This window comes from Zea mays, chromosome 3 (genome assembly GCF_902167145.1).
Source record: "Zea mays cultivar B73 chromosome 3, Zm-B73-REFERENCE-NAM-5.0, whole genome shotgun sequence".
Classification (NCBI taxonomy): domain Eukaryota; kingdom Viridiplantae; phylum Streptophyta; class Magnoliopsida; order Poales; family Poaceae; genus Zea; species Zea mays.
In genome coordinates this window covers 214909945-214982033 of record NC_050098.1, presented here as the reverse complement: position 1 = coordinate 214982033, position 72089 = coordinate 214909945, and the positions used below count along the sequence as shown (strand labels likewise).

Sequence of the window (72089 nt, the reverse complement as noted above, 5' to 3'; positions counted from 1 at the left end):
TATCGAGCAGACATGAATGAATGTGTAGCACCAGAATCAAATAATATGGTTGCAGGAATTGTATTAACATAAAACATACCAATTACGAGGTCCCCACCATCAGGAGTATCATCAACGCTGACTTGATTCACCCTGGCTATAGAATATCCCTTGCTAGGGGTCTGTTGCTTGTTCTGAGCTGGAGTAGTAGCAATCCTCTGTGGGCAGACGTTTGCATAATGACCATTCTTCCCACACTTGAAACATTGAGTGCCCGGACTCTGTCCTGAAAACTTCGTCGGGGTGCCAGTGGGAGTAGCCTGTCGAGGGGGTGTCCTCAGTGGTGACTGCTGAACTGGGCGTGGTCCTCCGGGTCGAGTCGGTGTACCCTGTGGTGAACTATAGCGAGGACGAACAATGCTGCTTCCTTGTCCTTGAGATATTGCCTTTCTCTTCAAATCGCCCAGTTGAACACGCTTGTGTTCAATAGCAAGAGCCTTATCCAGTAGCCTCTGAAATGATGGAAAAGTGTGTGCCACTAGAGCATACTGCAGCGGTCCATTAAGTCCTTCAATAAAATGCTCCTGCTTTCTCTCATGCTCAGCAACTTCCTCTGGAGCATATCTCGACAGCTGAATAAATTTATCTCTGTACTCGCTGACTGACATACTTCCTTGCTTCAGCGACAGAAATTCCTTCTTCTTGATCTTTATCATCCCAGCTGGAATATGGTAGTTCCTGAACTGCGTACTGAACTCTGCCCAGGTAATAGTATCCGCAGCATCATGGGCAGCAGTATAAGAATCCCACCAGTCAGCAGCAGGACCAGTCAGACGTCCAGAAGCATATAAGACCTTCTCCCGATCAGTGCATTGTGCAATATTCAGCATCTTCTCAATTGACTTCAGCCAATCATCCGCGTCCAGTGGATCAGGTGAGCTAGCGAATGTAGGTGGCTTATGACTCATAAACTCACGGTGCTTATCACGGGGTGGAACTGGTGGTGGTGGTGGAGGCAGTGGCACTTGTTGCTGCTGTTGCTGTTGTTGTGCCCTCCTTTCCTGGCGTATCTCATCCCGCTCCTGGCGCAACTCCTGCCGTATATCTTCCCTTTCCTGACGCATCTCTTGGCGTTCCTGCTGCATCTGAGCACGCATATCAGCCATAGTGTCTGCCATTTGCTGCATCACCGCCATCTGAGCAGCAACCAGTGGATCAACTCCGCCTGGTGGAGGATTAGGAGGATTCATCTCTGCAGGCTGCGGCTGAGGTTGTCTATAAATTCTTCGAGTGTGTCGGTTAGGAGGCAAATCAATTCCACCACCCCTCCTGGTATTGACCATCTGAGTTAGATACATATGGTAAGAAAGAGCAGTAGACAAGGCAGTAATTACAATCGTGTTACTTTGGGGGATTTATTAGCTAAGCAGATTAAGATTTCACCTACTATAGCTAATTCAATACCTTATGTTGGTACATGCTAAGATGTCCATCTATAATAATTCAATCAATCAAAGAAGCAAATCAGACATTTAGCATCAGCACAATCAACCAACATTTTTTAAGAAAATAGTTTTAACTTTTGTTTCGGGTTCCCTAACTCTTAAGAATGTCATAGGGGTAGGGATTCCAAGGTTTGAAATCCATCTTGTCTCAGAGTAGAAAAGGTAAGAATGATCAGAGTAGAACAGTAGAAGGTGAGATAGGATCAAGATAAGGTAAGTATGGAATGAATCAGAGTAAGATAAGTAGATAAGGGTTTTGTCCATTTCTATCTAGGTTTCGTCCTACAGTCAACATTTCCTCTGATACCACTTCTGTAACACCCGGTTTTAAAGGGACAAAACCGGGTGCATCTCATACATGCGCCAAGAAGACAACATATATAATAACAGAGTGTATAGAGATAAATGTCATAAAACATCAGAGTACTTATTACATAGCGGAAGTCTTATTACAAAATAAAATAATAAAGATAAAGCGAACTAAGGATCGTCGGCGCCAATGTCGACCGAGACACGCCACCTAGATCAGATCGAACTCCTCAGTGTTAGGCGGCTCCTCTTCGACCACCTGTTCTTCTCCTGTGGGGGGGGGTGAGACAGCAAGAGTGAGCTCACATACGTTCATAGCTCAACAAGTCGTGGGGAATAATGTGGCATGAACTCACCAAAGGTGGGAGTTCATGTAGTGTAAGGCTGATCAATGAAATAGAGGTTGAGGCTGAGCATTGCTTTTATAAGTTGGTCAAAATTTTATTAGCAATTACTAAGTGTAAGTAAATACCAAACCTTAATAATAATAAAGAACAGTAATAGTAAAATAATCCCAAATGCGATGCAAATGTCAAATTGAATTTAAGTTCCATAATTAATCATGTGAGGGTCCGAGCCGCTCTTGACCGTGAGCACGGCTAGTATACTAGTTTTACACTCTGCAGAGGTTGCGCATCTTTACCCACAAGTCGTGTATCCCATGTCGCCTGGGTTTGCAAGGCCCTTAGACACTACCGAGGTGAATGGCTAGGGATCCACTACGAGGCCTTTACAAAGTTCCACTAGCTTCCGAAAACCCGCTACAGTTTATAGGAAGATCCAGTACAGGGTTCCTGGCTGACAGCCATCGCAGCAAAATCAACCAGGGACCTCCCCGCACTGACCTCTCCCCTACTGCCCTTGCCCCTTTCGGGTAAGGTAGTCTTCCACTAGCTTTCCTAATTAGTCAGCCAAGGGCGTCCCATTATACCCTTGTGGTAGCACTGTTTTCCCGGGTGGTCGCTCCATGTTCCCATTAATTTAATGATCTTAATCATGAACAATAATAATAACAAGTTAATAACAGAATAATCATGAATAGTGAATCTCCATACCCAATCCACATAAAGCAATAGCAAGTACTACCCAAAAATATTTCAGGGGTGAACAAGGTATAGAGGTAATCAAAACTGGGGTAACATAAAGGCTCCCATCAAAATTATCCTATGCAGATCATTAAAATTAATAAGAACATGGCTGGGAAAGTAAGTGATCAAGGGCACAACTTGCCTTCAATGAGCTCCTGCTCAGCTACTTCTACTTGTTGAACCTCAGAATCCACAGTGGCTTGCTCGTCTACTCGCATCAACACAATACATGCATAGTATAGCCAAAATCAACATCACACCAAACATGTAATTAAACTATACAGTAAAAATCTACACATTAAAATGAAATCATAGGAACTGGAATTACTAAATTTGGAGTTATAGAACTCAAGTTATGGATTTTCTAATGTTTTATGTGCTTAATACAAGATTAAGTGAAAGAATAATTTTACTGTGTTTGTCATGATAGAACAGAGGCACTAATGGGTAGACAATATTATTACAAAAATTTAGGAACTGGAATGGACCAATTTGGAGTTCATATGCATTTTCTATGAATTATACAAGTTATAGGAATTGTTTTTATATTAAAAACTCATTTTTCTAATTCATTTCCTGATTTTATCAATCTCTGGACTGGGCCTCGAATACTAGGAAACGCAGGGGCAAAACCAAAATTTTCCCAAGGCACAGATCACTGGCGCTTGGAGTGCGGGTTGATTTCTTTTAATCACAGGGTCTCTTTAGCAAAAGTTGAAGGCCGAAGGGGTATCTCGAGCCTACAACCGACCGATTAGAAACGAACGGTCAAGATTCGCTCTGTTATTCACCGAACCGGTACACAATTAGGTTCATCGGATTCAAATCCGATGGTCTACAATCCCCCTCAAATCCCGATTTCATCCAGTCGCCCGATTACAATCCTACGGTCGAGATGTGTCTCGCGAAGGGGTATTTCCAAGTTCTAATCACAGCCGTCCGTCAGTAGATCAACGGCCACAGGCGCATCCGCTCCACCGATGGCCACCCACGGCGGTGCTCCCCTCCGCTCACGGCGGAGACCACGCCGGTGAGCAATCCAACCCGGTAACAACCCCCACGGCGACGCGATGATGGCAGGTCACGGGGAAGGTAGGAGGGAAGCGAAATACTCCACGCGCTCATATAGCCCAGGTAGTTTGGCTCGGGGAAGGGAGAGGAGGAGTGCCCGCGGTTCACGGCTTGACCGCGCCATAGTCGGCGGGTTAGTTGACAGAGAGGGAACTGACTGGTGGACCCCACGAGTCAGCGCAGAGAGGTAAGGGACGCACTCGGGAGTATGGCTGTCCGGTGGGGTCAGGTCGTCAGCGCGCGGCTGGGGGCTAGGGAAATGGGCCGCGCGAGTGGAGAAGGCAAGCGCGAGAATTGGGCCGAGCTGAAGGACATTGGGCCCAGGCGCATTCACTACTTTGTTCTTTTTTTTCTTTTCTTTTCTCCATTCTTTATTTCCAAATTCCATTTTAAATTCAGATTTAAATTCAAATCATGTGGCAAATTATCCTCAACTTGTATTGTAAAATCAAGAGTACCAACTTTGGAGGTATTTTTAGATATATATTATTTTTATCTTTATATCTTTATATATTTTCTCTTTTTTCTACTTATATAATTTCTTTTATAATCTGAATTCCACTTTGGGACTTTAATATTTTCTTTTCATATGATTTCTTATATGGTCACAAGATGCACACAAAGTAAGATCCAGCATGATGCACACGTTATTTAGGTTTTCTTGGTTCTAATTGCTCACTTAACTAGTGTCGATCACATGCAATGAATAGTAGAGGCCACAACAAATGAGTTTTTTTTCTCTATCCACCTTTATTACACTTTTGAGTATTACATCCACCCGCTCGCCGCGCTCCGCCTAAAACAAAACGCACAAAAACTCAGCAAACACACGCACAGACCGCATCCAGCAGACGCCGGGCAAACGACAACGTTACCTGAGCCCTCGCAGCCTCGGCCCGCGCCCGGACCACCTCACGACCGTATGAACCCCACATCCGGTCATAGAGGGCCCCGGCGGATTCCTTCACCGCGGGGTCTTCGACCTCAAAGATATCACGCCCAAAATCCTCATCCACCTGGTCGAGGGCCTCAAAGTGCCGACAGCCTTCGCGAGAGAGCGCGTTCATCGCTGCCTCGCAGGTGACCAGGGAGGTGAACGCCATCAACCCCGCCAAGACAGTGGGGAGCTCCTGCAGTTCCTCCTGCACCCATTCCAGACAGCGAAGCCCGGCCTCTCGCTCCGGCACCTCGAAGTCACCCGTCCGCACACCCAGCTCGCGATATGAAGTCATGAGCTGCGTGCGCGTCCGTTCGGCCTCCGCTCGCATCGCGGCCTCGGCCCCCTCCGCGCGGCTCTCCTGGGCAGTAAGCCGCCGCTGCAGCTCTCCGGCGAGCTCCTTGGCGATATTGCCTTCCGCCCGCGCCAGCCTGGCCTCCGCCTGCGCAGCCTGCTCTTTGGCGATGGCTTCGTTGGCCTCCCTCCTCTCCCCCGCCAGCTGGCGCCGGAGGTCAGCCTTCTCCTTCTCAAGGGCGGCCACCTTCTCCGCCAGTTTGCGGCACTTGCTGTCAGAGGCCGACTTCTCACGGACAGCGTCCGCATGTTGTGTCCGAAGTCTCTCGACCTCGGCAGACAACGCTGCCGTAAGGGCCCCCGACGCAGTGCGGCTGGTGAAGTCAGCCACCTGCAGATCACACGTAAGGTCGTTGTGTAAAAAAAAATGTATAGCTCGGCGGACCTGACTCAGCGCCTCCGTCGCTCGACTCAGCGCCTCCGTCGCTCCCTTCAGCCGACGGGTCGCCACGCCCGCCTCGTCTCTGACCAGCGCGAGGGCAGACACCTCGCCTCCGGCGCCAAGGGTCTCTCCCCCCGCCTTCGGCGCTGGCGCAGCCATCGCGATCGCCGCGCCAGGCACAACTAGAGCAAGCGGGCCCTCGTCCGACCCTGCAACGCGTCAACAAATTTAAAAAAAAAAGAAAAGGTATATATATATTCATATAGACTTACCCCCAAGATAATCCTCCACATCAATCTCGGTGCCGAAGTCGGCAACGCGGTTGCCAGGCGGCGGTAGCGATCGGGCCGCCTTCGCAGCCTCCGCCACCCCGCTGACAGACGGCACCACCTTCGACAGCTTGGGGCCTCCGGCGCCCACCGTCGTCTCCGGCGCCTTGCCAGGCGCGGAGGCGCCCACCTTCGTCGGCAGCGGCGGCTTGCCTCCGCCAGAGGCCTCAGCCTTCGCCGTTCCCCGCTGCCTTTTCGGCCGGGCTTCGTGAACCCTCACAGTCGCCTGGCGTTTTCGCGCCGCGCCTTGGCGATCCTTGTCCATCACTGCCCACACAACATGACCGATATTTCGCCCATAAGGAAAAACTTTCCACCGATGAACCATACGAGATGTAAAACAGTCCTCCTCAGCCGCGCAGGGGATAGGAATGTTTTTAGGCCAACAACCCCCGGTAACCCTCAGCATCCGAGCCGAAGACTCCCGGAGCTCGGGCGAAGACATCCTCTCCCCCGGGGCCGCACACGTCCTCATTAAATCTCTAGCGAAACTATCAGACACCCCAAGTCTTCCCATCGCAGTACCTAATTTTCTCTTTTTCGAGGAGGCGGCGGCCACCAGCGCAGGGTCGCCTCCAGTCTCCACCGCCGGCTTCTTCCCACGGCGGTCCGCTTCGTCTTGACCAGGGTAACCGTCGTACGGCAGTTGATTTAATTCGAAGACCCTGTTCAAACGTTCATTTGACCCGCGGATGTCAAAGCTGCGCTGGCCTTCCGTCCTCGGCACGTAACGCCCCACGAGCCGCACCGCCAGGCCCTCCGCATCACGCACAAAGGCGGCCGGGTCACGGTTTCGCAAATTCAGTGCGAAGGCAGGACTTCGCACCACCCTTCCTCCGTGAAAGGGCATCTGGCGAGGGCATACTTCGCCCAGCGCCCAGCCGTGCGCCAAGGGCCAGACCCCGTACGCCACGAACTCTTCAACTAAATCTCGACCGCTGCTCTGACCGGCGGCGCACCGAAGGGCCCCTTCGTCTGCATCCTCTTCTGCCACTTCATAAGGTGGATACGCAGAGTAATAGTGAGAGCACATTAAGGACACGGGGAGCCCTTCATGGCCTTCGACAGTAGCCTCAGCAACATAAAACCAAAATTCATTCCAATTGCCCCACTTGTTGCGGGCGCACGGGACCAACTCCACCACTGGCATTGTGGTCTTGCCGGTCTTCGGCGTGAATGTGCATGACCCGAACTGGGCAACTCCGTCCTCAACCATCCTTTTCTGCCAATGCAAACAATAATTCTTCGCAAAAACTTCAACTGACGGCTGTCCGCCGTACGAAGTCGTCGCCCAGACATACTTCGCCAGCGCCACTATGGCGTTCGGTGTCAGATGATGTATTTGAACGCTGAATCCACGCAGGACTTCGCTGACAAAACGGTGCGCAGGCAAGCGGAGTCCGGCGACGAAGAACGCCTCGAAAACAACCAACTCGCCCTCCGGCTCGGGGACTTCCTCCGTCCCCGGAGCACGGGCGACCCCGCCGCCAAAGTAGCCCAACCGCTGCATATCTTCAATACGGGCTGACGTCATCCGTGACACACCAAATTCAACAGAGTCGCCGGCGCGCAACTCCTCCACCTCCACGTTACTCAACGTCTCCTCAGACGAGGCGGCGGCCGGCGACGCGGCGTCGGCGGAGGAAGAAGAGGATGGCATTGCTACGTACCGTCGTCGGCGGCGGGCGGTCTGCTTCACTCGAGCCAGAACGCCGGCGAGCTAAGGGAGCAGCGGAGGAAAAGGAGCAGCAAGACGGCGGGCGGCTAGGGTTTTACGGAGCGTGGAAGGCAGAGTTCAAAAAGCGCCGCCCCCGCCCCCTTTTATAGGCGGGGCGCGGCTCTTCGGGAAACCCGCAATCCGACAGGCCGCGACGCTTCGGGAAACCCGCAATCCAACAGTACGCCGTCCATCAACGGTCACATCAAAAACCCCCGCGGAACCACTTCGAGCGAGGGCAGCGTCTCCGCCATCTAGCGACGTCTTCGGCACCAGGTGACTTTGTCGAACTGGTCCCTCGGAGGGCAAATGTTGGGGCGAAGGCAAAGACGCCACCCTTCGCTCGAGGCCTTCGCTACAGCCGCTGGTCCGACAGAGACAAAGCGGGCAGGGACACCCTTCGCAGGACTCGGCACTTTGACGAAGGCCTGCGGCGACGTCCTACCACGGCGCGTCCTCGTTCAGTCCCAAGGCCCACGTGCGATCTGGCCCATTGTAACGGGCCCCGCGTGGCCGCCTCTGTATTACGGGCCTAACTTGTAAAGGAATACTTGTAATTACGGTCTGTAACCCTGCTTTATGGGAATATTCTGGGGATAAAATAGGTGTCTGAGGGCACATGCGTCCTTAACACAAGACGCTGGGCACTCAGATACCTATAAATGCCCCCGCACAGTGCCCGTGAGAGGCTAGATCAACAGAGCTATTGCCCCCGTGCACGTAACCCTGTTGTCGCCACCGTTCACCCTTGTTGGCCTTCTTGCTGCTGAGAGCGAGTTCCAACAGACCTGAAGAAAAGATTTTGGTGGTACGGTATGAGAAGGGAGATAGCAGAGTATGTGGTTGTATGTGACAATTGTCAGAGGATTAAAGCAGAACATCAGAGACCTGCAGGTTTGTTGCAACCATTGCAGATTCCTTAGTGGAAATGGGATGAGATCGGAATGGACTTTATAGTCGGTTTGCCCCGCACTCGTACTGGTTATGACTCTATTTGGGTAGTAGTGGACCGTTTGACAAAGGCGGCCCATTTCATACCAGTCAAGACCACCTACAACAGTGCGGTGTTGGCCGAACTATACATGGCTCGGATTGTGTGATTGCATGGCGTTCCGAAAAAGATAGTATCAGATAGAGGCACCTAGTTCACCTCTCATTTTTGGCAGCAGTTACATGAAGCTTTGGGCACACATTTGAAGTTCCACTCAGCTTATCACCCACAGACAGATGGCCAGACTGAGAGAACCAACCAGATTTTTGAGGATATGTTGAGAGCTTGTGCTTTGCAAGACCAGTTAGGTTGGGACAAGAGGCTACCGTATGCAGAATTCTCCTACAACAACAGCTACCAAGTCAGCCTAAAGATGTCACCGTACGAAGCACTCTATGGGAGGAATTGCAGAACTCCATTGCATTGGGACCAACCCGGTGAAAGACAGGTGTTCGGACCAGATATTCTGCTTGAAGCCGAAGAGAACATCAGAATGGTACAAGAGAATTTGAAGGCAGCACAGTCCAGACAACAAAGCTATGCTGACACCAGAAGAAGAGAACTCAGTTTTGAAGTGGGAGATTATGTCTATTTGAAGGTGTCACCTATCAGAGGAACCAAGAGGTTTGGAGTCAAAGGTAAGCTAGCACCTCGCTATATCGGCCCGTATTAGATTCAGGCAAGACGTGGAGAAGTGGCTTATCAACTCAGCTTACCAGAGAATCTGTCAGCTGTGCACGATGTGTTCCATGTGTCTCAGTTGAAGAAATGCTTAAGAGTGCCAGAAGAGCAGTTGCCAGCAGAGGATCTTGAAGTTCAAGAAGATCTGACTTATATTGAGAAGCCAACTCAAATTCTGGAGACAGCAGATTGGGTCACTCGGAGGAACACCATTAGAATGTGCAAGGTCAAATGGGGCCATCACTCAAAAGAAGAAGCAACCTGAGAAAGAGAAGATGATTTAAAAGCCAAGTACCCTGAGCTCTTTTCTAGCTAGCCCTGAATCTCGAGGGCGAGATTCTTTTAAGGGGGATAGGTCTGTAACACCCTGATTTTAGGGGTATAAAATTTCTTTCTAATGATCATCCAAAATCATGTGTTACTCTTCTTTTTCTCACTCTAGGTTTTCCCTCTCTCTAGATTCATTCTCCCTTTTTCCTTTTTGATTAGAGATAGCCTAAACTAGTGGAGGTTAATTATTTATTTTTGCCAAAACCTTATGAGTCATGACATGTTGCATCATGCTGAGTTTAAAATATTCTTTGAAGTGTTGCACAAGTTTGAATTTATTTGAATTTGAAACCTAGTTTGAATTTGGATTTGAAAAACCCTATAGAAAAAGAAATGGAAAAGGAATTAGAAAATTCAGAGAAAAAGAAAAGGAGAAAGCAGCCCAAACCAGCCCAGTCGGCCCAGCCAGGCCGCGCGTCCGCGCCACCTGTCAGCGGCAGTTCTCCCTCTCGCGCCCTCCCTCTCTCGCTCACTGCCCAGTGGGTCGATCTGTTGGCGCCAGTTTCCTTCACCCGCGCTCTCTCTCTCTGTCTCGCGGGCCTGGATCGCCAGTCGCTGAGCCGTTGCCATGCATGCCCCTTTCTTCTCTCTCTGCATCGTGGGCCTGCCCTGTCCGTTCTGCCCCCTCCGCGCTCACGCGTGCGCACTCACGCACGTTACCGGATTTCTCAGCCACGACGCCCGCCCACGCACCCAGCTCCCTTCATAGAGCCCCGCCAGTGCCCCGCACACACCCCTCACCTCATTTTGCGCAGCTTCGCCCTCTCTCACGCTCTACTCACGCCGCCAGGCGCCGCTGGAGACCCGCGCCCGCGTTCCCGGCCATCCAGCTCGCTGGAGACCGCTCCAAGCCATCCCGAGCTTCGCCCCAAGGTGAGACATCCGTCCTCGTGCCCAATTTCCCTTATTGCGCCCTGTCTTTGACCAATTTCACCTTTGCCAGTGCTCGGCCGCGGCGGTCCGCCGTGCTCGCGTGGTGGCCGGCTGATTTAGCCCGGTCTAGTTCATCGGAGTAGGTCCCTGTGTCACCCCTGCCCCTGCTGAAGTTAGCCAAGACCTTAGCGCGCCTTAAGTCCCCTCCCCGTGACCGGAATGGCTCACCGGAGTTTCTCCAGCCCGCTTGAGACCTTCTCACCGCCGTTCTCCCCTCTCTGCCCGTGGATTCATGGCCTCTTCCCCACCATTAAGTTCGCTGTGGCGCCCTCTTCCCCTCTGCCCAACTCCGGCGACCCCGGACCCCCTAGCTCACGCCTGCCTCAACTCCGGCGACCTCACCGCCGCGGAGACGAACAGCGCCGCCCAAACCGCTCATCCTTCCCGGTCCGACTTCCCCCGTCCAATCTTGATCGCACGACCCGGACCGCTCATCCTTCCCAGTCCGATTTCCCTCGTTCGATCTTGATCGCACGGCCCGGACCGCTCATCCTTCCCGGTCTGATTTCCCCCGTCCGATCTTGATCGCACGGCCCGGACCGCTCTTACTTCTCGGTCTGATTTCCCTCGTCCGATATTGATCGCACGGCCCGGACTGCTCATCCCCCCTGGTCTGGTCCCCTCTGTCCAATTCAGATCGAACGGCCTGGACCGTGGGTAACGCTTCGCGCACGCGTGCCCTACACCCTTGGCCCGCTTGTCAGTGCCCCAGTCCTCTGGCGCTGGGCCCACTCGGTCAGTGCGCCCTCCCCCTCTGCCGCTGACGCCCCTGGCCCCGCTTGTCAGTCGCGCCCGCGCGCGCACCCGCACGATCTAATCTCAGCCGTCGGTTTCTGATCCAACGGTTGAGGGAGCCCGATACCCCTTCGCGTGGCTGTTTTGCTTAAGAAACCCCCTGGTTTTAGGAAATCAACCCGCCGTCCTTTGTTTCAGCGCATAGGTCCCTGGTTTGTTTTAATTAGACCCTTGGACTTTTATTTAATCACAGATTTAGCCCTAATTTCATATTTCAAACTTCAAAACTTGTTTATTTCATATCTTTTTCATATGAACTCCAAATTTAGTGGTTCAAATTGCAAAATGTTCACCAAATTATTCTCTGTTCAAATAAAATATGACCAACTGTAATCTGTACACTTTAATTTTTACACATAGATTTATTTATTTAATGAAATAAATAAAAGGAGAACCCTAGGAATAAAGTATATTCAATCCTGAGACATTAGTGTTATGCATTACTTGGATTTATTTTTGGCTTAACCTCTAGGCCTTAATGACATAAATAGAATTAGGAATGTAATTATGGAGAATACTTAAAAGATAATCAAATTTCTAAATGAGAGTAGTTTATCTTATAATTCTAGCTTTCATTTGTTTTAATCACTACTTAACCTTTTTGAGCTATGTTCCAAACATTTAGAGAGTAATCAATTCCCCAATTAGGATTAGTCCATTTTTATAACTTGACCTCATTCCTCTGTACTTAATACTATACCTTCTTGAGTTGTGTGCCAATATTTGTACATGGGTGATGTGATGTTCATTTTTACCTTCCAAATGTATTGAATGTATGCTTGCTTTACTTAGACAACGAGCAGCTCGTGGTTCCTGAGTGCGTTGCCGAAGATCCCTCTGAGCAACAACCTGGTGAAGGCAAGTGTCCTCAGACCTATCATGTCCTACTTTACTTTATAATTCACTGTCCCACAATACTTTTATTGAAACCTAAGCATTGACTAGTTTGTATTTCCCTTACCCTTGTTTATCTTTTTGGGTTAATCATGGTTAGCTTATGCTATTGCTTAAACTTATTCAGTGAACATGATGTGATCTTTTATGATACGATGATGTTATCACGATGGGGTCCTTGTGATTACTTTAGGGGGCTCAGGCTCTTTCCTGAGTACCTCTCCGTAAGGACCTATTTGGGGAGTGACAACCCGGGATAACAGTGCAACCATGAGGGTGGAATGGGACGCCCTTAGCTGATTAATTAGAGGAACCAGAGGAGTAGTTGGCTTCGTCGTTTGGTCGTCAATTGGGTCCGGGCACAGTACTTGCTCTGCCGAGGTTGGTTGCAGAGGTTCTTTGATTTGGTTTTGTTAGTCACCCTTCCTTTGGGGAGATGTACTGTGTTTATCAAATTGGAGAAACCTAACGGGTGGCTATGACCTCTGGGAAATATTTGTAAAGGCTACGTAGTGAGACCCTGCTAGGTCACCTTGGTAGTGATCAATGGGGAGGCTAGAACCATGGGCAGAATGGGAATCACGGCTTGTGGGTAAAGTGTGCAATCTCTGTAGAGTGTTAGAAACTGGTATATCAGCCGTGCTCACAGTTATGAGCAGCCTTGGGATCCTCTTCGATTAGAAGAACAATGGTTACTTTTATGATGATGATTAAAAATGGTGATTATAATGCTGATCTCTGGTATTTCCTCTTGGAGGGAGTGCCTCTAGGTAATAACTGGGTTATTACTAAAATTTGGCTCTACTTATAATAATAAAACTTGACCAATTCTCAAGAATCACTTAAGACCCCACAAGGATCACCACACTCTTAGGTGTCTCTTGCTAGCTTTACAAGCCTCCAAAACTTTAGAGGAAGTTCAATGGGAGTCAAAACTCCATGCTCAAATGATCACAAGATGTAGCACACACTTTCTCTCAATGATTCTCACAAGGCTCTCTTGCTAAACTCACACGAGAATCTCTCTTTTGCTTGATCTCTCTTTTGTAGCACTTGTGTTGGTTGTAGTAGTCTAAATCTTGTGTATAGGATGGATCAATGAATAGAGGTGGTTGGGAGGGCTTGGGTATGTCAACTATATGATTTGGAATGTTGCTTGGGCTCCCACACCTTGAAGTGGTCGGTTGGGGTGGTATTTATAGCCACCAACCAATTTGTAGCCGTTTGGAGAAGGCTGCTGGCAATGGGCGCACCAGACAGTCCAGTGCGCCAGCCACGTCACCCAACCGTTAGGGTTCAACAGTTGGAGCTCTGATAGCTTGGGCCATCGGACAGTCCGGTGGTGCACCGAATAGTCACTGTTCACTGTCCGGTGTGCCTTCTGGCGCATGCTCTGACTCTGCGCACGCAGACGCGCACTGTTCACTGTTGCTTTTGCAGACGATCATTGGCGCAGAAGTCGTTGCTCCGCATGGCACACCGGACAGTCCGGTGCTACACCGGATAGTCCGGTGCTACACCGGACAGTCCGGTGAATTATAGCGGAGTGGCATTTCCAGAAATCCGAAGGTGGCAAGTTTGAGTTGATCTACCCTGGTGCACTGGACACTGTCCGGTGTGCCACCGGACAGTGTCCGGTGCGCCATACCAGGGGTGCCTTCTGTTTCATTTGCTCCTTTCTTTTTGAACCCTAACTTTAACTTTTTATTGGTTTGTGTTGAACCTTTGGCACCTGTAGAACATATAATCTAGAGCAAACTAGTTAGTCTAATTATTTGTGTTGGGCAATTCAACCACCAAAATCATTTAGAAAAAGGTTTGACCCTATTTCCCTTTCAATCTCCCCCTTTTTGGTGATTGATGCCAATACAAACCAAAGAAAATATATAAGTGCATAATTGAACTAGTTTGCATAAGGTAAGTGCAAAGGTTGCTCGGAATTTAAACCAATTTAAACTTTCATAAGATATGCATGGATTGCTTTCTTCTTATTTAACATTTTGGACCACGCTTGCACCACTAGTTTTGTTTTTGCAAATGTTTTTGGAAATTATTTTTCAAAGTCTTTTTGCAAATAGTCAAAGGTAAATGAATAAGATTTCAAGAAGCATTTTCAAGATTTGAACTTTTCTCCCCCTGTTTCAAATGCTTTTCTTTTGACTAAACAAAACTCCCCCTTAATGAAATTCTCCTTTTAGTGTTCAAGAGGGTTTTACCAATTGAGATAGAATTTCTTAGAGGAATACTAATTAATCATTTAAAAACTTAAATTTGTTTCGAATTTTTTTTGAAATTGTGGCGTGGTGGTGCGGTCCTTTTGCTTTGGGCTAATACTCTCTCCCCCTTTGGCATGAATCACCAAAAATGGAGTATTTAGAGCCCTTTTAAGAATTCTCTCCCCTTTGGCAAACAATATATGAGTGAAGGATTATACCAATTTGAGAGATGGCGGAATACCAGCAAAGGATAGATAATACCGATGGTGTAGAGTGGAAGCGATGTCTTTGCCGAATACTCCATTTCCCTTTCAATCTAAGACTTAATACACAAGATACTCATGGTAACATATTAGTCTTAGCCTTGGCACAAGAGAGATAGGAAATATGCAAATGTACCAAAGGAAAGAGACATGGTTAAAAGGATATGTCGATTAAGCTTAAGCAGTTCTATATAATACAGATTGCTCCCTCTAAATTTGTGCCGTGAGAGGAATACAGATTTTGACCTTAAATGCCAAGTGCACATAATTAGGTTAATGAGAACATATCTATATCATAGAAACTGTGAAGTGCAATGTGTCATAATAAAGGTGTGATGCTCATGACAGACTATGCACTTATGAAAGCATGTTGGAACCATTTTAAGCAATTACCCGAACGGGGCGTTTGGATCCCTTCATTTTAGAGGAATTGGAATTCACTTAAGAAAGTAACTTATTTAGTTTGGAATTTGACATTCCACCACTTTCCAAAGTTCAGATTTAAGCCTATCTCAAATTCATGGGGTGGAGGGTGGGAAATGATTTTATGCATTAGTAGAATTTGTTTCTACTCTGTAACTTACACGGTACTCTTCTTCTCACTACTCTATAGTAAAAATGTAGCACATAAATATCTCCAACATCTTGCTAATAATAGTATACAAATATATTTTGCATAAAACCGAATTAGCTTAATTGATATATGCCTAAATTACCATTTTAAGCAATTACCCTAAAGGATTTCAAAGAAACTTAAGGAGCCTCCACCTTTGGACCAAAGGTAGCTTATCCTCGTTACAAGGTTAAGCTTTAAGATCTTTGACAATAAAATCACTTCACCTAGTTTTAACAAAAATGCATAAATGCGGGAATGAAATTTTTTTGAGAGGTTAAACTAGGTATGAAGCAGGGATAATGCATAGACATGCTTTCTCTTCCTTTTATACAAGATATGCAAGGAATGTATAGGAAGATTTAGGTACATGTGTAAATGAGAGGAAGTAGCTTTACCCTTTTGTACCTTCACATAGAGACGCTCTCTTCATTGTGCTTTGTCCTTAGTCTTAGTTACTTGAGACCTATATTCAAGACAATGTATGGAAATATTTTGCACAATAGAGAGTTCTACAACTAGTGATCCTTTTCTAGGTTATAGTTATCATATATCAAGTGAATCATGAATTGCATCAATCTATCCTGAGTTCTCCTTTTGACTTAGTGCATATCAAGAGAGATATTGGTTGATAGTATATGAGGCACTAAGAGACATAAGTGTTAATTGAAGTTATTCAATGATCGAACAAATAACAGATGCGATCAAAAGAACAACATATGCATTAGATTATCAAATAAGCTTAAAATAGGAGAATTCAGTAAATATGCTACTTTAATAGTGAAAGTTACAATCCTTGATAAAGATGACATTACTTTACTAAGTTGGATTGATATGTAGTAGCATACTTCATGAGAAACTAATTCTCATACTTGAGACTATATGAGATTACTAAGATTGAAGCGCCCCAATCCTTTGGGACTCAAATATGATACAATTACTAGACCTAGGAGGCTAGTAAACACATTTATACAACAGATGATTCTAGATCTGATTAAACGAGACAAACCTATAAAGGTGGCGATCAACTTTAAGAGTTGATCCACAACTCGGGACATATCATCAGAGTTGGGCTGAAGCAGCCCGATATACGCAGCGAAGCAAATCAGCGGTCCAACAGCCACAGGCAAGGTCGGGAACAGTCGTAACTCTTACCCGATCTCCTTTTTCTAAAAACAACAAATAAGCAAGGGTGAGCACAAACGTACTCAGCAGCCCACCTTCACCCGCAGAATGGGGAAATCAGATATAATGCATGGAATATGTGGAGCTCAGGATATTTTGCAGAAACAACAATATTTGATGCAGGGTTATTTTGTAAAACATTTTGTATTTTGCAAAGCGCATCCTTTCCCAAAGGAGTAGGAAGTTTTTCAATATAGAGCAAAATCCCCTGGACTAAACCATCCAGGTATCTCAGCAGTTTCCCACTGGTTTTCATTTTAAAAAAACAGCTACTGGACTTCCGGTCCACCATAGCTCACGGCTCAACCGCCGGTCCTTTTAAAAACCACTTTTCTCAAAATCATCTTTTTTTAGAAAACAAAACATTAATTGCCATACCACACCAGACTCGTCCATTCCTGTGGACACAAACTATTCGAATAGGTTTTCAAACTCTGCGCAGAGGGGTACACTTTACCCACTAGTCTGGCTCTGCGATCTCATAGCTAGTGAGACCCGAAACCGAATCTCTTTCTTTCCTCGCACGTCCTTACCTTAGCGGTTATACCGGAAGGAGTTAGGCCACCGCCATGTCCAAACCGGACAAAACATTCTCCCTCCTTATGCTCCCGGTGCTCCCCAGCCTTCATAACCCTAGGGTTTGAATCGTACGAGTTCAGATTGAGTGACTGCCCATACAGTCTCGAGTGGTTGTACGTGTCATGAGTACAGGTAGTGAAGGATGACAGACCGGTCCTTATATGAGGGGACAATCCTTCTGCTCACGCCTAAACCAGCTGAGCCATCACCTTAGGCCCTCCCCTAAACCAGGGAGTCCCTGATCATCCCTACTCAAAGGTGATGAGGGTGAAAACCCTTCATCATACACATTTTGAAAATCATTTTCTTTTGAAAACTCACACCTTTTCTCAAATCATTTGTAACAAATATATCAAGGATTGATTGCGGCAAGCGGCTGGGTGGCCATAATAACTTGTCTCAAAATCATATCATGCATAAAATAATAGGCTGAGGGTTGTGGTTGTAAAACATAGGTAATTTATGCATCAAAGGGATCCAGTGAGCTTGTCGTGCTTATCCGGCGAAGGGGGAAGGAGAGCTCGCGGAACTAGCTTCTGGCTCCACCGCCTAGCGTAGACATGCAGATCTGGCCTCCACGAGACGGCACGAACACTCCGATAACTATGCAACATGAACAAGCAAACATACAAACAAGCAAGTATACCAACAAATATTTATTATAGTGGTTAGAATAGCGATATATGGATGGGTAGAGTCTTGAGTAGAATATGTGTCATGTGGTGTTGAGATACTACTAGTGGTGGAGCGGAGGTGCTTACCAGGAGGGTGGGCTGGAGGCGAAGCAACACTATGCGTGTAGCCGACAGAGCGGAGTAACTGAGTGCGTGGAGTGTTTGCCTTGGCTGAGGGTGTTGAGTGTGTGTGGAGAGGGAGAGGGTAGCTAGGTGTATTTATAGCTAGGTGTATGTGGTGTAGCACAGTGAAGTTCACTGTTGGTGAGAATAGTGACGAATGAATCGTCTGACTTAGTATGAACAGTAGATTTATAGGCAGAATATGGGACAAGAGTATTTTGGGAGTTTTCTGGAACATGAACCATGCTTAAGGGATGACATGGTTGGATAGGGAATAATTCGATAAGAATTTAGAAACAAGAATTATTGGAATCTGAGTTTGGAAGCCTGGTTCGAAGGAATCTCAAAGTTAAGCGTGCTCAACTTGGAGAAACCTGGAATGGGTGACCAGATGGGAAGTTCCCTACTAGAAGGAAAATCACAGTCACCAGAGTTCGTATGACTGGAATATGGGTCTGGCTGGTCTTAGGTGGACTGGACAGCATGATGGATGAGTAGTTGAAATTTGGGATGATCGGATGATCGATGAATAGTAACGATGAATAGTGACGACGAAAAAGTTACCATATATATATCATCGATGAATAGTAACGATGATGAATAGTGTCAGTGAATAGTAACGATGGTGAATAGTGTCAATGAATAGTAACGATGATGAATAGTAACAGTGGATAGTAATGGTAAATAGTCCGTATGAACGAACGATGAATGATGAATAGTGACGATGAACGAACGATTAACGATGAAAAGGAACTATGAACGAATGGACGAACGATCGAATGATCGGACGAACGAACAATCGGAATTTCGGCAGCATCACGGCATGACAAAGATTATCTGGAAGAACGATGAATAGGGACTATGAACGAACGATGAACGATGAATAGGAACTATGAACGAACGATGAACGATCGAATGATCGAACGAACGAACAATCGGAATTTGGGCAGCATAACGGCAGGAAAAAGATTATTTGGACGAACGAACGGACGAACGATCGAACGATCGGACGAACGGACGAACGAACCATGAACGATCGGACGAACGATCGAACGATCGGACGAACGAACGAACAAACTAATAACAGGTGGACGAACGATCGAAGAACGACCGAACGATCCTTGTGCTAGTGTGTGCTTGTGTGGGAAGTGGAGTGGGCGTGTGGGGGTGGAGAGAGTTGCCATGAAATGGCTTGGGGTGGGATGAGAGGAGGCCCTTGCCCCTCTATTTATAGCCATGGTGGGGGGATTAGGGGGAGGGATGAGAGGATTAGTGGGAGGATGAGAGGATTAGTGGGAGATTAGCATGACTTTGTCTTATATGAGTGTAATTAGCTTGAAGAGCTCACCGTATGACACCGGAGGCATACGTATACGTATGAGCATGAGGAAAGTTATGGAGAAAATATTTGTAGGGACTTGAAAAATGATTCTGAAGGTATTCCTCAGGAAGAAAATACTTGGAGATATATCGGTGGAATATTTGGGCAGTATTTCTGGAAAGAACTTGAAGGGGGATCACTGGGGAAATATTTGTAGGATATTTTGAGGAGGATTTTGGAGATAATATAGACCACTATAATTTATTTGTTGATATCAACTCGCAAACAAACATTTTGAAACAAAATTTATAATTCATTTGAATTTAGGGCGAGTTTGAGAAAATTTCAAGATTTGAATTTTTGGGATGCTACAAAGATAAAGTGTTAGTCTCAATATAGACTCCCCCTAAAGATATGCATCAAGTGTTTGAATGAATTGGATAAATGCACTCACTTTTAAAGACAAATAGGGAGAAACATTATACATCTTGATCAAGGCTTATAAAATTTGCAATAAACAACTTATGCCTGGTATTCTCACAATGAAAAAGATTTAGAATGCTTACAACCACACCAATGATTGTTTTGAAGATCTTACTGTCCAAGTAGGTGTTGTTGTTCTTGATGTCTTCCTCTTTCATTTGAGAGTCCTCCCTTTGTAGTTGTCTCTTTTTCCTTCCAAACTTATTGAAAATACTCAAGAGAGATGTTAATAGCACAAGGGAGTATATGATGAAGGATGATTTCTTTAGTTAAAAAATATAAACAATTCATCATCCATAAGTCACATAGACATGAAGTAAAATCCTTAACATTAGTGCGTTTCATTAGAAAAGAGGAATATGCACCTTATAAACATTTTGATCAATCATGGGAAATTTACTTCTTCATATTGAATTTATTATCATAACTTAGAAGCATATCAATATGAGAACAGATATAGCAAAGGCATGAATTAGATTCTAATGGACAAGTGCATTTATGAGAACGAGATTGAATGCACATCTAGCTGATTTAAGTCCAATAAAGAATCTATTCTTCACACAGGTAGAATATGATAATTTAGAGTAAATAATCATTGATGGGAACTATATTTGATTAAGAAGATGAGTTCCCATAACTTTGCTTTTACCTTTCTCCCTTTGGGTGAAGAGCAACCCTTGAGGCTTGTGGCTTTAAACATGCACTTACTCTCTTGTAGATTTCCGTAAGTAAGCTCAAGAGATATGTTATTAGTAACACAAGCACTAGTTTCCCTTTTTGTAATCATTTTTGACAAGGAATGAAAAGATAGATTACATGGAAACTTCATAGCATGAACTAGATTATCCCATAGATGATGTTATGCTCAATTTTAACTCATAAAACAAGCATAAATAATCTCTTAAGATTATGGAACAACTCTAGTTCATAACATGGAGAGCGATAAATGTAGAAGAATCATATCCAATTTAAGCAAGAAGAAATACATCATAAATCATTGGATTGATTTTCTTTTCATGTTAGATTACGCATTTCCATAGAGAAACTTATTGTCTACATGTGAGACTACTTAGGTTATTTAGACAAAAACATTAGTCTCACTATTCTAGTTATAAAGAGATATTCCCATTATAAGTGTCCTAAGGATTTGAATTCCTTACATGACACTTTATTCTTTTAAGAACTTGGAATATCTCTTGTGATGGGACCTCCCAAGTTATTAGGCCCACCTACCGTTGTCCTTGTCCAACAGACCTCGGACAACCCTGTAGATGCCCCTGAATTACTTGAAAAGTTCGGTATCTTCTTTTCTTACTTTTCCCAAGAGCGTTTCACCCGTCACGTAGACATTACAGAACATCGGAGATACAGAAATGCGGAAGCGATTACATAACTTACATTTATTTGAAAGTAAGATAAAGTTAGTTATTATAGACCAGCATATAAACACGAGTGCAGAGTACTTATTATTACAATATCAAGGGAGGTAAAAACTCCTCCCGATAAGTTCTTACATAAAAGTTTTTATGGAGGACTAGGTCCTCCCACAGCTTCATTCTTGCTTTTCTTCATTTGACACCACCTTGGTACAAAAGCAACAAAAGTTTGTTGCTTCCTCACCTAAAAACAATAGGGAATAAAACCCTGAGTATGGAATTACTCAGCAAGTCTTACCCGACTAAAGAACAGACTCTCAAGGGTATGCTGGTTATAAGGGAGTCAAGGTAAGGTTTCTCAATGATCAAAGACTCTGTTTTGCATAAATGCTTACTAAAAGTGGATCCTTAAAAATCCAATTTTATTTTCAGGTTAGGTAAAATTACCTGCATCTAGAGTTCTTTCTACCCTAGTTCAACACTTGTTCTGTACTAGCCAATTTCTTATCAAACCTTTCATTCATCTTTACTGGAGTTCTACGTATAGGGCAGTGACCAAGTCTTCATGACCGCGAAGGTACGGCGATCCGAATCGATTATACTCAGCTGAGGATCTCCAATCACACGACATATGTAGCACTTAACCCTTGCATATGTCAACCTGCCACCGGGGTTCTTAAGACCAGATCAGGTTCACGCGAACCGAGAGTACAGATACACCACCGTCAGGCCTCTTGCCACGGAGGGTACACGCTACTCTCGCCACCGCTCCACGCCCATTCCGTGTTATCTTATTCTGGCCTTAGTCTGCCCGAGGCAAGGCTTACCCATGACGAGGCATGTGACCAGTTAAAGGGTCCTCGGTCAGCAAGCCTACATCGACACGGTCCTTAATCGGCTCAGACGGAGACACTACACCGAGACTCTCTTCTCGTGCAAGTCACCCGCCTGGTCTCAACTTAATCATTTAAAACCCAAAGTTTGGTACCTGGCAGAGGTACATCTTTTCCGATGTTGAACCCATCAAGGCCCTGATGGATCCACCATCAAGTTTTATTTTCAAAAACATCCTTCCCACTTTGCCAATCATCTTTTGTAAAACAAATCTTTTGTTTTGCTAGAGCAATACTAAGCATAGTAAAATCTTTTTGTAAAAACAGGGTTTCAAGGAAGGTAATCAAGTTCAAAGAAGGTAATGCAGGAAATGTTTAAGCATTCAACTCCTATCACCTAATGCATTAATCAAATGAGAAAGATTTTAAAACATCAAGGAAGGTGGCAAATGCACTGGGGCTTGCCTTCGTTGATAGGTGAGTCAGGCTCGGACCCGCAGATATCAAAATAGAAAAAATTCCCTGCCTGAGAGTCCGAAGGTGGTGGTGTCTTCTCTTCAGTTACTTCGATTTCCTCTTCGTTCTCTAAACATCACCATATATATGTGTATATAAGAATGAATGCCATGTAATGCTCATGAGAGTGCAAAGATAATAAGAATTTATTATCTAAGGTTCTTGAATACAATTTTCCTTCACGGTTCTCCGAGAACTTAGGGTTTCCGGAGTCAGTAAAGGAATTCAAAGGGCAGGGGTGGGGGTTGTGGGTTCTAATTAGCAAACAAGGTCCAAATCCAACCAAACTCTACCCAAGGCTTCTAAATAATGTTTTGAGTTCATATAAAAAGTTTGGCCATTTTTGGAATGATTATCTATTTTCAAAAAATCAAGAACCAATATCTTAAGCTATTTTAAATACTCCAAAATTCCCTATTTAATCTGAAAATCATGGAACTATTTTTATTAAATACTATGGAAAATAAGGAAGCTAGGAAAATTAGTTTGACATTTTTAGGATTTTTCTATCATTTTCTAGAATTTATTTGGCTCTGGAAGAAAAAGAAAAAGAAAAACTTGCAACAGTACTGGACTCATTCTAGCCCAGACGTCCCAACAACACAGGGAATCGGGGCGCGCCCACGCCCGCGGTGGAAACCTTGCAGAAAGGCCCTCGGGGTTTTCGCTAACTGGGAACGGGTTCCTTCACTGTTACTCAGAGCCACTAACAGTTTGCACTAAGGCCCTTGAAGTTCTATTCCTTTACCGACTGAAGTCCACGACGGTGAGCAGTGCAGGGCTGTGCTCCGGCGAGCTAGACTGGCCGGAGAAAGCCAAGACCGGCGCTCCTGAGCAGCGGACATGGGATTGAACCATTCCCGATCACTTCCCCTAACTTAATTTCAGAAATGGTGCTCCAATTCGCTCTGGCCGCGGTGACCGAGGGTGTTGCGGACAGATGAATGTGTTCCCGGTGATTGGCGACAATTTAGTTCAATCAAATGGGTCGACGAGCATCACGAGCACCTAAGGTCACTCAAACACAAGAGTAGCAGGGATGAACTAACCTGTATCGCGCTGGCCACGGCGAGGTGCTTTTCACGGTGGCGGAGACTTGATTTGGGGGAAGTTCAAAATTGGGGCTCACTGGCGATCGACTGAGGATGATTCTTGGTGGCTGGGTTCTTGACTACCCAACGGAGCTGGCGGGGGCTTCAATTTATAGGGATCAACAGCGGTGACCGGGAATTTTAGTGGGGACGCGCGGCGGTCGGAGGAGGGAGAAGAGCACTGGCGCAGTGCCTTGGTGTCCTACGCCATGGCAATCGCTCCGGTGATCAACGGAGAGCGAGAGCAGGCTACTGCGATGCGGTGGAAAGAGTTAGACACGCATCGGACAACGGCGACGGCTTAACGGCGGTGATAATCCTTATCCGAGGGCGGTGAGCGAGGGGAGAGGTACCGCGGCTAGCCGGAGTGACGTCCAGCTCACCAACGGCGATGATCAATCACCCCGCGACGCTATCCATCAACTCCAGGCACGAATCCAGTCGCCGGTGACACGAATCGCGGTGAAGAATTGGTCATCGGCGGTGAGGACTCCCTGCGCTAGCGGTCTGATCCGATCAAGCACTGTACCATTGGACCCTTCTTCAGTTCATCTGACAGACCATTTTCAAAACAACTTTTCTCCAGATTTTTCATAAGAACTTCATCAACCCTCTGTACCAAAGTTATAGCCCCATGTTCCAGCTACAATTTTGTTTTGGGAATCATGCCCAAACTTCCACTCGATCATGTTTAAATCTGGGTTCAAAGATTGACCCTTCACACTGTCATACCAAGTTTCAGTCATCAGTCAGCCTCACAGCCTGACTTTGAGTGGGATTATCTCCCATTTCTTCTCAACAACTTTGTTTGCATGCTTAAACAAAATTGTTCACCTAGGATAGGTCTACAATTTTGATGTGGTGACCTAGGGCAAATTCTTACTGATTTGAAAGTTATCAAGCTCCAAAGTTGAGCTCATAACACTGATTTCAGACTTAGACAATATAGAGGTCAAGTGGTACTTTTTGCAAATAAACCCAAAACTTAGGGTTTCACTTGCAAATCCTTAATTTTGTGAACCATATGACTTAATATGCTTTAACATAGTAGTTTTCACAATTTAGTCCAAATGTGCACTATTTTTGCACATAGGCCCCTAGGGTTTGGATTTAGGGTTTTCCAGGGTTTCAATTTGGGGTTCTAGTATCTCAAGGGTATAAATGTGATGCAAATTCATTATTAGGAGCATTTTATGACTATTCCACTAAATCTTTTAGGTTTTCTCAATTTGGGTTATGTTTTACCCCCTTAACCCCTATTTAGGGTTAAGTATCCTATTCCAGGGTTCTATTTGCAAAACACCAAAACAATACAACTTGTTTGAAATTTTTACCTAGTGAATGCACTCTAGGTGTGTCAAACATATGCAATGCCAATGTTTATGATTTCATGCTCAAGTTTTAGTAGCAGTAACACCAGGATGTTACATCCTTCCCCCCATAAAAGAATCTCGTCCCGAGATTAAAAGTCCTAGGGTAAGTAATGGAAAAGGAAATGCTTCACATTTTTATTTCCTTATTTTTGGTACAAGGCAGGGGTGGGTTTGGGGCTCACTCCTTTATTACAACAATGTTGTATACTTTACAAATTACAAGAGGCTAAAAAGCCTGGGAAATTCTTATCTAAAAAGTCTTGAGTTTCCCAAGTAGCCTCATCTTCGGAATGTTGGTTCCACTGTATCTTGTAAAACTTGAGAGTTTTTCTCCAGGTAATTCTATCCTTTTGATCCAAGACTCGAATAGGATGTTCAGAATATGTCAAGTCTGGCTTAAGGACAACATCTGTTACTTCGATAGTCCGATCTGGAACTCGAAGACACTTCTTCAGTTGAGACACGTGGAACACATTATGCACAGCATAAAAAGTTTAAGGTAATTGGAGTCGGTATGCCACTGGTCCACATTGCTCAAGTATAGGGAATGGACCAATGTACCAGGGTGCAAGCTTTCCTTTAACCCCGAAACGCGATACACCCTTCATTGGAGAAACCTTCAAGTAGACATAATCTCCTACTAGAAAGTATAAGGGTTGTCGTCGCCGGTCTGCATAACTCTTTTAACGGGTTTGAGCTTTCTTCAAATTATGTATTATTCTCCGAACTTTATCTTCGGTTTCTTTTACCAGGTCAGGCCTGAAGAAGTATCTTTCACCAGGTTCAGACCAACTTAGCGGAGTACGACATCGTCGTCCATATAAAGCTTCAAAGGGTGCCATCTTGATGCTTTCTTGGTAGCTATTATTATATGAGAACTCCGCTAACGGTAAACATTCATCCCATTTCTGTGGGAATTCCAATACACATGCCCGCAACATATCTTTAAGTATTTGATTTACCCTCTCAGTCTGCCCACTGGTTTGAGGGTGATAGGATGAGCTGTGGAGCAATTTAGTACCCAGGGATTTATGAAGTTCTTCCCAAAATTTGGACACGAATTGCGATCCACGATCTGACACTATCGTCTTTGGAATACCATGCAAGCTGAGAATACGACCAATGTATAATGCTACATAAGTGGCCACTGTGTATTTTGCCCTGACAGGTAGGAAGTGGGCGATCTTTATGAGTCGATCAACGATAACCCAGATAGAATCATACCCTTTTGCAGTTTTGGGCAATCCCACAATGAAGTCCATACTTATATCTTCACATTTCCATGTGGGTATTGGTAGTGACTGTAATGGACCGGCAGCTTTCAAGTGTATGGCCTTGACACGTCTGCAGGTGTCACATCTAGCCACATAGCGTGCAATCTCGATCTTCATTTTCGTCCACCAATAATGTTGTTTCAGATCTTGATACATCTTAGTGCTTCCGGGATGAATAGAATAGCGACTAAGATGTGCCTCATCAAGAATTTGCTGGTGGACCTCTTCATTCTTCGGCACCACTATGCGGTTATTAAACCATACCACACCTTGATTATCTTCTTGGAAGCAATTGGCTTTTCCAGCCTTTATCTTTTCACGTATGTGTTTCATACCCTCATCATTTTTCTGTGCGTCGATTATCCTTTGCAGGATGACTGACTCCAGCTTCAAGTGATTTGAACTCCCGTGTTGAATTATATCTAGGTTTAGATTATCCATCTCCTGGCACAACGTAATGTCAGAAGTCCTCATTGTTAGACAATGGCAGATAGCCTTGCGACTGAGTGCATCTGCCACTACATTAGCTTTACCCGGGTGATAATAGATCTCCAATTCATAATCCTTGATTAGCTCGAGCCATCTTCTTTGCCTCATATTGAGTTCATACTGGGTAAAGATATATTTCAAACTTTTGTGGTCTGTATAAATATGACAGAAATTTCCCAGTAGATAATGATGCCAGATCTTCAGAGCATGAACCACTGCAGCTAACTCCAGATCATGAGTAGGATAATGTTCCTCATGCCAACGTAACTGCCTTGAAGCATACACAATTACTCGGCCTTCTTGCATTAATACGCAGCCGAGACCACTGCCAGATGCGTCACAACACACATCAAATGGCTTGTTAATATCCGGTTGAGCCAATACCGGAGCAGTGGTTAATAATGTCTTCAATTTCTCAAAAGCTTCATTACAGTTTGAAGACCAATTGAATTTAGTATCATTCTTTAATAGACTTGTGATTGGCTTCACAAGTTTAGAAAAATCTGGTATAAATCGGCGGTAATAACCAGCCAGTCCAAGGAAACTTCGGACTTGGTGAACAGTGGTTGGGGGTTTCCACTCCAAAATGTCCTTGACTTTGCTGAAATCTACCGCAATCCCCCTCGAAGACAGTAAATGTCCCAGGAATTGAATTTCTTCCAGCCAAAACGCGCATTTACTGAACTTGGCATATAATTGATGTTCTCTGAAGCGCGTTAATACGACCCGTAAATCTTGAGCATGCTCCTCTTCATTTTTTGAATATATCAAAAATATCATCTATGAAGACCACCACAAATTTGTCCAACTCGGGCATGAATATCGAGTTCATCAGATAAGTGAAGTGGGCAGGAGCATTCGTTAGTCCGAAAGACATTACCAGATATTCAAATAATCCGTACCGCGTAGTGAATGCGGTCTTTGGTATATCCTCGGGACGAATACGAATATGATGATAGCCCGATCTGAGATCAATTTTGGAGAATACCCTCGCCCCGGTCAGTTGATCAAATAAGATGTCAATTCCTGGAAGAGGGTACTTGTTCTTGATAGTGACCTCATTCAGGGGTCGATAATCCACACACATCTGTACGCTTTGATCCTTCTTCTTGACGAATATGGCTGGACAACCCCATGGTGACGAGCTTGGCCGGATGAATCCTTTCGATAATAGATCTTGTAACTGAATTTTCAGTTCCGCCAGCTCATTTGGAGGCATGCAGTACGATCTTCGAGAAATGGGAGTCGTACCGGGCTTCAATTCAATTACAAACTCTACATCTCTCTCGGGTGGCAATCCAGGAAAATCCTCTGGAAAGACTTCTGGGAACTCGCATACTACCGGAATATCCTTGACTTCCGGTATAATGGCTTCATAAACTCTGCCAGTAATTTTGGTTGGAATGGGGATAGACAAGAGAATTTCTTCTTGATTATGACTCAACCTGATAGTTCTCTGATCAGCGTTGAGGGTTGCTTTATGTTTGGCCAACCAATTCATGCCCAAAATCACATCTATGTCTTGGCCTTTCAGAACTATCATATTAGTAGGAAAGTCCCGTCCGGCCAATGTTACGGGCACTTGATAGGCCACTTCTCTAGTAAAGATTTGTCCCCCAGGTGACTGAATTTTAAACCCCTCTTTTGATTCATGGTATGAAATGCAATGTTGCTCCACAAATTTCTTGCTGATGAATGTATGGGAAGCACCAGAATCAAAGAGAATAATTACAGGATGATTGGCCACAAGGAACGTACCTATCATGACCGGTTCACCGTCTGGCGTAGTGGCCACTTGCGTATAATATATGCGTCCCGTGTTCTTTGTATTTTTGCCCATAGTATTTCCCTTGGCTTGCGATGAATTCCCAGATCCTTGTGGATTGTTTGACTTGTTTTGCTTCGGATAAGGGCAATCCTTGATAAAATGCCCAGATTTTCCACAATTGAAACATCTTGTCGATGAACTGGGAAGAGCAGGGAATCGAGTGCCAGGGGCACCCGGCTGACTTGTTGTTGTAGGGGCAGTATTGGGACGGATGAATACTGGCTGTTTAAATGGGAAGGAGGGTGGACGTTCTGAAGAACGACCCTGATTAACAGGCCGGATAATGAACCGTTGCCTCTTCTCAGGGCCCTGAGTAGGCCTGTTTCCTCCACTCCCCTTGATCTTTCCAGAACTTGCATATTTAGATTCGACTGCCAACGCTGTGCTGACAGCCCTTCCGTAGGTAAGGTCAATGCAAGTAGCCATTTTTCTTTGCATCCTATCATTCAGTCCTCGCATGAAACAATTCTTCTTTTTCAGATCGGTGTTAACTTGGTCGATGGCATACTGTGACAAATGATTGAATTTATTGAGATACTGATTAACAGTATCCCCTCCTTGCTTCAGCTTCATAAATTCTTCTTGTTTCATGTGAAGTACACCTTCTGGTATGTAATGTTCGCGGAAGGCCAACTTAAACTCTTCCCATGTTATCTGATGATTGGCCGGTTGAACGGCCACAAAATTTCCCCACCAAGTGCTGGCAGGGCCACGCAGTTACTGGGCTGCGAACAAGGGCTTCTGGGTTTCAGAACATCGCAGAAGTCCAAACTTTTGCTCGATGACACGAATCCATTCGTCTGTCTCTAACGGGTCTTTGGCTTTGACAAACAGCGGTGGGCGCGTTTCGGAGAAGTCTAAATAGGATGTCTAACGGGGCCCTTGCGGATAGCCCCGTCCGCCTTGTTGTTGAAATTGCTGACCCGCCATTTCCCATAGGAAACGGGTATTATCCGCTGTCGCATTTACCAAGGCGGCGTTAGCCTCGGCAAGTGTGGGAGGGACTGGAGGAGGATTCGGGGTGGATTCCCTCCCACTGGAGGTTCCGGCTGCATCCTGTGATCGGGTCTTGGACGACATCTGTGGCAACAAACATTTGGAAACAAATATAATATGTCAAAGAAAAACCATCCAATTTACATTACTAAAAATAGTAATGTTACAGACTCGAATTTTTACAACAGGAGTGCAGTACCCATTATACAATAACACTACTAATTCTACAACTACTATTCCTACTTCTTATCACTCTTAGTAGCCTCACTGTCGGGCATAGGAGACCATTCGTCGACCAACTTCATGGAGGGAGGGGGCCTAAAAAGGTCCAATTCACCACCAAAAGCTTCTCCCGCTTCATGAGAAGGTCCGGCTTCTGTCCCGACAGGATTTGCAGGTACGCTGGGGTGCAATTGCGAATATAGTACATGAACTTCTTCATGTAGGGTATTGCAATATGCCTGCAGATTATCAATAACTGAACTAAGTTCTTCGACTCGGGCTCGAGCCTTTGCTTCCTTAGCCCAGGCAAGCGAACGAGACTGAACCGCCCAATCGAGCGCTAAATCTCGATCAGCGAGCTGATCCTGCAGGCGGCGGATGTGGCCTCTCAATTCATTTATTCTGTCGCCATCCGCGACCCATATGTTAGTCCTGCGTTGAAGTTCCGCTTGAAGCTAATTTACTTGGGCTTCAAGATCCCCGATCGAATCGTTACTCCCACTACTACTATCCTCATGTCTGGGAGCGAGTTGATGACGGGGTACACCAATTGGGCCAGTTGACTTGCGCACGGTTTTCCTCGTGCGCGGCGGCATTTCTCTAAGGGGGAAATTTTATTAGTATAGTTCTTAGCATGATGCATGTATAATTACAGAACCAACCTCAGTTGATTCATGCCTTCTATACATTGCACTCTTCCTATCTGGTCTTTCATATAGATTCTTCAGATATATTGGGTAAGAATGGAAGAAATGTTTCTAGATAAGTCTTTAGAAAATCCTTTTGGAGATGCCTCACAATATCTGCAGAGAAGGGCTTCGCTCCGATACCAGCTGTGACGGAACCTCCCAAGTTATTAGGCCCACCTACCGTTGTCCTTGTCCAGCGGACCTCGGACAACCCTGTAGATGCCCCTGAATTACTTGAAAAGTTCGGTACCTGCTTTTCTTACTTTTCCCAAAAGCGTTTCACCCGTCACGCAGACATTACAGAACATCGGAGATACAGAAATGCGGAAGCAATTACATAACTTACATTTATTTGAATGTAAGATAAAGTTAGTTATTACAGACCAGCATATAAACACGAGTGCAGAGTACTTATTATTACAATATCAAGGGAGGTAAAAACTCCTCCCGATAAGTTCTTACATAAAAGTTTTTATGGAGGACTAGGCCCTCCCGCAGCTTCATTCTTGCTTTTCTTCATTTGACACCACCTTGGTACAAAAGCAACAAAAGTTTGTTGCTTCCTCACCTAAAAACAATAGGGAATAAAACCCTGAGTATGGAATTACTCAGCAAGTCTTACCCGACTAAAGAAAAGACTCTCAAGGGTATGCTGGTTATAAGGGAGTCAAGGTAAGGTTTCTCAATGATCAAAGACTCTGTTTTGCATAAATGCTTACTAAAAGTGGATCCTTAAAAATACAATTTTATTTTCAGGTTAGGTAAAATTACCTGCATCTAGAGTTCTTTCTACCCTAGTTCAACACTTGTCCTGTACTAGCCAATTTCTTATCAAACCTTTCATTCATCTTTACTGGAGTTCTACGTATAGGGCAGTGACCAAGTCTTCATGACCGCGAAGGTACGGCGATCCGAATCGATTATACTCATCTGAGGATCTCCAATCACACGACATATGTAGCACTTAACCCTTGCATATGTCAACCCGCCACCGGGGTTCTTAAGACCAGATCAGGTTCACGCGAATCGAGAGTACAAATACACCACCGTCCAGCCTCTTGCCACGGAGGGTACACGCTACTCTCGCCACCGCTCCACGCCCATTCTGTGTTATCTTATTCTGGCCTTAGTCTGCCCGAGGCAAGGCTTACCCATGACGAGGCATGTGACCAGTTAAAGGGTCCTCGGTCAGCAAGCCTACATCGACACGATCATTAATCGACTCAGACGGAGACACTACACCGAGACTCTCTTCTCGTGCCAGTCACCCGCCCGGTCTTAGCTTAATCATTTAAAACCCAAAGTTTGGTACCTGGCAGAGGTACATCTTTTCCGATGTTGAACCCATCAAGGCCCTGATGGATCCACCATCAAGTTTTATTTTCAAAAACATCCTTCCCACTTTGCTAATCATCTTTTGTAAAACAAATCTTTTGTTTTGCTAGAGCAATACTAAGCATAGTAAAATATTTTGTAAAAACAGGGTTTCAAGGAAGGTAATCAAGTTCAAAGAAGGTAATGCAGGAAATGTTTAAGCATTCAACTCCTATCACCTAATGCATTAATCAAATGAGAAAGATTTTAAAACATCAAGGAAGGTGGCAAATGCACTGGGGCTTGCCTTCGTTGATAGGTGAGTCAGGCTCGGACCCGCAGATATCAAAATAGAAACAATTCCCTACCTGAGAGTCCGAAGGTGGTGGTGTCTTCTCTTCAGTTACTTCGATTTCCTCTTCGTTCTCTAAAAATCACCATATATATGTGTATATAAGAATGAATGCCATGTAATGCTCATGAGAGTGCAAAGATAATAAGAATTTATTATCTAAGGTTCTTGAATACAATTTTCCTTCACGGTTCTCCGAGAACTTAGGGTTTCCGGAGTCAGTAAAGGAATTCAAAGGGCAGGGGTGGGGGTTGTGGGTTCTAATTAGCAAACAAGGTCCAAATCCAACCAAACTCTATCCAAGGCTTCTAAATAATGTTTTGAGTTCATATAAAAAGTTTGGGCATTTTTGGAATGATTATCTATTTTCTAAAAATCCAGAACCAATATCTTAAGCTATTTTAAATACTCTAAAATTCCCTATTTAATCTAAAAATCATGGAACTATTTTTATTAAATACTATGGAAAATAAGGAAGCTAGGAAAATTGGTTTGACATTTTTAGGATTTTTCTATCATTTTCTAGTATTTATTTGGCTCTGGAAGAAAAAGAAAAACTTGCAACAGTACTGGACTCATTCTAGCCAGACGGCCCAACAACACAGGGAATCGGGGCGCGCCCACGCCCGCGGTGGTAACCTTGCAGAAAGGCCCTCGGGGTTTTCGCTAACTGGGAACGGGTTCCTTCACTGTTACTCAGAGCCACTGACAGTTTGCACTAAGGCCCTTGAAGTTCTATTCCTTTACCGACTGAAGTCCACGACGGTGAGCAGTGCAGGGCTGTGCTCCGGCGAGCTAGACTGGCCGGAGAAAGCCAAGACCGGCGCTCCCGAGCAGCGGACATGGGATTGAACCATTCTCGATCACTTCCCTTAACTTAATTTCAGAAATGGTGCTCCAATTCGCTCTGGCCGCGGTGACCGAGGGTGTTGCGGACAGATGAATGTGTTCCCGGTGATTGGCGGCAATTTAGTTCAATCAAATGGGTCGATGAGCATCACGAGCACCTAAGGTCACTCAAACAAAAGAGTAGCAGGGATGAACTAACCTGTATCGCGCTGGCCACGGCGAGGTGCTTTTCATGGTGGCGGAGACTTGATTTGGGGGAAGTTCAAAATTGGGGCTCACTGGCGATCAACTGAGGATGATTCTTGGTGGCTGGGTTCTTGACTACCCTACGGAGCTGGCGGGGGCTTCAATTTATAGGGATCAACGGTGGTGACCGGGATTTTCAATGGGGACGCGCGGTGGTCGGAGGAGGGAGAAGAGCACTGGCGCAGTGGCTTGGTGTCCTACGCCGTGGCAATCGCTCCGGTGATCAACAGAGAGCAAGAGCAGGCTACAACGATGCGGTGGAAAGAGTTAGACACGCGGCGGACAACGGCGACGGCTTAACAGCGGTGAGATTCCTTATCCGAGGGTGGTGAGCGAGGGGAGAGGTACCGCGGCTAGCCGAAGTGACGTCCAGCTCACCGACGACGATGATCCATCACCCCGCGACGCTATCCATCAACTCCAGGCACGAATCCAGTCACCGGTGACACGAATCACGACGAAGAATTGGTCATCGGCGGTGAGGACTCCCTACGCTGGCGGTCTGATCCAATCAAGCACTGTACCATCGGACCCTTCTTCAGTTCATCTGACAGAGCATTTTCAAAGCAACTTTTCTCCAGATTTTTCATAAGAACTTCATCAACCCTCTGTACCAAAGTTATAGCCCCATGTTCCAGCTACAATTTTGTTATGGGAATCATGCCCAAACTTTCACTGGATCATGTTTAAATCTGGGTTCAAAGATTGAACCATCACACTGTCAGACCAAGTTTCAGTCATCAGACAGCCTGACTTTGAGTGGGATTATCTCCCATTTCTTCTCAACAACTTTGTTTGCATGCTTAAACAAAATTGTTCACCTAGGATAGGTCTACAAGTTTGATGTGGTGACCTAGGGCAAATTCTTACTGATTTGAAAGTTATCAAGCTCCAAAGTTGAGCTCATAACACTGATTTCAGACTTAGACAATATAGAGGTCAAGTGGTACTTTTTGCAAATAAACCCAAAACTTAGGGTTTCACTTGCAAATCCTTAATTTTGTGAACCATATGACTTAATATGCTTTAACATAGTAGTTTTCACACTTTAGTCCAAATGTGCACTATTTTTGCACATAGGCCCCTAGGGTTTGGATTTACGGTTTTCCAGGGTTTCAATTAGGGTTTCTAGTATCTCAAGGGTATAAATGTGATGCAAATTCATTCTTAGGAGCATTTTATGACTATTCCGCTAAAGCTTTTAGGTTTTCTCAATTTGGGTTATGTTTTACCCCCTTAATCCCTATTTAGGGTTAAGTATCCTATTCCAGGGTTCTATTTGCAAAACACCAAAACAATACAACTTGTTTGAAATTTTTACCTAGTGAATGCACTCTAGGTGTGTCAAACATATGCAATGCCAATGTTTATGATGTCATGCTCAAGTTTTAGTAGTAGTAACACCAGGGTGTTACATCTCTATATCTAGAACAGGGCAATAATAGAATAATTAGTGTAAAGCATGCCATGAGGTACTTACAATAATTTAAAGCATGTAGATTGTCATAAAATAGAAATGATGAATATGCAATCTACCATATGAGAGGAATTTCATCAAAGAATGGTGACATAATTTGAAAACATTTGAAGTGCTTCCTTTTTCTATGTGACTACACAAGACACGTGAGAAATGATAATTTAAGATACTTACACTTAAAAGCATAAAATGTTACCATCCTTTGACTTTCCTCCATGTTGTAGGCCTTGATTTTCCGCACAGGATAAATCTTTATTTCCTACAACATCAATATCTTCCCCGAGATGATATGAGTTTAAGACATAGTAATTCAAAACAACTTTGGGTCAATCTTGGATATATAGATCATTGAAGATTGATAGCTTGAGTTAATAAGAATTGAATTGACTCTCTCAAGCACCCAAAGCTTCATATCATCTCCTTCTCCTGCAAAGCTTGTCAAGCATATTTTGGTACCCATCGCTTGATGGGTCCATCAAGGTTAGTCAACAAAGTTTTAGGAACCCAAAAGTCCTTTGTGTTAGCGCTTGGTAAACTCATTACCTTTCTAGCACAAGTTGCAATTTTAGGTTGCCTAGTTACATGTGAAATAATTGACAAGCTAGAAGTGGGATAGTTACCAATGGAACAATCCTTGCATTGATGTCCCTTCTTTCAGCATATGTAGCATAGGCGATCTTTAAGTCTTGAAGATTTCTTCTTTCCTTGTTTCTTGCTTGCTACATGGTTAGTGAATATTTTCTTTTCTAAAGCTATGCCTTTTTGTTTTAAATGGGGACAAGACTTAATTAAGTGTCCCTTCTTTGAGCATTTAAAACAAAGTTTATCATCCTTGTTAATAATCAAGCTATTTTTAATATAGGAACATGATCTAATCGAGTGTCCCTTTCCAAAGCATTCACTACACTTCTTACTTCTCTTAGTGTGAAGTGTGACTTGATTATTACCTTGGATGTTACCTTGCATGGAGGCATGGTTGAGGCTTTTGGCAGAGGTATTGATTTTCTTCTTTTGTTCCTTCCTCTTGACAATCCTCAAGTCCTTGACATTTTCTTCAAGGGATTTAGTGCATGCCACGGTTGTTCCCATCTCAAGCTTCTTCACCATGTGATCACGGTTATCTTGAGAAGGTTGAGCAATGCACTTCCCTTTTAGTTGTGTCAAGTTCATCTTTAGCCTCTCATTTGCTTCTTTGAGCTTTTGATATGTATCATCTTTTGTTCCTGCAAATTCTAGCTCAAAGGAAGATTTGCTTGTCGATGGACAACAAGCATTAGCACATGGTAATATAGTTTCAATTTGAATACATGTGCATGAGTGAGGTTGTTGGGATTTTAAGTTTTCTATCACAACCTCATGAGCAATGTTTAATATGATATGATCATCCATAAGATTTTCATGAGAATATAGAAGCATATCATATTTTTCTTGAAAAGCTAGATTTTCAACTTTTAGCTTTTCTACTTGGTCCTTAAGCAAGGCATTCCTATTTACTAATTGAGCGATACAATATAAAGAGTTTTCTTGCTCAATTGAAATAGTTTCATACCTTTGGACCAAGTCAACATGAGAGCACTTTAGCTCCTCATGTTCTTTAGTCAACTCATCAAAGCTTAGCATTTTTATGGAGAGTATATCTTCTAGCATTTGACGAGCATTGCTTTGCTCTCTCGCTCTTTTCAGAAGTTTAAGCATGACCGCCTTATCTTCTAGGCTTAGATGAGCGTAGAGTTGCATGAAGCTTCTTTTATCCTCCTCATCCTCATTTGTGCTTCCACTATCATTTTCATTAGCCACACAACATATGTGTGAATCAAAATTGGAAGACAAACCTTTTGAAGAGGTGGATTCATCATTTGGTCTCCATCGTTCATTTTCTTCTTCTTCCTTCAAAGGGTTAGTTTCACAAGGACCAAAGGAAGTAGAAGCACAAAATGAACTATCATGTTTGGACTCATCAAATTTGTTTTTAATTCTAGTCCAAATATCATGTGCATCATGAATAGGTTCATCATATCTCATTATGAAGGCACGATAATCTTCTTTGCTAAGAGAATTACTTAAGATGTTATAAGCTAGATAGTTTAAGCATATACATCTTTGATCTTCTTCGGAAGCATTTTTCCTATCATAACTAGGAGAAATAATACTCTTGTCTAAAATTTGTTCTAATTGTGAATCTACAGTTCTAAAAGCATTTATCACACTAGTAGACCATGAAACATAATTAGATCAATCCAAAAGTAATATCTCAAGAGTTACCTCATTGTTTTCCTTCGGAGGTGTCTTCTTGTTCTTTTGGGATCTTCTACGAGCCATCACTTCGAGTTGTTAGACTCAATATGAAGTGCCTAGCTTCGATACCAATTGAAAGTCGCCTAGAGGGGGGTGGATAGGCGAAACCTGAATATTATAACTTTACACCCCAACTAGATCCCTTGATTAGTGGTAAGAACAAGATGCACAATTATCGGAGTATAAAAACTAAGTTCTTTGCTTGTAAAGAGTGTTGCTTTCAAATAATGCAGAATTGATAAATCAATACAACTAATACGTTTATGGAGAATAAAGCAAGAGGGCTTAGATAAGTAGAGCAATAACGCAAGTTCTTTCTTGCAAGACGTTGCTTCACTAAATGAGAATTTGACTTGAAGCAACACCAAATAATATTAGCAAATAATAGTGCAAGAGAACTTGGAATGAGGGAAAACAAACAAATCACAGGTAATAAACACAAGAGACACAGGTGATTTGTTTTACCGAGGTTCGGCCCTTGAAGGCCTAGTCCCCGTTGAGGAGTCCACTAAGGACGGGTCTTTTTCAACCCTTTCCCTCTCTCCACCGATCACCAAGACCAGCGAGCTCTTCTTCTTCTCAAGCATCACTTAAGACCCTGCAAGGATCACCACACTCTTAGGTGTCTCTTGCTAGCTTTACAAGCCTCCAAAACTTTAGAGGATGTTCAATGGGAGTCAAAACTCCACGCTCAAATGATCACAAGATGTAGCACACACTTTCTCTCAATGATTCTCACAAGGCTCTATTGCTAAACTCACACGAGAATCTCTCTTTTGCTTGATCTCTCTTTTGTAGCACTTGTGTTGGTTGTAGAGGTATAAATCTTGTGTATAGGATGGATCAATGAATATAGGTGGTTGAGAGGGCTTGGATATGTCAAATATATGACTTGGAATGTTGCTTGGGCTCCCACACCTTGAAGTGGCCGGTTGGGGTGGTATTTATAGCCACCAACCAATTTGTAGCCGTTTGGAGAAGGCTGCTGACGATGGGCGCACCAGACAGTCCGGTGCGCCACCGGACACTGTCCGGTGCGCCAGCCATGTCACCCAACTGTTAGGGTTCGACCGTTGGAGCTCTGACAGCCTGGGCCACCGGACAGTCCGGTGGTGCATCGGACTGTCACTGTTCACTGTCCGGTGTGCCTTCTGGTGCCTGCTCTGACTCTACGCGCGCAGACGCGCACTGTTCACTGTTCACTGTTGCTTTTGCAGACGATCGTTGGCGCAGAAGCCGTTGCTCCGCATGGCACACTGGACAGTCTGGTGCTACACCGGACAGTCCGGTGAATTATAGCGGAGTGGCATTTCGAGAAATCTGAAGGTGGCAAGTTTGAGTTGATCCACCCTGGTGCACCGGACACTGTCCGGTGGCACACCAGACAGTCCGGTGCGCCATACCAGGGCTACCTTCTGTTTCATTTTCTCCTTTCTTTTTGAACCCTAACTTTAACTTTTTATTGGTTTGTGTTCAACCTTTGGCACCTATAGAACATATAATCTAGAGCAAACTAGTTAGTCTAATTATTTGTGTTGGGCAATTCAACCACCAAAATCATTTAGAAAAAGGTTTGACCCTATTTCCCTTTCAATCTCCCCCTTTTTGGTGATTGATGCCAACACAAACCAAAGCAAATATAAAAATGCATAATTGAACTAGTTTCCATAAGGTAAGTGCAAAGGTTGCTCGGAATTTAAACCAATTTAAACTTTCATAAGATATGCATGGATTGCTTTCTTCTTATTTAACATTTTGGACCACGCTTGCACCACTAGTTTTGTTTTCGCAAATGTTTTTGGAAATTCTTTTTCAAAGTCTTTTTACAAATAGTCAAAGGTAAATGAATAATATTTCAAGAAGCATTTTCAAGATTTGAACTTTTCTCCCCCTGTTTCAAATGCTTTTCCTTTGACTAAACAAAACTCCCCCTTAATGAAATTCTCCTCTTAGTGTTCAAGAGGGTTTTACCAATTGAGATAGAATTTCTTAGAGGAATACTAATTAATCATTTAAAAACTTAAATTTGTTTCGAAAAAATTTGAAATTGTGGTGTGGTGGTGCAGTCCTTTTGCTTTGGGCTAATACTCTCTCCCCCTTTGGCATGAATCACCAAAAACGGAGTCTTTAGAGCCCTTTTAAGAATTTTCTCCCCTTTGGCAAACAATATATGAGTGAAGGATTATACCAATTTGAGAGATGGTGGAATACCGGCAAAGGATAGATAATACTGATGGTGTAGAGTGGAAGCGATGTCTTTGCCGAATACTCCATTTCCCTTTCAATCTAAGACTTAATACACAAGATACTCATGGAAACATATTAGTCTTAGCCTTGGCACAAGAGAGATAGGAAATATGCAAATGTACCAAAGGAAAGAGACATGGTTAAAAGGATATGTTGATTAAGCTTAAGCAGTTCTATATAATACAGATTGCTCCCCCTAAATTTGTGTCGTGAGAGGAATACAGATTTTGACCTTAAATGCCAAGTGCACATAATTAGGTTAATGAGAACATATCTATATCATAGAAACTATGAAATGCAATGTGTCATAATAAAGGTGTGATGCTCATGACAGACTATGCACTTATGAAAGCATGTTGGAACCATTTTAAGCAATTACCCTAAAGGATTTCAAAGAAACTTAAGGAGCCTCCACCTTTGGACCAAAGGTAGCTTATCCTCGTTACAAGGTTAAGCTTTAAGCTCTTTGACAATAAAATCACTTCACCTAGTTTTAACAAAAATGCATAAATGCAGAAATGAAATTTTTTTGAGAGGTTAAACTAGGTATGAAGCAGGGATAATGCATAGACATGCTTTCTCTTCCTTTTATACAAGATATGCAAGGAATGTATAGTAAGATTTAGGAACATGTGTAAATGAGAGGAAGTAGCTTTACCCTTTTGTACCTTCACATAGACACGCTCTCTTCATTATGCTTTGTCCTTAGTCTTAGTTACTTGAGACCTATATTCAAGACAATGTATGGAAATATTTTGCACAATAGAGAGTTCTACAACTAGTGATCCTTTTCTAGGTTATAGTTGTCATATATCAAGTGAATCACGAATTGCATCAATCTATCCTGAGTTCTCCTTTTGACTTAGTGCATATCAAGAGAGATATTGATTGATAGTATATGAGGCACTAAGAGACATAAGTGTTAATTGAAGTTATTCAATGATCAAACAAATAACAGATGCAATCAAAAGAACAACATATGCATTAGATTATCAAATAAGCTTAAAATAGGAGAATTCAATAAATATGCTACTTTAACAGTGAAAGTTACAATCCTTGATAAAGATGACATCTTATGAACTCCTTACCGGTAAAAAGCCCAATGTTTCATAGTTTAGAGTCTTTGGTAGCCAATGTTTTATTCTTGTTAAAAGAGGTAGAAAATCTAAATTTGCTCCTAAGGCTGTAGAAGGCTTTTTACTTGGTTATGACTCAAACACAAGGGCATATAGAGTCTTCAATAAATCCACTGGATTAGTTGAGGTTTCTTGTGACATTGTGTTTGATGAGACTAATGGCTCCCAAGTGGAGCAAGTTGATCTTGATGAGCTAGATGATGAAGAGGCTCCGTGCGTCGCACTAAGGAACATGTCCATTAGGGATGTGTGTCCTAAGGAATTCGAAAATTCAAGCACAAGATCAACCATCATCTTCCATGCAAGCATCTCCACCAACTCAAGATGAGGATCAGGCTCAAGACAATGAAGATGAAGATCATGAGGATGAGCCACCTCAAGAGGAGGACAATGATCAAGGGGGAGATGAAGTTGATCAAGACAAGGAAGATGAGCAAGAAATTCAGGGTCAAAGACCGCCACACCCAAGAGTCCACCAAGCGATTCAAAGAGATCACCCCGTGAACTCCATCCTCGGCGATATTCATAAGGGGGTAACAACTCGATCTCGAGTCGCACATTTTTGTGAACATTACTCTTTTGTGTCTTCTATTAAGCCATACAGGATGGAAGGTGCATTAAGAGATTCAGATTGGGTGTTGGCAATGCAAGAGGAGCTCAACAACTTCACGAGGAATGAGGTATGGCATTTAGTTCCACGTCCTAATCAAAATGTTGTAGGTACCAAATGGGTATTCCGCAACAAGCAAGATTAGCATGGTGTGGTGACAAGGAACAAAGCCCAACTTGTGGCCAAGGGATATTCACAAGTCGAAGGTTTGGATTTCGGTGAAACCTATGCACCCGTAGCTAGGCTTGAGTCAATTCGTATATTACTTGCCTATGCTACTTACCATGGTTTTAAGCTTTACCAAATGGACGTGAAAAGTGCCTTCCTCAATAGACCAATCAAGGACGAGGTCTATGTTGAGCAACCTCCCGGCTTTGAAGATAGTGAGTACCCTAACCATGTGTATAAACTCTCAAAGGCGCTTTATGGGCTCAAGCAAGCCCCAAGAGCATGGTATGAATGCCTGCGAGATTTTCTTATCACTAATGGCTTCAAAGTCGGTAAAGCCGATCCTACACTCTTTACTAAAACTATTGCAAAAGATTTGTTTGTATGCCAAATTTATGTTGATGATATCATATTTGGGTCTACTAACAAATCTACATGTGAAGAGTTTAGTAGGATCATGATTCAAAAATTCGAGATGTCTATGATGGGGAGTTGAAGTATTTCCTAGGATTTCAAGTCAAGCAACTCCAAGAGGGCACCTTCATCAGCCAAACAAAGTACATTCAAGACATACTTACCAAGTTTGGAATGAAGGATGACAAGCCCATCAAGACACCCATGGGAACTAATGGGCATCTCGACCTCGACACGGGAGGTAAGTCCGTAGTTCAAAAGATATACCGGTCGATGATAGGATCTTTACTCTATTTATGTGCATCTCAACCGGATATTATGCTTTCCGTATGCATGTGTGCAAGGTTCCAAGCCGATCCTAAGGAAGTTCACCTTAGGGCCACGAAAAGAATCATGAGATATTTAGTTTATACACCTAAGTTTGGTCTTTGGTACCCCAAGGGATCCACTTTTGATTTAATAGGATATTCAGATGCCGATTGGGCAGGGTGTAAAATTGATAGGAAGAGCACATCAGGGACTTGTCAGTTTCTTGGAAGATCCCTGCTGTCTTGGGCTTCAAAGAAACAAAACTCAGTAGCTCTTTCTACCGCCGAAGCCGAGTACATTGTTGCAGGCCATTGTTGTGCGCAATTACTTTGGATGAGGCAAACCCTCAGGGACTATGGCTACAAATTGAGCAAAGTCCCTCTCCTATGTGACAATGAGAGTGCAATCCGCATGGCGGATAATCCCCTTGAACACAGTCGCACTAAGCACATAGCCATTCGGTATCACTTTTTGAGGGATCACCAACAAAGGGGGGATATCGAGATTGCTTATGTTAGCACCAAAGAACAACTAGCCGATATTTTTACCAAACCATTAGATGAGAAAACCTTTACCAAACTTAGGAATGAGCTAAACATACTTGATTCTCGGAACTTTGATTAACACTTTGCACACATAGCTCATCTATATACTTTTGATCATATCTCTTTTAAGTCTACGACTAATGTATTTTCAAGTGCATTCTATGAAAAGTCGTAGATTAAAAGGGAAATGGAGTCTTCGGCAAAGACAAAGGCTTCCACTCCAATCTATCGGTATCATTTACTCTTCGCCGTCACTCCACACCACTCTCCACTTTGGTATAATCTTCACTCTTATTTACTTTTACTAAAGAGGAGAAAGTTTAAAAGGGCTCATAAAGACTCCGTTTTTGGCGATTCATGCCAAAGGGGGAGAAAATATTAAGCCCAAAGCAAAAGGACCGCACCACCACCAATTTCAAAATTTTCAATTGATATATTTTGGTATGCTTGTTTTCAAGAATTTTTTTAAATTGATATCTAAATTTTGTTAAAATTGGTAAAACCCTCTTGAAAGCTAAGAGGAGAATTTCATTTAGGGGAGTTTTATTAAGTCAAAGGAAAAGCATTTGAAACAGGGGGAGAAAATTTCAAATCTTGAAAAATGCTTCTCTCAATCTTATTCATATACCTTTAACTATTTGCAAAAAGACTTTGAAAAGATTTTCCAAAAGAATTTGCAAAAAACAAAACATGTGGTGCAAATGTGGTCTAAAATGTTAAATATCAAATCAAACTTATATACTTAGAAATGCTTATATTTCAAAATAACTTATGCACATCTGTCAAAATGCAAACTAGTTACATTTCTACACTTTATATTTGCTTTGGTTTGTGTTGGCATCAATCACTAAAAAGGGGGAGATTGAAAGGGAAATAGTCTCAATATTTCATATAATCGATTTTGGTGTTTGACGACCATCACAAACCTTGTGGACTAACCAGTTTGCCTAGTTGATCATTTCACAGGTACATAAGTTCATCTACAACTATTCTAGGTCGACTGTCCGGAATACCGTAGATTATTCCGGACAGGAGAAGCTTTTTTGGAAAAAAACACCTAAGCGCGGACCGTCCGGCCCCTTGCGGTGGACCGTCCACGGCACCAAGGTGACCCTCGGACAGGAACACTGCAAAAACACAAGACTACACTACAGACTGTCCGATAGAGAAGCGAGCACCGTCCGAGACCAAGCGCGGACCGTCCGGCCTCAGGCGCGGACCGTCCGGTCAGTGAAAACCAGAAAAACCCGAAGGTGACTGGTTCGGTAAAATGAATTATAAGCGTCATCGCGGATCGTCTGGGGTGCACGACCGGACCGTTCGCGACTGCCGTACCTGACATCTAACGACGCATTTAATGCATATATAGTCGTTGATATAGCCGTTACTGCTGACCGTTGCGATTTTAACCGTTGATGTGCAGGGACGGACCGTCTAGACTAGGGGCGCGGACCGTCCGCAGTCGGCAGAAAGGGGGCAACAGCTAGGAAGTGGTTGTGGGCTATAAATACAACCCCAACCACCTCCATTCACTTCACCCAAGCACTCCAATCCTTCACATTCAATACAAGAGCTAACAATCCATTCTTATTCGGATATTTACTTAATTCAACTCAAACATCATACCCTAAAATTTAACAGATGTATATGTGGATTTTTATTTAAGTACAAGTTTATAGATAGTCAATAGATAGTCAAAACAAACTTAAATTAAAATATATTTCTCGTGATTCTCCATATCCAAATCAACAAAACTATATAAATAATATTTTTAAACTATCAAAGCATGTAATAAAAGATAAACAATAACACGTGATATTTAATAAGTGACATTTGTACAAATACAAGTAAATTATAATTGATATAAAATAGTAAATGCACCAATAAAAACAAATTTTCAGTTCTAAAGTGAATGAATGCCATATATAAATTTGTGTACCAAATCTTTAAATGAAAACATGAAGAAATTTATCTTTATATTGTAAAGTGGAGAGTTATAGTTGAATGTTTATGAAACTTCGTTGAGATGTGTTCACTATATAGATAAAGTGGAGATTTATAATTGAATGTTTATGAAACCTATTGAATTTTAGTATTGAGTACCACTAGAAATATAAGGTATATATATATTTATCATATAAATATTTTTAATATTTTAAATGATATATATTTTTTTCTAGTATATTATTAAACTTAAAATTATTTTTAATGAGTAATTAGTGATTAAGTTAAGTTTTAAATGGTTTCATTAAACCTATTTTCCGCAAGCCACCGTCGCATTGCTATGGTTTTTAATAAGTAATTAGTAAAAGAACTGAACTCTGATTATGGTTTTTTTCCAGGTTAGTCGTGTTCCCAATTGTTTGATACTCTGTAAAACGAAACAACTGGTGACGCCAGAGAATTAGTTTATTGGCTATGCATAATCGAGCTTTTCACTAATTAACGACTTGCTGTCAAGTTTATCTGTGCTGCTGGAGGTTCACACAGGCAGGCATTGCCCAAATGTGTGCATGTTCACTAAAATTAGCTTGTCCCAGTTGAGAAGAGAAGAGAAGAAGTATTATTCCAGAGCCACACAACCTGAAACCGAACATTTGGAAACGGGAGGTCGCCCCCGCACCGCGGGAATAGAAGCGTCTCTCCGACGAGCAGCTGCTAGCCTCATTCCTTCCGGGGAGAGGAATAACTCTCTCTCCCGTCGCCGGGATCCCGCCGGTGACAATGGTGAGGTGGCTGCCGCCGCCGCCGCCAGCGGACGGCGAGATACCCTTCGGACACGACGCCGTCGCCTTGTCCTTCTTCGTGGCGTGTGTGGCCGCCACCGTCGCGCTCGCGTCGTCCATGTGCTCGGCATGCGGTCGCAAGCCGAAGGCGGCCACCCGTGCAGACCCGGCCGCTTCGGACCAGTCCACCGGGACGGGCTCGGGCTCCGTCTCCGGCGGCGGCGGAAGCCAGGAGGCTAGCGCCGCGGAGGCGGAGGAGGAAGTGGTGAGACTGTCACCGGAGCTGGCGATGCACGGCGCCATCGACCCGGTGACGCTGCCGTCGTCGACGTCGAAGCGGCGCCTGTCCATCAGCGTGAGCAAGAAGCTGAGCATGAACATCCCGGACAAGCTGCGGCTGAGCCGGCGGGAGCACAAGGACCACCACCACAAGGTGGAGTCGGAGGACACGCTGTGGAAGAAGGGCATCATCCTCGGGGAGAAGTGCAGGATCCCGGGCGAGAGGGAGGCGGAGACCGGCGAGCCCGTCGACCCCGCCGACGAGATCGCCGCCGGCAGCTTCCGCCGGTCCAGCTACTCCCGGCCCGTGTCGCGGTCGAGCTCGTTCGCCGTGTACCACCACCAACAGCAGCAGCACCAGCACGACACCCCGGCCGCCTTGCATGCCTCGGATTCTTGACAGCCCCTCGAGACCCGAGTATAAATGTATAATACTATTACGTACGTGTGTAGGCGTCGAAGGGGAGAAGGATGCTACTATGCCTACGGGATGTAATGTGCATTCAAATTCAGATGTAATTGCTCTATAATTCTACTAGGTGTGTGCCCGTGCGTTGCAACGGGAACATATAATATCATGATAACTTATATATAAATATGTTACATTGTTATGAGAAGATTTTATAATCCATTGGTGATCCTGGCTATACATTTAAATTTTGTTATTTTAATCTACTTGTTTCACCACTACATTGCAACCATCAATATCATACAGACCTATATATATGATAGTTAGGTGTATGTACGTTGCGACGACTCACAAATCTATTACTACTCTATAAGACCCTATTGTAGGCATTCATAAGTGCACCGTGGTTCTGCCCGTCCTCCCCCTCGTGCAATCCCAGGAATCATCACCACTCTCGTTAAAGATGAGGGAGCCCTGCACATCGCCACTCTCGTTAATGAGCCTTACAATAGCCTCATATAACAGTATGCCAGCAAGTAGCCATATGAGCTGAATGGAGACCAAGGCACCAAGAATCTCAATCCAGAAGAACCCATATGACTGTTGTGGTGTTGCTTCCCATCCAGCAACCCAGAGAGAGAATAACGATATGGCAAATGTTGCCACATCAGAAAGAAGGTGTGCCGCATCAGTTAAGATGGCAAGATTGTTTGCTTTGATGCCCCCGACCACTTCCATCGTCATAAATATGATGCAAAGGATAACTGCGATTATAAGCTTCCTCATGGACGTGGATCTCTCCTTGGCATCTTTCGAGGAGTTACTGGAATCAGAGAAATAACAGGCAACACCCTTGCAAAATTTGTTCTGTATTGCAATAGAAGCTGATGCTGAGATGTCCATTTTCACTTCAGCAATATGAGAATGTAATGGATTATGGTTTTCCATCTGAAAGTAAGATAAAAATAAAATTAATACACATCAACAAAGACGATGATAGATGCATAGCTGAAATGTCACAGTCTAAGAAAATTTGTTATATGCATTTCAATAAAAAAACCTTACCTGATCATGCCACCATTAACTTTGTGCCCCATCTGTGGATCTTTACTGACAGTAAATAAATCTTCTATTATCTCTTGTCAATGTGGTTGAGCAGAAACCAGACCTCTGTACTTAGTGATTTCAGGCCAGTCCATTGATGCCACCACCTGCACAATTTGAATGTTTGAAGTTAGCAACATGATAACTTATTTTTGCATAGTTCAGATTGCACCAAATTACGAGCATGAATATCATATTATAAGAAGATCATACAACTGAATTATGATTGATTAAGAAGAAACTAACAACAGAAATGGATGATGCAAAGTCCTCTCCTAGTGGGGGGGTGTGTGACATCTGCGCCAAAGATGATTGTTGGGACTTCAGAGACAAAGGGTATACCATTGTGTGCAAAGGCTCACTCAAGAACCGTGTTACGCCCACCAACCTGCTCGACGAAAGGAATCGTTACATTCATGCAGGAAAGAACCAAAATAAAAAAACATAATGTAAAAAATATAGGTATTGAGAGACCTTGACATTGATTTTGAGTGCAACATTTTCCAAATATTGCTTGTTTGGCCTGCTAGCATGCTTTGGCAAGCAACATTGAGATACAATTCCAATGTCAGTCTCACAGACTCTTTTAATTTTACCTGCAAAAGTAGGAGTCATTTATATACCAAAAATTCTAATAAACTGTAAGGTGTGTATGACCCAGAACAAGAAGAAAGTATGCATACCATAAGAACCACTAACTTTAGGAAGAATTACAATTAAAAGCTAGAGCTGATTTCCCACTGCTTGTTGGGCAAGCATTTGGGTGGCTAGCTCTCTTGTGTACATCTCTCAAAGCATTCTCTATATGGTTAGGAGCAGCAGACCGGACTTCAATAAATGGGCGTGGATTGACAACCTACAGAGATGATTAGAAGTAAAAACTACAATATATATAGTGAACTATCTGGAATAACTTGATAACACATACAAAGAGTAAAAAACTTACCATTCCAGTGGCGATCTCGCAGATGTTGTCCGGATCCTTGGAGACCAGCACCAGGCCACCCGGCGGTGCTTCGTGCGCCCGTGAGCCCGGCCAACCACCGGCGCTCGGCGCCGTCCCCGAGGTGGCATTCCGCAGTGGGGCGGCGATGGGAAGATTTGGGAGGCACGAAGCCGCGGCGACGGCACGGTACTGCGAGGAGAGCGAGTCGAGCAGGTAGAGGAGTGGCCACAGAGTACTGGGTTTCTGAATATGGTCCGCTTTCTAAATATAGTGACATTGATCTCTAAAAGGCTTAATATTCATTAGTTTTGTTCTCTACTAGCATCAAACATGAACAGAGAGACTGTAGAGGCGCCACGCTAGCACATATAGGTCGAGGTGGAGCAGGAGAGGACAGGAGAGGAGCATAACATACCTTTGAGCTGTAGGTCGAGGTGGTCGATGCTCCACAACAACCTTGCTACAACATGGAGGTTGTAACACAAACAAAAGGACATGAATCAAAACTATAGTACTGAAACAACCATGCCATCAAATTAAAACTTTTAACCACCCCCATGTCAAGCAAACATCATTTACATTTTACAACTTTCTAACAAAACATAATATAATATTACTATCTGTGCAACTGTTGCCCATATATTAGGAATTAGAAGAAGGGGAAAAGGTGCAAACACCATCCAAGCTAAAACTAAAATTGGAGCTAGAAAAGAGTTCATGTTATTGCATAAGTAAATTCTGAATAAAGAAAATCAGATTTCTGGAAGCATGAGCTCGATATCAATTTGATGAAGAAGAGGCATGCCTCGCACTGGGAGCAGGCGGGGCATTTCGGCTCGGAATCAACAGGGAAGCCCAAGGAACCCATGGAACCTATCGAACGTGATGTGCGCCACATGCTGCACGTCCATGGGCAACCCAATCTCCATCCCACAGCTGTCATCTTTGCCTTCGCTGCTGCCCACCGGCCTGCACCCAAGCAACGTATTTCGCCTGAATATGTGAGTGTAAGGTTGTTACTTTGCATCCAAATAATATGATACAATCGGCATTAATAACATGCAAAGGCATCACCTCACACTTTGAGGAAAAAAACAAAAGATGATGTTCCAAGTCATGAAGTCAGAGATAGTATTAATAACTTTGAAGACTGACCCTATTACCTATCTCATTGAATGTAGATGCATTGCAAGAAACACCAAACACAAGCAGCGTTGTAGTAGGCATTGTAGCTCACATTAGCGCTAGGGAAATGACCTCATGGAGTCACTGTCACATATCACAAGCACTGGCAAAGTTAATACTAACGAAGATGCACATAAACCGATAATGAACATGTTCACAAACCTATTGCTCGCATGTTATATGTGACGAACAACATTCACCCAACTACAGGCAAAAATCTATTGGTGTAATCACAAACAGAAAATGTCGGCTACAGTAAACAATCTAGTTGACACGATTATAATCTAAATTCTTAATTGAAATAGAATTTGCCTTTTTGAATTGAAGATTAGTAGATCACCTAGGAGTGCGGCCAGGATGGTATCAATGGTGATTCCAACCCACCTGTAAAACAAAGTGACCTCTATAAATTTTTATAGAGAACAAATGTAATTTTCTACTCAAATGTAATTACCATATAAGCTATAAGAGATCAGACAATCGATAACATCATAAAATCAATAAGCTTCTAGCGGTTCAGCAACAATTTCAGGAGAAATCTCTGATGACAAAAATAAAGCTTAGAGTAAAAGAAAAGAACCAATTAACTATTGTAAGAAATAATTATGGATTTATGACTTGTAGACACTATATAGTAAAACATGGTTACTTCAATTTGCACTCATTTTGAAGCAAAGAAACATGGTTCATTTAGTTTGCAAGGCAAGTACTTTTAACAATAAAATATTATTCTCCTTCCTTTATTTCAAAGTATAAGACTTGACTTTTCCGGGTACAAAGCAAAAGCAAAAAACTATGTACGTAGAAACTTTGTAGAAAATAATTTGAGATGGAAGGTTACAGAAAATAATTTAAGATCATCTAGATAAAGACAACTTGATCAAAGAGGGTGAAGTAGTTGCAGCAATGGTCGTCTCTCTTTCTGTTCCAGCAAGTAGATCCATTGGTGATGGTGTTCCATTGACACATAGGGCTACAGTTACCGTTGATCTCCCATGCGGGTGTTCCTCAACAGCATCAAAGGGAGTGTTGTCTTATTCAGTGCAGGAGGAAGCTACTCTGATTACTATTGCAAGTTTGTTCAGTTCAAGTCTAGAAGCTATCTTGAGGAAACTAACGATACAAAGACAAAACACATAGCTTTCTTAGAACTGTAAGCCAAAGGAGTAAATTAAAAAAAACATTGCAATTTCTCACCTAGAATCTAATCTTCATAGCCTAATTGGGATTTGAGGCCCACCACACAACACAACTACCTCAGCACCAGCCACAACAATCAGATAATATATCGGATGTTTCCCCGCTGATTCCATTAGTCATTATTATTGTTCTAGGCGTAAGGCAAAAGGCTAAAAGCCATCACACTACGAACACAGAAGAAAATAGCAAAGATATACCTAATGACGTCAGAATGCCACCCTATTTAAACTGAATATCGGTTCATCAACCAGCAGAAAATAACACATACCATGTGGCTACTCTACGACAAAATGCACTAAAAATCAGGGACTCTCTAGCTCCAACCCACTCCACCCGGCCACCCCAAAGAAGACATGAAACAAAAGGTGCAGTTGCAGACTTAGATATTTAGTTAGACTGAAACCTAAGAAGCCACATGATTCAAATGAAGCCGAGTTGCTGACTCATATATTACTCTGGCAAACAGAACAAAATATGAACTTGAAAAAACTGTCTTCTAAAGAAACATATTTTAGATAAAGCTTTCCTCTCGAGATGATATTCTATATCAACAAGTTACCTTAGTGAAGAACATCCATGTCAGAGATAAAGCTCTAATACTTCAGTTAGCATACTAAACATTAGATCTATATAGTTCCATGCTCACTTGTTGCTTCTCCCCCATCTAAGAACCTTCAGAAAAGGGCCCTCAAGAAATATGTGAAACCATTGCTTCCCTGTCTAGAATTGGCTTTGCCTGCAGTAGTTAAGAATGAGAACAATTTTTAGTTCTTGTATAACATGATTGAAGATGGTTGCATGTGATCTAAAAATGATATCAATGACAAGTAAAAAACCATAGACAATTGAGATGTTAAAAGAATTCTGTTTTTATAAAGAAACCTAAATATTTTTTATCACAAGTAATGTTGCAAGTGACCTCGAGTCAGCTTGGATTGCTGAATATTCCACAGATTCATCAACCAAAATTAGGATATGCATTTTGCTTTCAAGCGTCAATAAAAAAGGATGCACGAATTTGCATTACAGACCATACATCGATGAGTTGAACAAACCAAGCTATTTTAAGTCTAAGATCGGTAAACTGAAAAAGCATGCATGAATCAGCATTGCAAGAGAAGACAAAAGAATTGTTTAGGTTCAAACAGCAGAAAGTAAGTCTAGTAATAACCAAATATATTTTTACGAAGGTTCTGGGATTCATTTTGGGGAAAAATTGGACCCAACTGAATTGAACGAATTTCAGGAAATTTCAGTTGAATTTCAGACTCAATCGGTGATTCTTTGGATTTCAAGCACAAAATTCATTTCGAACCTGACAAAAATGGATGAATTTCACCGAGGACGTCGAGTGGCGCCCCAGCTTCAGCCGTGCCTACAGCAAAAAAGCCATCCTCCAGCTCTGCGTCGGGCGCCGCTGCCTCATCTTCCAGCTTCTCCACGCCGACTACGTCCCCAACACGCTGGATGAGTTCCTCAGCGACCCTGACTACACATTCGTCGGCGTGGGCATGGCTGCAGACGTCGAGCAGCTCGAGAACGACTACGACCTGGAGGTGGCGAACGCGGAGGACCTGGCCGAACTCACGGCGAAGGAGATGGGGCGCCCGGACCTCCGCAACGCGGGCCTACAGGGCATCGCGAGAGCCGTCATGGACGCCCACGTCGAGAAGCCACAGCGGGTGAGGACGGGCCCCTGGGACGCATCATCCCTCTCCGACGAGTAGATCGAGTAGGGTTCACGTAGGGGTGAGGTGTGGACGCCCTCCTCAGCTTCTTGCGCAGGCAGCGGCGGTGGGGTTCACAAGGGCTGGCTTGCGGGGCGTGAGATCGGTTCGATAGCAGAGGTTTCGCGGCATGCGGGCTTGAGGGCATGCGAGATTCGCGGTGGATGCGGGGGACAGGTGGGTGTGCGGAGGTTTCGCGCGGGGCTGGCGTACGGTAGGCGTTAGGTAGGGGCGGGGGCAGTCTACAATGCCTCCTTAATAGTTAGTAGAGATTATATGGGTGAAACCGTATATTAGACTTAGAGAACCATGGTAAAAACGTTCCTTCGTCAAAATATCGTCTCTTATGTTTTTTTATACTTACCTATTTGATGCCTCTTAAGATACATATTATTTATATAGGTTAGTGCCCGTGCATTGTAATGGGAATATATAATAACATGATAACTTATATACAAAATGTGTCTTATATTGTTATAAAAAAATGTTTCATAATCCATTTGTAATCCTGGTCATACATAAATTTTGTTATTTTAATTTAGTTGTTTCACTACTACATTGCAACCATCAGTATCATGCAGACTTCGATATATGCCACGATTTGTATGGTCTCATCATTGAAGAGCACGTGCCACACCTGCTGGTACAAGTTCCCTCGTACATTGTTAGTCATCAGGTACGCCCCACCATACACGCTTGCTTAAACAAAAAAGACAAGTGTATGTGTCTGCGAAGAGAATTAAAGGGAGGTCGGCACAAAAGCTACCCTAACGATGGCAAGTGGTCATTTCTGTCGGTCCTCCTTTGCGTCACCTCTGGCGCCAATATGACGCCACATACCTTAATATAGTAGTCGTCGAACGCGCACGACATGGCGAGTACCGATGACTCTTGGCTGGGCTGCCAAACGAAGTGCACCTCAGGCTCATCAGCGAGATAGTACACCTAGTCATTGCACCACTGGATGTGCTACTCCTCTATATACATCTTGTTTGAGGACACTCACACAACGTCAGCAACGGCCGTCGTCCCAGCGCACAAAAATTCATGGCCGGCCAGTAGCGACTTACGTGGTAGGTTGAGCTTCAGATGGATGATGAGCTAGACGGCGTGACAACGCCGTCGTCGAATGTGGTGTCTAGAACAACCCGAGAGTTGCCAGCGTTGGGGACGACCATGAGGTCCCCCTGTTTGAAGATGGACAGCGCAGTGCAGCCGCTCTGGACCACGTCCAAGCGGCGGCTGCGCCGAAGCTTGCCGAACACAGCGGCGCATGCGGACACGTAGGACTGCTTCCAGAGGTCGAACTGGCAGTCACCAAGCTTCTTCTCGTCGTCGATGAGCAACGCCAACGCGAGCGCCTCCTGCCAGTGGTGTTTGTTCGGGGTTTCCAAGTAAGAAACATGGATTCATCTTTGGCGTTGCCGCGTTGGTTTATGAAAATGACTTACAAGTTAGATCCATGAAAAAATATTATGAAGAATAAATATCACACATATAAAAAAGAAATTTAAGTTGAAAACATTATAAAAACAAAAGAAATTGCATGCAAGGCTCTTCTTTAAATATTATTGTCTCCGTCCAAAAATATAATTCAGTAATCTCGTTGATAATTATCTACTACTACACATTGTGCAAGGGTAGCAGGTGGGATTTGGAAGAGACGTAGTAGATATTTTTACTGTAACAAATATTGACATAAACACACATGTGGTGTAGTGGTAGCTACGAGCACATTTGCTTGAGGAGTCGCGGGTTCAAATCCCAATGGGGCCACATTTGTGTTTTTTTAATTTAATTTTAGCTAGGCGTGGGATGCACGTGGGAATGAGAATGAGCTTTGTGGGAGGGGAAATGAGAAAGACAGTGCGGGGAGGGCGGAATGGGAATGACAGAACATGGAATGGCAGCAGAGAATGTGAATGGGCTTTGCGGGGAGGGCAGAATGGGAATGACAGAACACGGAATGGCAGCCGGGAATGTGAATGGGCTTTGCGGGGAGGGCGGAATGGGAATGGCAGCCTACCCCTTACCGCCTTAATAAGTAGTATAGATTTACTTATACCAAAGAGGAGAAAGTTTAAAAGGGCTCATAAAGACTCCGTTTTTGGCGATTCATGACAAAGGGGGAGAAAATATTAAGCCCAAAGCAAAAGGACCGCACCACCACCAATTTCAAAATTTTCAATTGATATATTTTGGTATGCTTATTTTCAAGAATTTTTTTAAATTGATATCTAAATTTTGTTCAAATTGGTAAAACCCTCTTGAAAGCTAAGAGGAGAATTTCATTCAGGGGGAGTTTTATTAAGTCAAAGGAAAAGCATTTGAAACAGGGGGAGAAAATTTCAAATCTTGAAAAATGCTTCTTGCAATCTTATTCATATACCTTTAACTATTTGCAAAAAGACTTTGAAAAGATTTTCCAAAAACAAAACATGTGGTGCAAATGTGGTCCAAAATGTTAAATATCAAATCAAACTTATATACTTAGAAATGCTTACATTTCAAAATAACTTATGCACATCTGTCAAAATGCAAACTAGTTACATTTCTACACTTTATATTTGCTTTGGTTTGTGTTGGCATCAATCACCAAAAAGGGGGAGATTGAAATGGAAATAGTCTCAATATTTCCTATAATCGATTTTGGTGTTTGACGACCATCACTAACCTTGTGGACTAACCAGTTTGCCTAGTTGATCATTTCACAGGTACATAAGTTCATCTACAACTATTCTAAGTCGACTGTCCAGAATACCGTAGATTATTCCGGACAGGAGAAGCTTTTTTGGAAAAAACACCTAAGCGCGGACCGTCCGGCCCCTTGCGGTGGACCGTCCGCGGCACCAAGGTGACCCTCGGACAGGAACGCTGCAAAAACACAAGTCTACACTACGGACCGTCCGATAGAGAAGCGAGCACCGTCCGAGACCAAGCGCGGACCATCCGGCCTCAGGCGCGGACCGTCCGGTCGGTGAAAACCAGAAAAAACCCGAAGGTGACTGGTTCGGTAAAATGAATTATAAGCGTCATCGCGGATCGTCTGGGGTGCACGACCAGACCGTCCGCGACTGCCGTACCTGACATCTAACGATGCATTTAATGCATATATAGCCGTTGATATAGCCGTTACTGCTGACCGTTGCGATTTTAACCGTTGATGTGTAGAGACGGACCGTACGGACTAGGGGCGCGGATCGTCCGCGGTCGGCAGAAAGGGGGCAACGGCTAGGAAGTGGTTGGGGGCTATAAATACAATCCCAACCACCTCCATTCACTTCACCCAAGCACTCCAATCCTTCACATTCAATACAAGAGCTAACAATCCATTCTTATTCGGATATTTATTTAATTCAACTCAGACATCATACCCTAAAATTTAACAGATGTATATGTGGATTTTTATTTAAGTACAAGTTTATAGATAGTCAATAGATAGTCAAAACAAACTTAAATTGAAATATATTTCTCGTGATCCTCCATATCCAAATCAACAAAACTATATAAATAATATTTTTAAACTATCGAAGCATGTAATAAAGATAAACAATAACATGTGATATTTAATAAGTGACATTTGTACAAATACAAGTAAATTATAATTGATATAAAATAGTAAATGTACCAATAAAATAAATTTTCAGTTCTAAAGTGAATGAATGTCATATATAAATTTGTGTATCAAATCTTTAAATGAAAACATGAAGAAATTTATCTTTATATTGTAAAGTGGAGAGTTATAGTTGAATGTTTATGAAACTTCGTTGAGATGTGTCACTATATAGATAAAGTGGAGATTTATAATTGAATGTTTATGAAACATATTGAATTTTAGTATTGAATACCACTAGAAATATAAGGTATATATATTTATCATATAAATATTTTTTATATTTTAAATGATATATATTATTTTTCTAGTATATTGTTAAACTTAAAATTATTTTTAATGAGTAATTAGTGATTAAGTTAAGTTTTAAATGGTTTCATGAAACCTATTTTCCGCAAGTCACCGTCGCATTGCTAGTCGTATGTAATCCCGCCATGGACGTACTCCGGCGTCCGCGCTCCACCACCGGTGCACCCCCATCAGCGCGTTCGGTCGCGCTCGGCTCGAACACGCGATGGCCTGGCCGCTGTCGTTTCGGCGTACGACTCGATCAGCCTGGCACACGGTGAGGCAAGGGCCAGCCTAACAGGCACGGGCGTCGTGGCGGGGGCAAGCTTGGCGGCGTGCACTGGAAACGGGGCCTGCGCCTCAGTGGGAGAGCTCAACGCAAGGTGTGGGGAGGTCGTGACGGACATAGGGTGGCCATGGGCGGCACAACGGGTTCTCCGCGAGCCGGCTGACAAAGAGAAACAGAAAGCGTGCAACAAGGGCAAATCTGTCTCCTTTTGGTACAAAATACATAGAGATTTAGGCTTTATTTCATATTATAATCTGACGATATTATATAATCTAGCACAAATAATTTGACGGGTAAACAAACACCTATATTATAAATCCAGATTATATAACTTAATGCTCAGATTATGATACTCTCATAATCTCATTAAAAGTAGCTTATTTTAGATTATTTTTGTCGAAAAAACCCACTATACACATGGTTATGTAAATGAAAATTACACAAACTGCCATCGTCTTTTTCTATCTCCATACGATCGCATCTGTAGCTATAGGCCCCTACTCTTGCGCATCTCTCAGACTCCATCGTCCCGCCGCCCTGCCCATCCTCCATCCCGTTGGTTCCTCCATCCATGGACGACCTCGACGTCAAGGAAAACCTTGCCGCAACCTTGAAGTATAGGAGCACGTTGAGATGAGGATTGGACTTCAACTCCTTCCTAGAAAACGAATCAAACGCAACATCGGTCATGGATTCGGATGGCGAGTCGCAGGCATAGGAGGACGCGGCACCATCGCTGGCGTGCAACGAGGGGGCGCAGCGTCGGTAGCCTGGGCATGGGTCGCACCGTGGGCTCGTGTCCTCAACTTCGCCAACGCAGCCGGACGCGATTTGAGCCGCTCCTAGAGAATTTTACTAGATTTACCAAGCTATCCAATGTTGAAGCAGTAAAAGATAATAATGCTTGTATGACTCTAAATAATTTCATTCGAGACAATGAACTGGCCGATGAAGAGTTTGATCCGCGTGATCGAGATGAGAACTATATGCCTACTGCTTCAACAAATCAAGATACTACAAGCCAATTGGATGATGATGAGGGAGAGGGAGACATGAATAATATTCGAGATAAAATTGCAAATGCATTGTTTGCTAGGAGAATGTAATTTTATTTATATATACTTTATTGTGGACAAAAAGATGTACAAACTAACATAATTTTATTTTCATACCTTCAAAATAGTTGTATGAATAGATAGAATGCCATAACTGTAAAAAATTATCGAGCAAACAAGGACATCGCTATCTTTTTGTCTAAGATAACAATAATCTGCATTTGTATAATCTATACTACCAAACAGGTACATACAGATTATAATCTAGATAGAATATAATCTGGATTATATAATCTAGATTATATATAATCTATAAGCTGAAACAAACATGGTATTAGCAATAAATGGCAATATAATCAATTAAAAGATCTTTGTAATCACCGAAGCACCATTTTACCCAAGGGACATGAGAGCACAGATTGGGATCAGAACCACCGAAGCACCATTTTACCCAAGGGACATAAGAGCCACTAAGAACCTTGTCGAATCACTAGATTCTGTAGGAATGTCAAGGCCGCCACAATTTTTGTGACGACAAACCTCATTCGAGGCAACGAGCATCGTTCCCTAACTAGAGGAAGGCACGCCTACACCGATCAATGGCATTGAGGTTGAGCATACTCTTGGGAACCAACATAGATGGCATATAGTGGATGGGAAGAGAACTAAGCATGCTCCGAACTAAAACCAACCGATCAGCAAGGCTGAGGAGCTTTGATTTCCAGCCACCCAGATAATGATCACATGAAGCAACGAGGGGAGAATAGTGTTACACGTAGTTGAGAGCAGTTGAGAGCAATAGTTGCACAACTGTGTCCTGACATTTTCTGCAAGCTGCGGCAGGCCGGTAGCCCTCCGCCATGGCCATGTTCCGCAAGCCGCCGTCGCATCGCCAGTCGCACGCAATCCTGCCATGGTCGTGCTCCCGCGTCCGCACTCCACCACTGGCGCACCCTCATCAGAGCGTTCGGTCGTGCTCGGCTCGACCACACGATGGCATGGCCGCTACTGTTTCGGCGTACGACTCGGTCAGCCCAGCACACGACGAGGCAAGGGCCAGCCTAACAGGCATGGGCGTCATGGCGGGGGCAAGCCTAGTGGCCTGCACTGAAAATGGGGCCTGCGCCTCAGCGGGAGAGCTCGACACATGGTGTGGGGAGGTCGTGACGGGCATGGGGGCGGCCATGGGCGGCACAACGGGTTCTTCGCGAGCCGACTGACAAACAGAAACCAAAAGCGTGCAACAAGGGCAAATATGTCTCCTCTTGGTACAAAATACATAGAGATTTAGGCTTAATTTCATATTATAATATGACGATATTATATAATCCAGCGCAAATAATTTGATAGGTAAACAAACACCTATATTATAGATCTAGATTTGTCGGGTACCATAATTAGGGGTACCCCCAACGCTGCTAATCATGGCTGGTAAACACCCTCAGACCAACTGACGGGTGCGGTTCAAGCCAAGACTTCGTCGACCCGAGGGACGCGATCTCACCCGAGCCCAGCCTCGGGTTGGAACAGTAGTCCCAGACGAGTTCACGCCTCGCCCGAGGGCCTCCTCAGGCAGTGGGCGCCACCTCGGCTCTCCAGAGGCCCGGCTCGGGCAGGCTTCGTTGTGAAGCAACCTTGGCTAGACCGCCTCACCAACCGACCGCTTCGCAGGCGCATTAAATGCAGGTGATGCCTGACGCCGTATCCTGACACACGCGCATCAGACGGGCAGGCCGAAGTGACCACAGTCACTTCGCCCCTCTTCTTTACTGTCCGATATAACAGGAAAACAGCGTCGCTCGCTCCGCTCCGACTGTCGTGTCAGCCACCCCGGCAACGACTGACGACAAGTCACGATCAACCATTGAGTTTGGCCTCGGGCGCAACAGGAAGCTCCGCCTCGCCCGACCTCATGCTCCGGCCTCGGGAGGAGGTCTCCGCCTCGCCCGACCTCAGGCTCCGGCCTCGGGAGGAGGTCTCTGCCTCGCCCGACCCCCGGTCTCGGGAGGAATCGCGTCCTCGCCCGACCCCAGCCTCGGCCTCAAGAGAAGTCTCTGCCTCGACCGACCCTGGGCTCGGACTGACCGCGCTAATAGGGGATGCATTATTTCCCTATTCCTAGCCTGCTCAGGATACAAGGAACAAGACCGGCGTCCCATCTGGCTTACCCCGGCGACGGGTAATGATGGTGCCCCGCGTGCACCATGACGCCGGTGGCTCTCAGCCCCTTACGACAGCAAGGAGACGTCAGCAGGAACCTCGCCGCGCTGCCAGCTGTGCTCCTACAGGACTCAGGCGCTCCTCCGACGGCCACGCCATCACATGTACAGGGCCCAAGCTCTCCCCCAACGGCCACGTTGGCATGTACACAGGGCTTAGGCACTCCACTATCGTACACGTTAGCGCATAGCTACGCCCCCGTTGTACGTCTGGACTCTCTCCTTGCCTCTATAAAAGGAAGGTCCAGGGCCACCCTGAGGGGTGTTCGCGCGAGGGAAGCGGCGGACAAACTCTGTGTCTCTCCCTCTCTCACGCGACGCGCTTGTAACCCCTACTGCGAGCGGCACCCCTGGTGCAGGATAATACAAGGCTTGTCCCACCTCTTGTGTTTCATCCCGCGCCAACCCATCTGGGCAGGGACACGCAGCGATTTCACTGGTCGGTCCAAGGGACCCCCCGGGTTCGAGACGCCGACAGTTGGCGCGCCAGGTAGGGGCCTGCTGCGTGTTAACGAACACCTTCCCATTGAGATCAAGATGGGGAGTCTTCAGCAACCTCTCCAGCCCGGGACGGTGCTCCGCTTCAGGAGTCTCGAGTTCATGTCCCTCGACGGCAGCTACGACATGGTACTCCTCCCCCCGCGGCGTGACGACAACGACGGTCTCCGACTCGCCCGGCGGCGGCGAGCTCTACGACAGCATCTCCCCGCGGCAGAAGAGGAGCACTCCGGTCATCCCGGCCACCCTCCTCGTCGGAGGAGGCGGACATGAGGCAACCGTGGCCACGTAGGAGGCGGCACCTTGTCGGCTGTCGCACCAGAGCGAGTCGACGACGCCGGCACTCCCCCGGGGGACATGTCGGACATTGTCCTCACACCTGAGGCGATGGCGGGTGTCACTTCCCCACGACGTGTCAGCCCCAAGTGGACTGATGACGTCGGCACCATCGCAAAGGACCTGCTGGGCGTTACCCTCGTACCTGAGATGACGGTGTGCTCCACCCCCGACACGACTTCACCATCGTCCAACGACCAAGAGGTACCGTCCGTTTTCCATCCCGTACCTTTTCGGTTCAGCTTCGATCCACCTAGCGACCCCGCTATGGTGAGCGCCTTCGTAAAGGCGTATCCAAACCTTCCGGGGTACCACATGTGGTCGACCTGGGACCGACTGACAGCCGTCTCAACCTTCAGACTGGCGGGTTCTAAGGAAGAGGACGACCCCGACTCTGGTTGGGATTTCTCTGCCCTTAATGACCCCGGTGCCATGCGGGGCTTCATGTCCGCATGTGACCACTGCCTCTCCGGTTGTTCTGACGATGGCCATGACCTTGACAACGAGGGTTACAGCCCAAGTCACGAATGTTTCCACGTCGATCTGGGAGATCACAACGAAGGCAACCACCTCGGTATGCTAGAGGTTGACGATCCCCCTGGGCCCGCATCTCGCGTTGACATCCCGCGGGAGCTAGCTGTGGTCCCAGTCCCTGCGGGGGGTCAGGACATACAGCTCGAGCAAATCCGTGAGATGCAGTCCCAGGTCGACGGGGAAGCAGGCTGGCTTGTACAGCTCCGACAGAACATCGAACAGGAGTGGGCAGGCCGAACACTCGCCGGAGAAGCCTGTCACCGGCCCCAAGACATCCGGCGCCGCATCGTCGACAATGCCAGGGCAGCGCTGCCCCCGGCCGTCAGCGGGTCCGGCCAGGACCTAGCTGCAGCGGCGATGCTGCTTCGAGCCATGCCGGAGCCATCCACCACCGAGGGACGGCGTATCCAGGCGAACTCAAGAATCTCCTAGAAGGCGTCGCGGTTCGACGAGCCGAGAGCTCCGCCTCCCACAGGCGAGCTGACCCCTCGGAGCATCACGCGGTGTCCTCCTGGTGCATTCGGGAAGCCTCGGTCCATCCCGAGCGTACATGGGATGAGGCGCCCGCCGCCCAGGAACACCTCGGCAACGAGCACCACCATCTCGACCATCGAGCCCGCCTCGACGAGAAGGTGTGCCGAGGCTACCATCCCAGGCGTGGGGGACACTGCAACAGTGAGGAGGATCGCAGTCCTTCGCCCGAACCACCCGGTTCGCGAGTCTTCAGCCGGGCCATACGACGAGCGTCGTTCCCTGCCCGTTTTCGAGCCCCGACTACCATAACCAAGTACTCGGGGGAGACGAGGCCAGAGCTGTGGCTCGCATACTACCGACTGGCATGCCAGTTGGGAGGGGCGGATGATGACAACCTCATCATTCGTAATCTACCCCTTTTCCTCTCCGACGCCACCCGAGCCTGGCTGGAGCATCTGCCTCCTGCGCAGATCTCCAACTGGGACGATCTGGTCAAAGCTTTCGCGGGAAACTTCCAAGGCACGTACGTGCGCCCTGGGAACTCGTGAGACCTCCGAAGCTGCCGCCAGCAGCCAGGGGAGTCCCTCCGAGAGTACATCCGACGGTTTTCAAAGCAGCGCACCGAGCTGGCCAACGTTACCGACTCGGATGTCATCGGGGTATCCTTGCCGGCACCACTTGCCGAGACCTAGTGAGCAAACTGGGGCGCAAGTCTCCCACCCATGCGAGCAAACTGATGGACGTCGCCACCAAGTTCGCCTCGGGTCAAGAGGCAGTCGAAGCCATCTTCTGAAAGGACAAGCAGCCTCAGGGAGAGCCAAAGACAGACGCCCCTGAGGCGTCCGCCCAGCGGGGCACGAAGAAGAAGGCTAAAAACAAGTCGAGAACGAAGCGCGACGCCGCAGACGTGAATCTCGTCGCTGCGGCCGAGAACAGGAATCCTCGGAAACCTCCTGGAGGGGCCGGCGCGTTCGACAAGATGCTCAAAGAGCCGTGCCCCTATCACCAGGGGCCCGTCAAGCACACCCTCGAAGAATGTGTCATGCTCCAACGCTACTTCCATAAGACCAGGCCCCCGGCGGAGGATGGCAAGGGCCATGACAACGACAAGAAGGAGGGCGGCAAGGAAGAGGGATTCCCGGAAGTCCATAACTGCTTCATGATCTACGGCGGGCAGGCGGCGAACGCCTCAGCTCGGCACCGCAAGCAGGAGCGCCGGGAAGTCTGCTTGGTGAAGGTGGCGGCGCCAGTCTACCTAGACTGGTCCGACAAGCCTATCACCTTCGACCAAGGCGACCACCCCGACTTCGTGCCAAGCCCAGGAAGTTACCCGCTCGTCGTCGATCCAATCATTGGCAACGTTAGGCTCTCCAAGGTCCTCATGGACGGAGGCAGCAGCCTTAACATCATCTACGCCGAGACCCTAGAACTCTTAGGGGTTGATCGGTCCGAAGTCCGGGCCGGTGCGGCACCCTTCCACGGGATCGCACCCGGGAAGTGAATCCTACCCCTCGGACGGATCGACTTAACCATCTACTTCGGAACTCCCTCTAACTTCTGAAAGGAAGCTCTCACCTTTGAGGTCATCGGGTTCCGAGGAACCTACCATGCGGTGTTGGGAAGACCATGCTACGCCAAGTTCATGGCCGTGCCCGAATGGGATCATCACCGTCGGATCCACGTACCGCCACACGTACGAATGTGACGTGGAGTGCGTGGAGTACGCCGAGGCTCTCGCCGAGTCCGAGGCCCTCATCGCCGACCTAGAACGCCTCTCCCAGGAGGCACCCGACGCGAAGCGGCTCGCCGGCAACTTCGAACAAGTTGAGGCGGTCAAGTTCGTCTCTCTCGACCCCAGCAACGACGCCAGCAAGAAAGTTTGGATCGGCTCCGAGCTCGACCCCAAATAGGAAGCAGTGCTCGTCGACTTTCTCCGCGCAAACGCTGAAGTCTTTGCATGGAGTCCCTCGGACATGCCCGACATACCGAGGGATGTCGCCGAGCACTCACTGGACATCAGAGCTGGAGCCAGACCCGTGAAGCAAACCCTGCGCCGTTTTGACGAAGAAAAGCGAGGGGCCATAGGCGAGGAGATCCACAAGCTACTCACGACAGGGTTTATCAAAGAGGTATTCCATCCCGAATGGTTAGCTAACTCTGTTCTTGTAAGGAAGAAGGATGGGAAATGGAGGATGTGTGTAGACTACACTGGTCTAAACAAAGCATGTCCGAAAGTTCCCTACCCTCTACCTCGCATCGATCAAATCGTGGACTCCACTGCTGGGTGTGAAACCCTGTCATTCCTTGATGCCTACTTAGGCTATCACCAAATCAAGATGAAAGAGTCCGACCAGCTCGTGACTTCTTTCATCACACCTTTTGGCATGTACTGTTACACTACAATGCCATTTGGGTTGAGGAATTCAGGCGCCACTTACCAGAGGTGCATGAACCACGTGTTCGGAGAACACATCGGCAGAACGGTCGAGGCTTACGTCGACGACATCGTTGTCAAGACGAAGAGAGCCTCCGACCTCCTCTCTGACCTTGAAACGACATTCAAGTGTCTGAGAGCGAAAGGCGTGAAACTCAATCCCGAGAAGTGTGTCTTTGGAGTCCCCCAAGGCATGCTCCTTGGATTCATCGTCTCCGAGCGGGGCATCGAGGCCAATCCGGAGAAAATCGCGGCCATAACCGACATGGGACCGATCAAAGATTTGAAAGGAGTACAGAGGGTCATGGGATGCCTTGCGGCTCTGAGCCGCTTCATCTCACGCCTTGGCGAGAAAGGCTTGCCTCTGTACTGCCTCTTAAGGAAGGCCGAGTGCTTCACTTGGACCCCCGAGGCCAAGAAAGCCCTCGGAAACCTTAAGGCGCTCCTTAGAAACACACCCATCCTGGTGCCCCCTGCCGCAGGAGAAGCCCTCTTGATCTACGTAGCCACGACTACTCAGGTGGTCAGCGCCGCGATCGTAGTCGAGAGACGAGAAGAAGGGCATGCACTGCCCGTCCAGAGGCCAGTCTACTTCATCAGCGAAGTGCTTTCCGAGACCAAAGTCCGCTACCCACAGATCCAGAAGCTGCTCTACGCAATGATCTTGACACGGTGAAAGTTGCGACACTACTTCGAGTCTCATCCGGTAACTCTGGTGTCATCCTTCCCCCTGGGGGAGATCATCCAGTGCCGTGAGGCCTCGGGTAGGATTGCAAAGTGGGCGGTGGAGCTTATGGGCGAAACACTATCATTCGCTTCTCGGAAGGCCATAAAATCCCAGGTCTTGGCAGACTTCCTGGCTGAGTGGACTGACACCCAGTTACCGACAACTCCAATCCAGCCCGAGCTCTGGACCATGTACTTCGATGGGTCACTCATGAAAACAGGAGCAAGCGCTGGCCTGCTCTTCATTTCACCCCTCAGAAAGCATCTCCGCTACGTCATTCGCCTCCATTTTCCGGCATCAAACAACGTGGCCGAGTACGAGGCACTGGTTAACGGGCTACGCATCGCCATCGAGCTAGGGGTCTGACGCCTCGACGCTCGAGGCGACTCGCAGCTTGTCATCGACCAAGTCATGAAGAACTCCCACTACCGTGACTGGAGGATGGAAGCCTACTGTGACGAAGTCCGGCGCCTGGAAAACAAGTTCTATGGGCTGGAGCTCAACCACATCGCCCGACAGTACAACGAGACTACGGACGAGCTGGTGAAAATAGCCTCGGGGCGAACGACGGTTCCCCCAGACGTCTTCTCCAGAGACCTACATCAGCCATCCGTCAAGATCGACGACGCGCCCGAGCCTGAGGAAGCCTCGGCCCAGCCCGAGGTACCCTTGGCCGAGCCCGAGGTACCCTCGGCCGAACCCGAGGCACCCTCGGCCATCGAGGAAGAGGCCTTGCTCGTCGAGGAGGAACGGAATGGGGTCACACCAGATCCGGACTGGCAGACCCTGTACCTGGAATATCTCCTCCGAGGAGAGCTTCCCATCGACAAGACCAAAGCTCGGCGACTGGCTCGGCGCGCCAAGTCATTCGTCTTGCTGGGTGATGAAAAAGAGCTCTATCACCGCAGCCCCTCGGGCATCCTCCAACGATGCATATCTATCGCCCAAGGACAAGTGTTGTTGCAAGAAATACACTCGGGGGCTTGCGGCCACCATGCAGCACCTCGAGCCCTCGTGGGGAATGCCTTCCGACAAGGTTTCTACTGGCCGACCGTGGTGGCCGACGCCACTAGGATTGTGCGCTCCTGCCGGGGGTGTCAATTCTACACAAAGCAGATACATCTGCCCGCTCAGGCCTTGCAGACGATACCCATCACCTGGCCATTTGTTGTGTGGGGTCTAGACCTCGTCGGTCCCTTGTAGAAGGCACTCGGGGGCTTCACGCACCTACTGGTCGCTATCGACAAATTCTCCAAGTGGATCGAGGTCTGACCCCTAAACAACATCAGGTCCGAGCAGGCGGTGGCGTTCTTCACCAACATCATCCATCTCTTCGGGGTCCCAAACTCAATCATCACCGACAATGGCACGCAGTTCACCGGAAAAAAGTTCCAGGACTTCTGCGACGACCACCACATCCGTGTGGACTGGGCCACCGTAGCTCATCCCATGACGAATGGGCAGGTGGAGCGTGCCAACGGTATGATTTTGCAGGGGCTCAAACCAAGGATCTACAACGACCTCAACAAGTTCGGCAAGCGGTGGATGAAAGAGCTACCCTCGGTAATCTGGAGTCTGAGGACGACGCCGAGCCGCGCCACGGGTTTTACGCCATTCTTTCTAGTCTATGGGGAAGAGGTCGTCCTCCCCACGGACTTAGAATATGGCTCCCCGAGGACCAAGGCGTACGACGACCGAAGCAACCAGACCAGCCGAGAATACTCACTGGACCAACTCGAGGAGGCTCAGGCCGTTGCCTTACTACATTCGGCACGGTACCAGCAGTCGCTGGGGCGCTACCACGCCCGAAGCGTTCGGTCCCGAGGCTTCCAAGTGGGAGACTTGGTGCTTCGCCTGTGACAAGACGCCCGAGGGCGCCACAAGCTCACTCCTCCCTAGGAAGGGCCCTTCATCATCGCCAAGATTTTGAAGCCCGGAACATACAAGCTGGCCAACGACCAAGGCGAGGTCTACAGCAACTCTTGGAACATCCAACAGCTACGTCGCTTCTACCCTTAAGATGTTTTAAGTCGTTCATGTACCTCGTTTACATACACAAAGTCTAACCATCAAGGAAGGGTCGGCCTTGCCTCAGCAAAGCCCGACCCTCCCTCGAGGGCTAGAAGGGGGGAACCCCCTCTGTGTCAAAATTTTCCTCGGAAAAATTTTCTACCAAAACAACCTTTGTGCTTTCGACTTTCGTATCGATAGCGGGATCCTGAGAACGACGAGAGTACACATAAGCGGCAAGGCCGACCGAGCCGATGAACTCCTACGCCTCCGGGATACGGATACCTCACTCATCACCTTCCGCGAGAAGTAACTCACGCTCGGATAAGCGATCCTGCTACCGAACAAGTCCTAACACTCGGGTAGAAAACGACTTTCGCGCCTTCTCGACTGTACCAATAACGGAATCCTTCGACCAAATGAGAGCGCATGTAACCGGCAAGGCCGACCGAGCCGAGAGACTCCTACGCCTCCAGGATACGGATACCTCACTCATCACCTTCCGCAAAAAGTAACTCTCATTCGGATAAACAATTCTGCTATTGACAGACAAGTCGTGATGCTCGAAACAAGAGGAGAGAAGACGCAACTTTTTAAACACGACGATAAAGTGTTTAGGCCTCAGTGGCCGCGAAAAAGCATGTGCATGCTACAGACAAACTGTTCCTGCAGGTTCGGGCATCGGCAGGGGGAGCAGCAGCACCCTCGGCATTGTTTCCACCCTCGGCGGAACCAGGCCCGGCCTCGAATGGCGACCCGGGCAAAAGGACCTCCACCTAAGGGAGGACGCCAGCACCGCGCCAGCAGATGTCTTGGCCAAGCTCTAGCGGCTGCTACCACATCTTCCTCGGCCTAGGAAACCGCCATCTCCCGGGCTGACAAAGTCTCTTTCCGAGCCGACTCCGTGTCTGTCCGCGCTAACACCGCTGCCTCCGGCTCCGGCTCATCGCAGAGCAGCCGAGAGTCCCAAAAACTGAGCAAGGGAAGCCTAGAGAGGCAAGGCCGACAGAGCCGAGGGACTCCTACGCCTCTGGGATACGGACACCTCACTCGTCACCTTCCGCGAAAGGCAACCGACGCTCAGTTAAGTGGTTCGGCTAGCCGACAGGCAAGTCCTAGCGCTCAGAATGAGGAAGACACACAGCTTCATTCTCGAATACCCAAATGTTCAGGCCTCGACAGCCACAAGGAACAAACACATATACTTGGGGGTAACTATGCTACACAGACTTAGACGTCGGCGGTTCTCCCGACCCACGACAAGTGTCTAAGTACTTGAAGCGGTTACATTTTGCTCCGGCAAAAACCCGGTATATCTCCTTACAAACGGGACTCCGGTTCCATTCCCGGGGATATGAACAACCTCCACACCAGGGGGCCCGCGAGATGACGAACTCCAAGCGGCTTGCCGGCGACCTCTGCAGCAGCAAAGACAACAACCTCCACCTTGGGCGGCTAAACAGCAGCAGCGATGACCTCAGGACAAACGCTGCTGTGAAGAGGCCCTCGCCCACGTCCCCACACGAGGGGCGAGGAAAAGCCGCTAAGGCCAAAGAGTCGGAGGGCGCCGACCGTGGGTTCGAACCCACCGACACCGCGCCGGCGAACAACGGTCGCCCCAAAGCGCACCGGCAGGTCCTCACTCCCGTCCTCGCCGAGGCCGCCCCAGAACACGAGCACCGCCCTCGCGGCGTACGACGTGCTGGGCGACCCCCCGGTGCGGTTGACGGTGCGAGGAGGACCTGGACGTGGCCGGCCCGCTTGCGGCACGAGCGCCGCCCGGGCGAAGGACGGAAAGCTGCACCCTGTCCAGGGAGCAGCAGTTCGCCTTCCCCCGCATGGCTGGAGGACGCCTCCGCAGGGCTGGAGGATGCCTTTCTCCCCCAAACGCTGGGGGAAGAAAAGGGTTACCGGCCCACGCGGAGGCAACCCCCCACTCGGTGCGCTCCTCCGCCTCAGCCCGGATGACGAAGATCCTTGAAGCTGAGGGCGGGGCGGAGGCTGTAGCCCGACTTGCTTCTCCCCACCAAACTGCCCATTGGTGAGGGAATGCAGCTGAGTTGCACGACGAAAATCCTTGAAGCCGAGCGATGGCTGAAAGGTACCGATCTCCATGAGGCCGCGCTCCTCCAACGACAGCAAGAGCAAGGCGGCGCTGGAGCACCCCATCCGGGGGCTCAAAAGGCAGAAGGGCGCGATGCATGAGGGGAGAACGAAGGCATGGCCACTGCCCAGGGGATCGATCCCCCTTTTATAGGCAGACCTCCTCACTTGCACCCCTTAGAGTCACGGGCAAAATCCCCACTGACATCCTCTAGGGTTCTCCCCCTACGACATGGGGGTTGGGACCCACATGTCATACGAGCTGATCCGAAGCATGAAGAAGGCGAACCGCCGCACACGAGGCATGTAACCGTCCCACGGTTACAAGCGCTCTCCCATCTTGGCAGAAACCGGTGGTCGAAAGGGTGGACTGCCACGCGACAAGCATCCAACTGCACCGCAACTGTGCGCCCCTTCGGCTCCGTCCACATCCGGTGGACTAGCGCAAAGGAAGCGGGCCCGCATGTCATGTAACCGGTGCGCCGGTTACTACGTGCGAGAAGTTACACCGCCACTCGCGCCAATGTTGCGCCTCCTCGACTACGAAACCAGTACCGCGACTCGAGGTAGCCCTGCGCAGGACCCAACAGTGCCAGTTAAAGGTGATGGTCATGGGCCGGTCAGCCGCAGGGTAGGCACGACGGTTGGCATGGTCAAAAGCGGGCCAGCAGTAACTGCAGTGGCAGACGAGCGGAGGCAGCGGTCAAGTCGCCTGCAGGCTCGCGTCCCCTCCTGAAGCGACGGGAGAGCCCTCTCCCACGGCGTGAAGACGACGCGCCCGTGCCCCATTCCTCGAACGGCTCGCACGCGCAATGGGTGCCACACGAATCGCCCGTCCAGTCGCATTAACTCCCCGACGGAGCAGGCAACACCTCTGGCAGGCGAGGCGGGCGTCGCTTCGCCTTCGCCATAATGACCGCGTCAAAAAAGGTGTGCCACCTTATTTAAATTCATATCCTTCTCCTCCTCCCTCTTTCTCTTGCCACAGGGACCGGGAAAGGGGACGTTGTGGAAAGGATCCTTCTCGGTGGAGGAAGCGGGCCCCGAGCCCTCCTACTGATCAGGGGTTCGAAGGCTGGCCCCTCGGAAAGGTTTCGACAGCCGCCCCAGAGCACTCGGACTTCAAGCCCATTACTGATCAGGGGTTCAAAGGCTGGCCCCTCGGAAGGGTTCGACAGCCGCCCCAAAGCGCCCGGGCTCCGTGCCCACTACTGATCAGGGGTTCATAGGCTGGCCCCTCGGAAGGGTTCGACAGTCGCCCCAGAGCATGCAGAGTGAGGGATAACTCTAGGTACATTCGATACATAGCCAAGGCTCGGGCTACGCTCCCGAGGTACCCTAGGACATTTCCGAGACCGGTGGGAACGATTTGTAACAGAATCCCACCGGAGGGAGGCATCGAGCCCTCGGACCCTGTCGAAGGGGTCTGGGTCTGGCGAATCACCCGCAGGTACTTTTGGAGCGCGCCTCTGGGCCACCAGCCGACCCCTAACGAACGGGGCACGGGCGTCCACTCGGATCACCCGTTAGCAGCTCACTGGAAACACCATGTTCGGCGCCCTCCGAGGGCAACATGGCACTTCCCCCCTCCTCCTTGCGGAAAGGCGACGCATGGGCGTATAATAAAAGTCGGGAAAGTCCTTGATCATCCTCTCGCTCTGTGCAGAGGCTCGGGGGCTGCTCTCGCACCCGACTACGGCCAAAACTGTTGACAGCGTCAACAAACCAGCTTGATAACTTGGAACCCGACCACGCACCCGGGCTACGGCTGGGCCGCATGAGGGAACGATCAGACCGGCCGAAGCACCACGAAAAGCGTTCAAACCTCAGAGGAGTCAAACCACTCCTCCGAGGCCTCGGGGGCTACACCCGGCAGGTGCGCTCGCGCGCACCCACCAGAACAAGGCAAAAACCGAGAAAGGTCGGTCCCCTCACCGAAAACGCGGCAAAAGCCTCCAAGCGAGTACCATCACTCCCTTCGAGGCTCGGGGGCTACTGTCGGGTACCATAATTAGGGGTACCCCAACGCTCCTAATCATGGCTGGTAAACACCCTTAGACCAACTGACGGGTGCGGTTCAAGCCAAGACTTCGTCTATCCGAGGGACGCGATCTCACCCGAGCCCAGCCTCGGGTTGGAACAGTAGTCTCAGACGAGTTCACGCCTCGCCCGAGGGCCTCCTCAGGCAGCAGGCGCCTCCTCGGCTCTCCAGAGGCCCGGCTCGGGCAGGCTTTGTTGTGAAGCAACCTTGGCCAGACCGCCTCACCAACCGACTGCTTCGCAGGCGCATTAAATGCAGGGGATGCCTGACGCTGTATCCTGACACACGCGCATCAGATGGGCAGGCCGAAGTGACCGCAGTCACTTCGCCCCTCTTCTTTACTGTACGATATGACAGGAAAACAGCGCCGCTCGCCCCGCTCCGACTGCCGTGTCAGCCACCCCGGCAACGACTGATGACAAGTCACGATCAACCACTGAGTTCGGCCTCGGGCGCAACAGGAAGCCCCGCCTCGCCCGACCTCATGCTCCAGCCTCGGGAGGAGGTCTCCGCCTCGCCCGACCTCAGGCTCCGGCCTCAGGAGGAGGTCTCCGCCTTGCCCGACCCCTAGACTCGGCCTCGACCCCGGTCTCGGGAGGAATCGCGTCCTCGCCCGACCCCGGCCTTGGCCTCAAGAGAAGTCTCCGCCTCGACCGACCCTAGGCTCGGACTGACCGCGTTAATAGGGGATGCATCATTTCCCTATTCCTAGCCTGCTCAGGCTACAAGGAACAAGACCGGCGTCCCATTTGGCTTACCCCGGCGACGGGTAATGATGGTGCCCCACGTGCACCATGACGCGCGGTGGCTCTCAGCCCCTTACGACAGCAAGGAGACGTCAGCAGGATCCTCGCCGCGCTGCCAGCTGTGCTCCTACAGGACTCAGTCGCTCCTCCGACGGCCACGCCATCACATGTACAGGGCCCAAGCTCTCCCCCAACGGCCACGTTGGCATGTACACAGGGCTTAGGCACTCCACTGCCGGACACGTTAGCGCATATCTACGCCCCCTATTGTACGTCTGGACTGTCTCCTTGCCTTTATAAAAGGAAGGTCTAGGGCCACCCTGAGGGGGGTTCGCGCGAGGGAAGCGGCGGTCGAACTCTATGTCTCTCCCTCTCTCACGCGACGCGCTTGTAACCCCTATTGCGAGTGGCACCCCTGGTGCAGGATAATACAAGGCATGTCCCACCTCTTGTGTTTCATCCCGCGCCAACCCATCTGGGCAGAGACACGCAACGATTTCATTGGTCGGTCCAAGGGACCCCCCGGGTCCGAGACACCGACAAGATTATATAACCTAATGCTCAAATTATGATACTCTCATAATCTCATCAAAAGTAGCTTATTTTATATTATTTTTGTCAAAAAAATCCACTATACACATGGTTATGTAAATGAAAATTACACAAACTGCCATCCTCTTTTTCTATCTCCATACGATCGCATTTGTAGCTGTAGGCCCCTACCCTTATGCATCTCTCAGACTCC

The 72089-nt window shown here is 46.6% G+C and overlaps 1 protein-coding gene and 1 long non-coding RNA gene across 2 annotated transcripts; one reads left to right on the top strand and one right to left on the bottom strand.

Annotated features, from left to right (window-relative positions):
- Window positions 1-44969: 44969 nt before the first annotated feature.
- On the top strand, window positions 44970-46057 carry LOC103651362 (uncharacterized). The gene has a single exon (XM_008676980.2). The coding sequence runs from the start codon at window positions 45126-45128 to the stop codon at window positions 45804-45806; it is 681 nt and encodes a 226-aa protein (XP_008675202.1). The 5' UTR covers window positions 44970-45125; the 3' UTR covers window positions 45807-46057.
- Window positions 46058-47271: 1214 nt separating this feature from the next.
- Window positions 47272-47637, bottom strand: LOC109945340 (uncharacterized). The gene is made up of 3 exons (XR_002268491.1): window positions 47603-47637; window positions 47394-47515; window positions 47272-47307 (listed from the first exon to the last, which is right to left on the bottom strand). It is a non-coding gene; the product is annotated as an uncharacterized lncRNA (long non-coding RNA).
- Between the last annotated feature and the right edge of the window lie 24452 nt (window positions 47638-72089).

Excerpts from the sequence above, each read along its gene's own strand:
- LOC103651362 (XM_008676980.2), top strand. The coding sequence starts at position 45,126 with ATGGTGAGGTGGCTGCCGCCGCCGCCGCCAGCGGACGGCGAGATACCC.